Genomic DNA, 65529 nt, shown 5'->3' with positions numbered 1-65529 from the left:
AAAATTAAAATACAAAAAACATAATTGTAAACGCGACATATAGACCACCATCAGGTAATTTAAAAAAATTTAAAACTCATCTGAAATCATTTACAACAGCTATCAATAAAACGCGAGATCATGTCTTTTTGGCTGGTGATCTAAACATTGAACTAAAAAAACATGCTTCAAATAATAATGTAAAAAATTTTATAAACACTCTTCTTCAAAATAACTTAACTCCAACAATAAACAAGCCGCCTAGAGTGACTAACAACTCTTCTACACTTTCATAATAACCGTCTTAACACAGTTATAATCGAAACTGACTTATCAGTTATTATTATTTCCCAACATTCTTAGTTACTGATAACATAATAAATAACAACATTCCTTCTAAAACTACCGTATTTAGGCAACAAATCAATGAAAGCTCTGTAAAACTGTTTCAAAACATTTAAGAAACAACGTTGATTGGAATCCGGTATTGCAATCAAACGATGCTAACAACTCATATGATCTATTTCTTAGTCAGTTCTGCAAGCAATATGAAACAGCGTTTCCTGAAAAACAAATTATTGTGAACACAAAAACAGTTATGACTCAATGGATGTCTAATGGGTTACTAAAATCCTCAAAAAGAAAACAAAAATTATATGATAAATACTTAAAAAAAAATTATAAAAACAAAATGACATATAAAAACTACAAAAATGTATTTGAAAAAACAAAAAGAAACTCTAAAAAGCTTTAGTATGCAAAGCTATTAGACAAAGCAAGCGAAAACACCAAAAAAACTTGGAATGTAATTAAAGAAGTAATTGGCAAAATTAGTTATGCGAGAAAGACTCTGCCAAAAAAAATAGCAGTTGATGAAAAAAATATTTATGATAAATCAATTATTGCTTAAAAAATAAACAGTTTTTTTTATTAATACTGGTCCAAATTTGGCATCAAAAATTCCTCTGAATTCAACTTCATTTGAGTCTTATTTAAAAAGATACGATAAAGTTATGGATAAACCTAATCTTAAATAAGTTGAATTGCTAACCGCCTTTTATAATCTTAAAACTAACAAAAGTGCTGGATTTGATAAAATTAACGTTAATGTTGTTAAACTTGTTTATGATATGATCGAACCTCATTTTTTCACATCTTTAATCTTTCTTTTAAAACAGGTATTGCCCCGGAAAAATTAAAAATTGCACGAATCACACCGGTTTTTAAGACTGGTGATGACTCTATTATTTCTAATTATAGACCTATGTCTATATTACCGTGTTTCTCAAAATTGCTTGAAAGAATAATGTACAACAGGCTATTTAACTATTTATCAGAAAACAATATGTTGTATTCAAAACAGTTTGGTTTCAAAAAAAAATGTTGCACTGAACATGCAGTGGTTGAAAAAGTCAATCAAATAACAAACGCATTATGTACTAACTACTTTACATTAGGAGTTTTCATTGCTCTGTTAAAGGCTTTTGATAATGTAAACCATAATATACTAATAAAAAAACTTGAATATTATGGAGTAAAAAATAATAACTTACTTTGGTTCAAAAGCTATTTGACCAATAGAAAGCAATTCATCCAATATGAGCAAAAACAAACAATTCTATATGCTGTAACTTGTGGTGTCCCCCAGGGCTCTATTTTAGTACCCCTATTATTCTTAGTATATATAAATGATTTAAGTTTAGCAACACTTCTTAAACTGTATTCTTTTTGCAGATGACTCCAATCTTTTTTATACCCATAGTGATATTAAAACACTTTCTTTTGAAACAGCTAACGAAGAGTTGGGTAAGGTTAATGAATGGTTTATAAGTAATAAACTGTCTCTAAATGTGGATAAAACCAAATTTATTTTATTTCATAAAGCAAATAAATTAGAAAATATTCCCATTAAACTGCCAAATCTAATAATCAATAATGCTAACATTAAAAGAGAAACTTCAGTTAACTTTTTGGGCGTAATATTAGATGAACATTTACGTTGGAGTGATCATATAAAAAGAATTGAGAGAAAGTTATCAAAAAATATTGCCATGATATATAGGGCTAAACCATTTCTAAATAATAAATCTTTTAAAAATTTATATTTTTCTTTCATTCATTCTTACTTGGTTTATTGTAATATTGCATGGGCAAGTACAAATCATACAAAATTAAAAAAATTGTATATTAAACAAAAACATGCCTGCAGAATATTATTTGGAGCTGATAAAATTGTACCATGCGAGTTCATGCGAGTTGTACCATTTCTCTTCTGCGTATACTGGGCGCATTAAATGTTTATAAAATAAACTTACATCAAGTTTTAATGTTCATTAATGTTCATGTAACAAAAATGGGACCATCTCCTTAAATATTTCAGTCCTATTTTGAAAAAGTAGTACATAAATACCCGACAAAATTTTCAAATAATAACTACATTGTCCCTAAATATAATTCAATACAAATTACTAATTCAATTCAATATCGTGGACCCTATTTGTGGAAAAACTTTCCTAATATTGCAAATACGAAAAAAGTTAGTATACATCAGTTTAAAAATGAATCCAATCAAGTGTTATTACTTATGTAATTTAACATATCCGATTTTAAAGGCCTCTTTTAAACTAAAGTTCAATTATATAAAATATGTCTCAGAATTTATCAACTTTTATTATTATTTTTTTTTGTGTTTGTTTATTCATTATTTCAGTTATGGTGTTTCCTCTAATCTTAAAAGTTATTGCTTAAATCTTAGTTCTTGAGCATTTTTCTTTTTAACTATTAATGAATTGTTATTTATATTACTTTTAATTAAATTGGTTTTAAAATATACATATATAAAACGGTTTTTTAAAATTGAGTACTCTTTTATTTTCAATTTTTGTTCTTTATTTAAATATTACTTTATTACAAATTGTTTATATTTTTATTTTCATATTTTTCAATAAATATATTTAAAATTATATTTTACCCGGCATGACATGAGCATCACTGATGCTGATAAAGAGGTTTTAACGATTGAAATTTTAACCAATAAATTAAAAAATAAAATTCTAAGTTGCTGTTATCGCCCACCTTCCGGTGAAATTAAAAATTTTAATTCGTTTTTATGTAAAAACGTTATTAAAAAAAAGTAACCGCGAAAATAAATTTATCTACTCATTGGGTAATCTGAATTTAGATTGTTTTCAATACCACGTCATTAATAAAATTAAAAAGTTTTATAATGGCATTCTCGAAAATGGTGCGATTTCTTTGATTAGCAAACCGACAAGAATAACTCAATCAAGTGTTTTTTTAATTAATAATATTTTAACCACTGTCGTTTTTAACGTATCCTAAAAAAAAAGGCATAACTAAAAATGACATATCTGATCATTTTCCTGTTTTCTTTTCGATAAATATAGATAATAAATTACTTCGTAATGAAAAACGAGTTTTCAAAAAGTGAATTTTTACAAATAAAAAACCTTGAATCTTTTAAAGAACAATTATCTTTAATTGATTGGAACTTTATTAACGCCTCTGATAATACAAACTTAGTTTATAACTCCTTTTTTAAAACTTTCTATGATATTTACGACACAAATTTCCCTGAAGTTCATTTAAATCTAAAAGTATTAAATCGCCTTGGATTACAAAGGGTTTGCGTAAGTCTTCAAAAATTAAACAAAAATTATACATTAATTACTTAAAATGTAAAACAAATGAAAATAAAATTATATATAAAAATTACGCTAAACTTTTTTAAAGCCTCAAAAAAAAAGCAAAAAAAAAATATCATTTAAATTTACTAGGTAAATATAAATTAAATTTTAAGCGCACTTGGTTTATAGTAAGAGAAATTACTGGCAGCAAAAAAAGTACATCTCACCCTGTGCCAAACATGGTTAAACATAGTAATGCATTTTTATATGATAAAAGACAAATTGCGGAAGAGTTTAATAAATATTTTGTGTCTGTAGGACCAAATCTTGCAAAAAACATTCCTATAGCAAACAGCTTAATGATTGATCTATGTTTCCCTCTAAACTCTTACTTGAACTCTTTTGAATTATCTTTTGAAGAGTTTGAAATTGCATTTAAAATGTTGAAATCTAACAAAGCAGTAGGCCATGATGGTATTAACGGCAACATTATTATAAGTTCATTTGATGTTTTAAAAGATATATTCTTTAAGATTTTTTCGATATCAATTAAACAGGGAATTTTTCCACAAGCTCTAAAATTAGCAAAAGTCATACGAATATTAAAAGGCGGTGACGTTGAGAATATATGTAACTATCGTCCAATTTCACTACTTTCTGTATTCTCTAAAGTTTTAGAAAGAATTTTGTACAATAAAATTTATAATCATCTTACTATAAACAATTTATTATACGGCAACCAATATGGATTCCAAAAAAACCATTCCACTGAACATGTCATTTTACAATTTACAAGAAATATATCTGACTGCTAACCTACCCAGCCGGCACAACTCCGTAAAAAGTTACTAGTGGTTTCCGTTGCGTGTTTAAAACCCCCGAAAACACAAAGAATAATACGTGTCAAGAATAGGGTTTTGATTCCGTGAAATTTACTACTACCATTTACCAAAAAACCATAATTTATAGACTTAACTGGTTTGGAAACTCCGTAAAATCTATTGTTAAAATATATTGAGTACATATATATATATATATATATATATATATATATATATATATATATATATATATATATATATATATATATATATATATATATATATATATATATATATATATATATATATATATATATATATATATATATATATATATATATATATATATATATATATGTACTCATACTTAATTATTGTATTTAAACCAGAATATGTTTCTTTTAATAAGCAAAAATACATTGGAATGGATTTTAGTCATTTTTCTACAATTGTAAAGAAGCCAATGAGAGAAGATTTAGTTGCTGTTGAGACTAGAAGCAATTTCTGGGAAAGGGTAATATTTTTTAGTTTTTAATAAAAAAAGTTTTAAAATAAAAATAGTTCCTTGATATTTATGGTGAATTCCCTTCTTGTGAATTTTATGTTGTAGGAGCTGAACCTGCATCACATAATCATGATACTGACAATAAAATTTTTGATAGAAAACTTCAGAGTTTCGATAATGATGACAATGTTTTTCTTAACAAATGTTAGGGAATAGTAACAAAGTAGATCTATTCAGGTACTTTCAGCACGAGTGAAATGTGTGCACTGGGATTACAAAAAAATTTCAATTGTTGGTTTATATACACAATCCCAACTTTTTTAGATTTATACAAGTTTTTTTGTTTGTTTTTTAAATTTTATTTTTTCTATCTATATAAGATTTTTTATTTATTTATTTGTTATGTAAATTATATAAATGTATGTATTTTAAACCAGGGTATATGAAATTCAACAAGCAAAGTAACAATGGATATGGATTTAAGTCAACCATTAAAGATATCAACATTTTTAAATAAACATCCAATTAGAAAAGATGCACTGGTTTAATTGCTGATGAAAACAATTCCAATGAATCTCTACTTTCAGTAAAAAGTGAATATTTTTTTATCATTGATTTCAATATTTTACTTAGTGATTTATGTTTTTTAATGGTGAGGTTTATTTACAAAATAAAGTCTCCAATTTAGAGTGAGGACTATAAAAAAACACAATTTTACAGGAGGAGTGAGTGGATAGTGATGGAGGTGATAGATAAGTAAAGAATAAATTTAACCATTAAAAATCATTACTCCAGTACTTTCAAACAGTTAAACAAATGTATTTTTTAGATTGTACTATACAAAATAATATAATATGATGTTCTTATTTTTGCTATTATAAATTTTGTCTTTTCTCAAATAAATAAAGGCGATTCATCAAAATCATATAACAATAAAGGAGGTCGACCAAAAAATCATACAAATGAAACAACTCCAATGGATAATGCAACATTACAGCGCAAAATAGTTAAGTAAATAGGATTAAGAAAACTGTGGATATGTCTGTTAGTCTATTACAACAGCTTCTAGATAAAGATTCCAATGTTACATTTGAACAGGTTACCTCAATAGACGAGTTAGTCAAATTTGAGATCCAACTTGAAGACAATGTAGTTAAAGATGCAATGGGAACTGTTGGCAAGGATACAAAAGCGCATTGCTATGCTGTTTGTATTCGATCTTGACGGAGGAAGTGTAATCAAAAGTCAACGTATTGTATAGTAACCATGTGCCAAACAAGATTAATACTGACCTTTTGTGATTAAGACGTACCTTTAATTTTTTTGAGCTCATGATGCCAAGAGGCTGAACAATATATACGTTGTCTTTTAATTGCAGTTGTTTAGGTGGCATATATATTTTGTTATTTGAAGGAAGAAATTTAGAAATTGTAATGAAATTTAGTATTTCGTTATAAATATAATGTAAGTAAAATATAATGAAATTAACATGTTTTAGTCAAAGTCAATCAAAGCTTAAAAAGTTTATCTAAGTTGATTGATAAAATATCATAAATTATTGATAAATAGTTAATAAAAACTAGTTTGCATGACCTTAGTATAAACTCGCAGCGGGCTTTAATCTTACAAGAAATCTACGTATTTTTTGCTAGGACTATGTTGTACCAATTTAAGAATTAATTTCCATATTAAAATTTAATTTATACGTGTTTGAAGATATATATAACCTAATAAAGTAATTAAATTAGATACGTATTTAAAACCTCATAAAACACGTGTTTAAAACTTCTTGCAACACGTGTTTAAAACCTTATAAAACACGTATTTAAAACCACAAAAAACACGTGTCAAACTCCAGTAAAACTACCCGTGAAATCCACGTGTTTTTGGTTTACGCCTGGATCGTAACAAACACGTGTCTAAACGGGTTTTAATTCCGAGATTAAAACTAGATGTGCCGGCTGGGTAATGACAATTATGTTTGCTGATGATTCTAGATTATTTCTTTCTCATAAAAACATTTTTACACTTTTTAGCAACATGAACATTGAACTAGCCAAAATTTCCGAATGGTTTAGATTAAACAAACTATCATTAAATATTGATAAAACCAAATGGATTCTTTTTCATCCTTATGGTAAAAAGCACCAGCTGCCTAGCAACTTATCCTTTCTTTTTATCGATAACATAATTATTAAAAGAGTTCTAGTGACAAGATATTTAGGTGTATATATCGATGAAAATCTTACTTTGAAAAGCCACATTGCTAACTTGTGCAATAAAATTTCAAAGAGCATAGGCATTTTATACAAAATAAGAAACTTTCTAGATAAACATACCTTAATTCAGTTATATTATTTGCTAATTCATTGCCATATTAATTATGCAAACATTGCTTGGGGTAGCACTTATAAAAGTAAACTTAAACCTCTCTATCGGCAACAGAAACATGTAGCACGCCTTATAAATTTCAAGGACCGTTTTGCTCACGCCAAGCCTCTTTTATATAATTTGAAAGCATTCAATATATATGAGTTAAATGTTTTTAATATTCTTTGTTTTATGTATAAATGCAAGACCCATTTACCACCCGTTTCTTTTCGTAACTTGTATTTACAAAGAGATAGATATAAATATATTTTAAGGAACGATAATTTAATTCGACAACCATTTTCTCAAACTAATTTTGGAAAATTTTTTATTTCATTTCGCGGACCATTTATATGGAATAGTATAGTTCTAAATACTTCTAAAGATTTTTCTCAAGAATGTAATTTTGATTTTTTTAAACAAAATCTTAAAAAACTCATTTTTTCATCTGATAATATACTAATCTACTTTTAAATTTTTAAATTTTTTGAAAATCCCTTATCTATATTAGTATATGTATATATTTAATGTATATTCTTTTTTATTTATTTTTTTGTTTGTTTTTTTATCCACAAGCAATTAGCGGTTTCTCTGTGACAAGACCTGATGGTCTTCTTTGAGTAATCTGCGTTCTTTATATTTATTTTTAATATTTATTTCTTAACGATATCTTGACTTGTTAACTTTTATTATTGTAACAAAGTTTTGTTTATTTAAATTGTAATAAATATTGTAATAAAGAACAAAAAAAAATACTTTGTATAATTACGTATATAGCGTGGCTCTTGCAAATACGTGCTCTTTAATTAATTAATTTATTTTTTGTTTTTCTTTTTTACTTTTCTTTTAGTTTTTCTTGTTTACTTGATTATTAATCTTAACATGAATATTGTTTTTGAAGTATTTCTTAAACTGATCGTTATTTATTTTTACATTTATAATATTTGATAAATAGTTTGTAAAGTATAAATATATTATACGGCTATAGCAAATACGCACCATTGGAGCACGGTGATAAGACAAAATAATGTCTACTACTTGCCCCGCCAGTGTTTATATTTATAAACTTTTAAATTTTAAAAGTTATTAAACGGCGAAATAAATAAGTTAAAAAAAAAAAAAAAAAAGTAAAAAGGAAGCGATATTTCAAAAGTTACGTTCTTGTCCAAAAAACACATTGATATCTCCCATGCGCATTCGCAAATCCTGACAATATTATAGTGAATGCTGAAATGGTCAATAAGGTAGTTTCTGTGTAATTTTTGTCACTTTCTGATGAAAGGCTCTTAAGATAAACGCAGTTCGTCAGCTTACCCTTGCGGCCAACTAACCCCGGTCTCCTCTATATTCCAATACAAATACAACGTTTTACCAAACGTTTATCAATATAGCCTACCTGGTGCCCGTACCATTGGTACTGTTGATACCTTGCCGTTAATTATTTTTATTAATACCATTTTTTATATTCGATAAGAGCTGGATACAGTGCTGTTAAGAGTTTTATTTTACAATAATATATACAATATTTAAATTTTACAATATTTAAATAACCGATTCTCAAGTTGTTGTTACATTTTATTTTTTTTGTGTTTATTTTAAACATGGATAGTTTTGTAATGTGCTTATTGAAAACTTTTAAAATCAATAAAAATAAATATATAATCAAGCTCATACATTAGATATATTTTCTACAATTAAACTTGATTGTACAAAAAAATTTCATAAATGCCCTGACCCCAAGTTAGTACTTAAAATTTTTTACAAAAGTTTTTTAATTAATGTAAAGGTTTCTACAAAAGACATTACGGTCAATTTTTGCCCAGTTTTTAGCGCAACTTTACGTCTTTTGCTGGACCCTTTAAACTCAACTAATTTAAAAATTGCCCTTCAAAATGGTTTTGAGTTTTTTAACAGATTACTTTATAAGAGGTCTTTCAAACATTTTTATTTTTTGTTCACATTTTTGTATTTGAAATAATAAATGAAGAAATTTTATTGAACAAAGTTTGTTTATTAAAAAAACAATTGATTTTAAATAAAAAACAAATTATCCATTTTCATAGAAGTATTTTTTTTTCTTTTAACTTTTATTTAAAATAATTTGTTTAAAATAAATTATTGGAACCTAAATTTGGAACAAAAATTTACGGAAATAAAACTATTGCCGGTAAGATAATAATTCGTAAACTTGAGGTCTTTATCGGTGGTGTAAGCAGCCAAATTAACGACGAAGAGCTTAAACTGTATATGGAAACTGAGTTAGGCATCACGCCTATATCTATTACCTGAAATAGAGAAAACGAGTACAAAAGGGTATAAATTCCATCGATGACCAACATTTCGAAACTAACGCATATCATAGAAAATTATATTAATCAAAATGGCTTCAAACAGCATATTAAAGAAAGAAAAAACTGCAAAACCGTTTCGTATGTGTACTTTAATTGTCAGGGACTTAAATCAAGTATTAAATATACTGAGACCTTAATAACTTCTAATGGCATAACATTTCTATGCAAACACTAGGTATCAAAACTCGAGTATTCTAGAATCAAAAATATTTGCAAAAACTCCCATTTATTCCTTTTCACCCAGGCAAATAAACACGAACAGGATCGACCTTTTGGAGGAAATGCACTAAACTCTTAGAATACCTTATTTTACTCATATTATGGAGATAAAAGAAACTCATCAACTTCAATTTGGTTTTAATAATAGGAACTCAACCCTCCATGCTGAATATATTGTAAGCGAAACAATTAGGCATTATAACCGCAACAATTGCAACCGCAAATGTGACGAAGCACATAAATAAAAATAAATATTGGCGGGGCAAGAAGAAGACTAATTTAGCCTTATCACCGAGCCCTATTCTCACGCATTTACAAAAACCGTAATATTTAAATATCTATAGTTAACAAACTATTTATTAAAAAAAAAAAAAAAATATATATATATATATATATATATATATATATATATATATATATATATATATATATATATATATATATATATATATATATGTAAAATAGATAACAATTCGTTGTCTTTTAAAGAAAAACTTAAAGAATAAAAATTTAAGGAAAGAGTAAGATCAAGTGAATAAGAAAAAATAGATAATATATTATCATTTGCTTAAAACTTAAAAATTTAAACTAAGATTTAAAAATAAAAAGTAAATAAATTAATATACACCATAGAAATAACATAAATAAATAAGTCTACTTCATAGAAATAAGGTAAATAATTTAGCAAACGCCGTAGAGGTAATACCATAATTTAGGTAATAAAAATAAAAAAATTAAAATTAAAATGTTGACACACTTAGTGGCATAATTTTTGTATTAATTATTTTTTGTATTTGAGTTTTAATTAAAAAAAATATTTAAAATCAGATATATTAAAATCCATAAGTAAGAATGCCTGTTTTTATTTATTTTTAAACTACTCTATACTGGTTTTATGTGTATTTACAATTTTGGGAAACATTTTCCACAAGTAAGGTCCACGATAAAGAACTGAATATGAAGTTAGTTTTGAATTATATTTTGGGACAACAAAGTTGTTACTTAAAAATTTTGTTGGATATTTATGAACTATTTTGTCAAAATAGGATTGAAATATTTTAGGAGATAATCCTATATTTGCTTTGTACATGAACATTAAAACTTCGTGTGAGTTAATTTTATATATATTTAATGCTCCAAGTATACGCAGAAGAGGCTCACAAGGTAGAGTTCTATTAGCTCCAAAAATTATTCTGCACGCGTGTCTTTGTTTACAGTACAACTTTTTTAATTTTGTATGGTTTGTACTTGCCCATACAATATTGCAAGAAATCATATAACAATGAATAAAAAAGAAATATAAACTTTTTAAAGAACTACTGTTTAAAAACGGTTTAGTCCTATATATCATTGCTAAATTTTTTGATATTTTATTTTCAATACTTTTTATATGTAAACTCCAACGTAAATTTTCATCTAAGATTACGCCTAGAAAGTTTACTGAGCTTTCTCTTTTGCCCTCTGAGCCCTGGGGAATCCCACAAGTTACGGCAGTCGGAAATGTTTGTTTTTGTTCGTAAACTATAACTTGTTTTCTATCGGTCAAATAACTTTTGAACTAAAGTAAATTGTTATTTTTTACACCATAGTGTTCAAGTTTTTTATTAGTATATTATGATTAACGGTATCGAAAGCTTTTGATTTGTATCTTATGCATACTTCAAATTCTCGTATATGTATGTGTTTAGAATTATAGATAGATTGTAGAACTGTTAACTCTCACCCCAGTTTATTCAATTTGTTCTGACTCTAATATTTCTTTAATCGATTTAGCTTAGTTGCAATTCTTCTGCAAGAAATCTAAAACAGTTTTATTTTACAGGTAATGTTTGAAGTTAATAATTAGACTTGAAAAGACTTGTAAATAACCTTGGTCTTTTATTGCCATTACGTTTGGATTTATCGCTATGCTTAAAGCTAAATTCATTAACGTGATATCTAATTCACTATGGCTAAGATTTACAACTTTTTTTACTTATAGTCAATAACTTAATAAAAATTGACTTAAACAAGTAAAGAATACTTAAAAAGTATTTATGATTGTGTTTAGCATTAAAAATATTTGGCGTTGTCAGTAAAAAAAAAAAAAAAGCATAACTTTAATCAACTTTACTCTCTTAAAGAGTAAAACCGTGTCTTCATAAAGGCATAAAACCAGTCTTTACCAGGCTTGCCGTTTTAAATAAATGCAATTGATTTTCGCGTTTAAGGTAGCCACATACAAGTTCTAGGATTTCATTTGGGGTGAACCATAACCCCAGTCACCAAGTAATTGGAACGCATGCACAATAAATATTTCTGTTTCATTTGAGAGTACCGTTGTTGTACCTGAGCCATGGAAGCCTTTGCTGTTGTTATTTTTGCGATCTTTGAGCATTGAGACTGGAACGCCATATTTGAATGTAGCTTTTCTCAGTGATATTTTACTTTCTTTCATATCAGTTAATGTGGCTAGTATATCGTCTTTCTTGTATGCTTTTGCTTTTTTTAGTTGACATGTTAAAGTGAGTTCATTGAATTGAGAATTGAGTAAGGGATGATTATATTGAGAAATAATATAATAATTGGTTTTTAATGAGTAAGAGATGATTATATTAACAAATAACATTATAGTTCATTTTTAATTAAAACGGAATTAACACTAAGTTAATTAGATAAAGATAGGCGCTTAGCCACTTAGTCACAAATAAAAAAAAGTAATTAATCGAGTGTGCGGTTTTATCAGAAAAATAAGTTTTTTTTACTTTTTTGATTTTTATTTAACTTTTTGTTTTAGCTACATAAAAACTATACTATCAGAATTAAATCTCCAACAAGATTGTGCTAAAATTATTTTTATATCAGTTTCGGTTCAAGCCCTATTTTGCTCGCAACGATATAAAATATATAAAAAAATTTGACTCCCTGTTAAAGTTATATAAAAAAAAAAAAAGAATTGAATCCGGTGACGCGAAATAGATTAACTCCCCAAAAAGTTAACTCCCGGTTAAAACATTTTAACTCCCCGGTTAATCTATTTCGAAATAAATTAACCCCGGGAGTTAAATTATTTTAAAATATAGCGAAATGGATTAACCGGGGGCTTAAGTATTTCTAACCCCCACTGAAATAAATTAACCCCCTATAATACGCGTTTTAAATAATTTAACTTATAATATCTACAAAATTGTGTAAGTATTCTATTTTAAAATTTTTTAAAAATATATCTAGTATTATATATATTAAAATATATAATATATAAATATTTAGTGAGCGTTGAATAAAACTACTTTATAATACTTTATATGTTTATTTTTGACAAGCCTTTATAATATATATAAAAAGGAGATCAAAACAATAGTATTAGTAGAATAATAGTATTAGTAGAAGTTCGTGCAATACTATAACTATTGTTTTGATCTACTATTACTATTGTTTTGATACTAATACTTCAAAACCATTCTCTTTTGCTAATAATTTCTAAGGTTATAGAGTTTATATCTATTCTATTGTATATTATATTATCTATACTATACTCTCTCTCTCTCTCTCTCTCTCTCTCTCTCTCTCTCTCTCTCTCTCTCTCTCTCTCTCTCTCTATATATATATATATATATATATATATATATATATATATATATATATATATATATATATATATATATATATATATATATATATATATATACATATATATATACATACATATATATGTGTGTGTGTGTGTCTGTGTGTGTGTGTGTATTAATATATACTAGTTAGCTATATAAACTCTATTATATATATATATATATATATATATATATATATATATATATATATATATATATATATATATATATATATATGTATGTATGTATGTATAAATATACATATATATATATATATATATATATATATATATATATATATATATATATATATATATATATATATATATATAGATACATATTGTATAGATATATTATTATTATATTTTTTCTTTGATAGAAAAAAATTATTATTTTGTGCATACCGTTACCTAATATGGTTAGAAAATACAAACGTCTAACTCATCGACAATCCTTGGAAGAAAATTCAATGAAAGCATCTATTGAACCAGTAATAAAGAAGGAAATGGGGTATAAGAAGGCATCGTTAATGTTTTATATCCCAACAACGATACTGCGAGACAGAATAAAAAGACTTCAGCAAGGGAGTTTAGAACTAAGTAGTTGTTCAGTAAAAAAACTTGTGAATTTTAAATCAGTTTTTAACCTTGAACAAGAGTAAGAGTTAGCTAAACACCTAATTTTTCTAGAGAGTTGCTTGTTTCCAGTTACAATGAAAGATTTGAGAGAATTGGCATTTCAGCTAGCTGAAAAGAACAAGATGTCACATAGCTTTAACAAAAAATCAGGAATGGCAGGCTACCAGTGTGCAGAAAGCTTTTTAAAACACAATCCTGTTATTTCTTTGGGTATGCCAGAGGGAACTTCTGGAGCTAGACCAATGGGATTTAACCGACCTGCTGTGAATAAAATTTTGAACTATTGACTAAAAGCATAGATGAAAATAATATAACTCCAAATAATATATTTAATGTTAACGAGACAGGAATTTCTTCAGTACCAAAAAAAGTGTCAAAAGCAATTGCTAAGATGGGTAAAAAACAAGTTGCTACTCTAACATCAGCTGAACGAGGGAAAATCATAACAATCAAAATGTGTATGAGTGCCTCCGGTATATAGGTGCCCCCTTGATTATTTTCCCCCATGTTAGAGCTCCCAAGTATGTTAATATTATTGAAACAGCTCCTCCGGGTACTATTGCATCATATCACCCTAGTGGTTGGATGCAAACAGATATATTTTTGAAGTGGTTTGACCATTTTCTGTCCTTTGTAATGCCATCCAAAAAAAGACCTGTACTGCTATTATTAGATGTTCATGCAACACATACAAAAAATATGGAGTTCATAATGAAAGCACGTGAAAATCGTGTTACTGTTATTTACTTTCCACCACATTGTTCACACCATCTGCAGCCGCTAGATGTCTCCTTAATGGCACCATTTAGTAGCAACTATTCGAACAAAGTTCGTATTTGGCTGCGTACACATTATCCTAGAGTTTTGACCGAATATCAGATTCCAGAACTATTTGGAATAGCTTATATGAAATCTGCAAACATGTTGACAGCTGTAAATTGTTTCAGAAAGACTGGAATAAGTCCACTTAATCCTGAAGTTTTTGATGATTGGATGTTTGAGCCTTCAGAAACAACCAACAGGTCATTTCCTGAGATGGATTCAGCAACACCAAATCTAACTACCAAGTCTCAAACACCAACTATTTCACTGCAAGAATTATCCCTGACATCTTGCTCTGAATCAGAAACTTGTACCACGAAAAGTATACCCCCGGCGATTTTTGTTTAATAACATTTTCAAAAACTGTTGCATTTTTTTCTAAATTGCTAAAATTAAAAGCTTTTTTTTGTTGTTGTTGTTTGTTGAAATACACTGATAAAAAAACACAGGTCGTTTTTATTTTTATATTTCATTAATCTAAACCTTACGGGGGCTGTTATGACCCCACTTCCCTATATATATATATATATATATATATATATATATATATATATATATATATATATATATATATATATATATATACATATATGTATATATATATATATATATATATATATATATATATATATATATATATATATATATTATAACAGATTCTATCTGTTGACCAGCCTTGCACCCCTTCTTCATCTATTAGGCTGGCGCAGATGTATTTTTAATACATTGTTTCCAGTTTAGGATGTTGAATGCTGGATCTTCTTGACTCAATGCATGGGGTTGCTTGTGTCACTGTTTTTACGACTAGGCAACTCATTCTATTATCTCCTTAGAGGGTACAGCTCTAAAACTCAGTTTTATGGTTCTGAGGCCGGCTGGTAGTCAGGTTTCCCGAACTCTGTGGTAGCTCTCAGAGAGGCTGATTCCATCAACAGCTGAAAAATATCAAAGTATTAACAGTGCCATGTTGCGCATGGATGGTGTCCCTGTTTGTACTTTTGGTGTGCATTGCGGAGGCCACATTTGGAGCCCTTTGTTACGGCTTAGGGTTTATTAGTAGTAATGAGGCAATTGCTTGGGCTATTAAACGGTGTTCTGAGTACTATCTATGCTTTGAGTCAAGTTCTTCAAACTAATTTAAAAATGAATAAAGTACCAAAAACTATAAAACACAAAAAACCATCATCATCACCAAGTTCTCTAAACCTATCATTCACTAATATTCGTGGTCTTCGAAGTAACTTTTCTTCTGTTGAGTCTTATCTCTTGCAAAGTTCACCAGACCTACTTGCTCTTTGTGAGACTAATTTGAGTTCAGCTGTCTCATCTTGTGATCTTAGTGTTGATGGTTATCTTCCTCTGATTCGTAAAGACTCCAATAGTCACATGCTTGGCCTGGGCATTTACATTCGTAAGAATTCACCTGTTTGTCGTGAAACTAGGTTTGAATCCACAGACTATTCTTTCATGTGCTTTCGTTTAGCACCACTTCACTCTATTGCCTTTCTCTTTGTTCTATATCGCTCTCCTTCATCTCAAGACTGCACTCTTTTTGATGTTATTTCCGATCATATTGATCAAACCCTCTCTCTTTATCCATCAGCTAATATAGTTGTTGTCGGTGACTTTAATGCTCACCACTCTGAATGGCTTGGCTCTAGTGTCAGTGACTCTGCAGGCATTAAAGCCCACAACTTTTGCCTTTCTCAATCCCTAACTCAAATAGTCAACTTTCCAACTCGCTTTCCTGACAACCCGAATCATTTACCTTCTCTACTTGACTTATGTCTTGTTTCTGATCCTAGTCAGTGCTCAGTTTCTTCACATTCACCCTTAGGTGCTTCTGATCACAGTTTGATCTCTTTAAAACTAATATCTCATTCTTCTTCATCACCTGAATCCCCCTATTATCGAACCTCTTACAACTACAGTAAAGCTGACTGGGGTTCTTTCCGTGATTTTCTTCGTGATGGCCCTTGGGTAGAAATCTTTCTACTTCCTGTCGACAAATGTGCTTCTTACATAACTTCGTGGATTCAGGCAGGCATGGAATCTTTTATTCCCTCTCGACGATTCCAGGTCAAGCCTTACTCTCCTCCATGGTTTTCCTCACACTGTGCTGCTGCGATTGCCAATCGAAACCGTTACTTCCATATTTATCAGCAAAACAATTCTCCAGAAAACAGACGTCTGTTTATTACTGCTAGAAACAACTGTAAAAAGGTTTTGTCTAACACCAAAACCCGCTATTCTCAGGTCATGAAATCTCGTATCTCATCTCAAAAATTAGGCTCTCGTGACTTCTGGAGAATCTTTAATAATATCAATAATAAGGGCAAATCTATAATTCCACCTCTCTTGTATGGTTCAGACTTTGTCACCTCACCTAAAGACAAAGCCGAACTGTTTTCTAAAAACTTTTCATCAATATCATCTCTTGATTCCACTAATTGCGTCCTACCTGATATTGCCAACAAACAGGTTGATCCATTGCTTGACATTCATATCACTTCAGCATCTGTATCTAAAGTGATCTCCTGCCTAGACTCTTCTACAGCTTGTGGCCCAGACAACATACCTGTTATTGTCTTGCAGAAGTGTTCTCCGGAGCTGTCGTCTATACTCTCAAAACTATTCAACAAGTGCTTATCAGAGTCTTGTTTTCCAGCCTGCTGGAAAGCCGCATCTATTATCCCTATCTTCAAAAATTCTGGGGAGCGATCTGATTCGTCTAACTATCGTCCCATAAGTCTTCTTCCTATCATAAGCAAGGTTTTTGAATCTTTAATTAACAAACACTTAATTTCTCATCTTGAATCTAATAACTTGCTTTCTGACCATCAATATGGATTTCGATCTTCTCGTTCTACAGCTGATTTGCTAACAGTAATAACTGATAGATTTTATCGTGCATTAGATGAAGGTGGAGAGGTTAAGGCCATCGCTCTTGACATTTCAAAAGCGTTTGATAAAGTTTGGCATGCTGGTCTTCTCCATAAGCTTTCTTCTTATGGTGTATCCGGCAACATCTTTAAGATCATTGAAGTTGTCCTCGATGGACAACACTCTTCTTCTTATTCTGTAACTTCAGGGGTTCCTCAAGGTTCTATTCTTGGCCCTATACTTTTTTTAATTTATATTAACGATCTTCCAGATATTCTCACATCTAAGGTGGCATTGTTTGCTGATGATACTACCATTTATTCTTGTCGTGATAAGAAACCAACACCCTCTGATTGCCTGGAGGGGGCATTTGAGCTTGAAAAGGATCTCACTTCTGCTACAGCATGGGGCTCACAGTGGCTGGTGAACTTTAATTCAGATAAAACTCAATTTTTTTCAGCCAATCGTTATCGCAATAATTTAGATCTTCCTATATTTATGAACGGTGATGTACTCGATGAGTCACCTACTCTTCATCTTCTTGGATTAACTCTTACTTCGAATCTTTCTTGGAAACCATATATCAAATCGGTTGCAAAATTAGCATCTGCTAAGGTTGCATCTCTTTATCGAGCTCGCCACTTTCTTACTCTGGATTCTATTCTCTATCTCTATAAATTTCAAATCCGGCCTTGTATGGAATACTGTTGCCATATCTGGGGCGGATCTTCTAATGATGCCTTTTCTCTTTTAGACAAGGTGCAAAAACGCATTGTAAACATAGTTGGACCTGCTCTTGCAGCCAACCTCCAACCATTATCACATCGTCGTAATGTTACTTCTCTTTTTCTTTTCTACAAATACTATAATGGGCACTGCTCTAAAGAGCTAGCGTCTCTTGTGCCATCTACTAAAATTCATTCTCGTGTTACTCGTCATTCAATTAAGTGTCATCCTTTTTCTGTGACTGTTCCTAAGTGCTCCAAAAACGCATATTCGTCTAGTTTTTTTCCTCGAACATCAGTTCTTTGGAATTCGCTTCCTTCATCTTGCTTTCCTGATTCATATAATTTGCAATCTTTTAAATCGTCTGTCAATCGTTATCTTGCTCTACAACCTTCATCTTTTCTCTTACAGTAACTTCCAACTTTAATTAGTGGCTGCTTGCAGCCTTGTTGGAAGCGAAGATGTTTAAAAAAAAAAAAAAAATATACATATATGTATATATATATATACATATGTATATATATATATATACATATATGTATATATATATACATAAATGTGTATATATATACATATATGTATACATATATATATATATATATATATATATATATATATATATATATATATATATATATTTTAGGGTGCGGTTGTGCCTCTCTATAGGGGCACAACCGCTATTTTTACTAAGTTTAATTTTTGTGTTATAACATTTTCAAAAACCGTTTTATTTGTTTCTTAATTGCAGCAATTTAAAGCTTAATGATGTGTTTATCAAAATACACTGTTAAAAAAGCGTATGCCGTTTTTATTTTCATACTCTATTAATCTAAACGTTACGGGGGCTGTTATGCCCCCACTTCCCCTATATATATATATATATATATATATATATATATATATATATATATATATATATATATATATATATATATATATATATATATATATATATATATATATATATATATATATATATATATATATATATTTATATATATATATATATATATATATATATATATATATAAATATATATATATATATATATACATATATATATATATATATATATATATATATATATATATATATATATTGCCACTATTAATATATGGTATTATAATCGTAGAAATATAATTTATAGGGGAAGTGGGGGCTGTTATGCCCCCACTTCCCCTATATATATATATATATATATATATATATATATATATATATATATATATATATATATATATATATATATATATATATATATATATATATATATATATATATATATAAATATATATATATATACATATATATATATATATATATATATATATATATATATATATATATATATATATATATATATATATATATATATATATATATATATATATTGCCACTATTAATATATGGTATTATAATCGTAGAAATATAATTTATATCCATATCAATAACTAATTAACAGATTTAAAAACAACACATTTGGAAAACATCAAGTTAAAACTTTTTTTGTAATTCGTATAAGTTGTTCCAAGGGAGTTAAAATATTACGGGAGTTAATTTGTTTCGCCGACAGGGGTTAATTTATTTCAAGGGGAGTTAATCTATTTCGAAATAGATTAACTCCCCGGGTAATTTTTTACGCAACGGGAGTTAATTTATTATGGGGGTTAATTTATTTCATGACACCGGCATATAATTTTATTAATTCGAGTAGAGGAGATAGTTCTGTATTTGAATCTATTTTTATTTTTTTCATAGCTATATCCGTTTAGTATTTACTTGATAATTTCGATCAGTGTACGGAATGATATGGTTTGTGGTTTGACCCGGTTTTACTCTATCTTTTTTAATGGTAAAGCTAGCACTTAAAATTTTTTTCATTGATTAATTTAAATTTACCCTCTTTCCTACAATACAAAATAGTAATCTTTATGTGACTTCATTTAAATAATATTCATGTCTTGATACCACTATTCATAGACAAAAAAAACTTAAAGCGAGAACTTTTTTTCAAACGAAGCTTTCAAGAATATGTGTTTCTAACTGAAAATAAACTTTTTTTTTTAAGAAACTTTTTGTGTTGATAAAAAAAAAAGACAAAAAAATAACTGGAAAGTTTTTTAATTTTTATATTTAATCGAAATAATAAGAAATCGTAAAATAAGTATAAAATTGTTTAAGTATAAAATAAGTATAAAATAAGTATAAAATTGTAACCAAAATAGCTAAAAGTAAAGAAATTGTAAAATAAAAGTTTAAAAAACCATAAAAATCAACAAAAAAACTCATCAAGCGTTTATATATACACTTGATGAGTTTTTTGTTGTTGTTTTCTTTAATTTTACATATTAATTTCTATATCAATGAAATTTCTTGGGATACAATATAAAAAAAATATCTTACGTTGTTTATCCAGAATTTAAATACTACATATAAAGATTATGAAAATATATTAAGTTTATTGGGCTGCCATATAAAAGATAAAAGAAAAATCTTACGTTGTTTATCCAGTACTTTTTAACTCATTGACTCCATGATAACATTAGATAATCGTTTTGTTTCAAGAAATACCCTCAATGAATTACTAAATATAAAAATTATAAAAAATATTCCAATTATCTTAAAACTATAAACACATTGTGATCTACACAAATGTAACTATAAATATTCTGCATTTCAATAAAAGATTTCAATACATTAAACATGTTTAACTTGCAAAGGAATAAAGCAAAAGCATATAGAAAGATCATCATTACTATTTGATGTCTTCATGTGCTAACGCTTGATACTTCTCGACCTCCAATACTTCTGCAATCTTTTTCCCCAACTATGTGTCAGGTGATAAAAAAAGTCATATAAACAGTTTTGCACCTAATTTCTAAAAACAAATGGATATTAAACAAATAGATATTAAAGCACTAAACTTACATTAAAAAGTAGCAATATATTTATATATTGTAACTTATCTATAGATTAAAAAACTAACTCACTCACAATTTTGTGTTATCTTCATTTTACCTTTTTAGATAACTAGTTTTTTTCGATCTTGATTACATTATTAAGCTAACATCGTTATTCAATCTAATTTTAACAATTAACTCAATCACATTGCTTTTATTGTATGTAAAAATATTTAAAAAAACTGAACAAATGATAATAATAATGAGGAGAACAATTATGATTCTTCACTTATTTAATTAAATAGAAATATTTAATCTACATATGATTTAAACCCAGTCACGCAAAATGAATGTCAGGTCAAACTCGTAAAATAAGTATAAAATTGTAAACAAAATAAATAAAAATAAGTAAAGTAAACAAAGGAATAAAATATAAAATAAACTGTAAAAATGAGTTCAACTATAAAATCCAATACTCTGTAATGCTTGACTAATACAATGAAATCATTGTTACAGTAAAAACATTTTATTTCAAGAAAAGTATATAAAATATCAATGAAAAGTTAAAACAACTAAAAAAGCCATTAGGCATTTTTAGCTTACGCTTTAAAGGCACAATTTGTACGACTACCGATTCTGTCAGAAGCTTGAATTAGCCTTCGCTTTATAGACCTCTTGACAACTGTATTACTTGCTGCTTGATAAACAAACAAATTTATTCTTTGTGGCTGGTGAGCCCCGACTTCTTCCAATGTACACCACAACGGCAAAACGGACATTAGGCTATCCCGCTGGAAGTGGTTACGGCACTCAATAACCTAATGACTACGCTGACACTCACGCACATGTTCATTCGGAAGCTCCACAATGCACGTCGAATCAGCGCTCGCTGACTATGTGCTCGGATCTAAAATCTCACTCCATGGCACATCATTCCACACCAGTACGGGGCAGTAGCTCTTTTGGCTAAGAGGGATGGCTTGTGGCATTAGCCGTCGCTTTATGGACCTCTTGACATCTGTATTACTTGCTCCTTTTTCATGTTTTTAAACTGCAACTGTTAAATTTAAAACAAGATAATTAGATGTAATCCATTTAATAACAACAAAACAATTATCTATTAATTTAATTACTGTTGATTATGTCAGGAATTTGTTTTAAATACAAGGGAGTGCTGCTACATCGATAATATTATAGCCTGTTGCAAGGAAGTGCCGCGACATCGACTGAGGGTATGGTAGGGGAAGGCAGTCTATTAAATAATAAAAATAAAAAAAACCACTTTGAGCAAGTCTCACAACAAGTGAAAAAATAAAATTATTTTATGCTGCTTAACTGCAGATTTACCCATTTATACAAGTAAATTATATAAATATAATTTTAATAATATTTATAATAAATTTATAATAATAATATTTATGTATTTATGTATATATGTAATTATACAAAATTTTTACAGTTATATATATATACAGATAATAAATATATATAAATTAAATAATTTATAATAAATGCATAAATATAACTACATGTATATCATTTACTTATACTATAAATGATATAAATATAAAATAAATGATATAAAGTATAAATGATTTGAGATCCTTAAATCAAATTATTAGTATAACATTAACAAGTCTTAGGTTATACATCGTTGAAATATAACATTTGCCGAATGTTATAACCTATGACAATATTCATTATTAAATACCCAGTAGGAACGCAACGTTTTATTCACGTTTCAATCACGTGTATTTTAGGTGACTTCGTCCAGGTTAATATTTTACGTGAAAGTCACGTGAAAGTTACGTGCCAAAATATCTCGTCTTTCGGAACTTTTTATATTCTCAAAAAAACCTGGCATAAGAAATGTGAAATAACATTTTTTTTTATATTAATTATTTTTTTATAGTATAGTTTTTGTATTCATTATATTAGTTATAATTATTTACTGCTATGATAATATAATTAATTTTTATTGTAGTATTATCATAATAAAAAAAAAAAATTGGTCTATATAATATCTTAAAACGCAATGCATTTAAAACAGAACTAAAAAGAACAATATATTTTAAGTTGTAATATCTAATATCCAAATTATATCCAATTAAGTTAAATAAAATAGTTCCAAGCGTCCCTATTTGCCACACAAATAAGATAAAACTCAAATACAAGGTATGCTTTTTTTCTACTTTATAATATAATATTTTAGACTGGCGAATTTGTCCATTTTGCTTACTTAATTTAGTACGAAATAAGTTATGTTATAACGTATCTAATATTAAATTAAGTAAGCTACATGAACAAATTATAACTTCTAGCAGAACTTATTCTTGATTCTTGAGCAATAATAATGTCTCTAGAACTTCTGCATACATTATTACTCAAGAGCCGTTTAGATAAAAACCCAAAATAGATTTTCTTTCTTTATTTGGTTTTTATCAACAAGGTTAAAGAATTTATCCAAGATAATATCAATAAATAAATGTGTTATGTTATTTATTATTGATATATGTATATATTATTGTTAAATACTTTATCTTTTTATAATATATGACATCTTGATCTCGTGCTTTTCTTGTTAAAAAAGGTTAATACTTATTTATTTCCTTTTTTTATATTATTTAAATATATGATTAATATATATATATATATATATATATATATATATATATATATATATATATATATATATATATATATATATATATTCGAGTTATATGAAATTATTAATATATATATTATATGACTTTTATTAATATTGTAAATATGTACAATATAAAACAGGTTATTAACGCGGATTTGTTTGATGTTTTCCCCACAAAAGGATGATTATGATGCTATTGTATTTGAAACTGCATTTTACTTATCTTTCAATGTTGACGACCTTCCAATATGTAAAGCAAGTTTCTCTCAAGTATAGCATTGCTTTTTTAAAAATTGTTTAATAATTTAGATCAAAGAAATAGCAACACCAGAAAATCTTGTTGCCAAACAGTTGGTGACTCACCATGTAAGTTTTGTGTTGAAAATTTGTGATTTAAGATGATTATTTAATAATCATATTATTATTTAAGTTTTTTATTTGTTTCTTTTTAGCTAAATTTGGTGTTGTGAGCTATTATTGGAGAAAATATCGACTTATTCATTAGATAAAGTTTGATGCGTGCTCTTACCCCGTTTCCTTCTTCACGATTCAATCATGTATATTTTAGGTGACCTTGTCCAGGTGACAATTTTACTTGATTAAAACGTGAAAGTTACGTTGCCAAAATATTGTGTATTTTGGAACTTTTTTTATTCATAATAAAAACCTGTGAATAGAAACTTGATATTAGAAACTAGATATTCTTTATTTTATTTACTATTTTTTTATAATTTAGTTTCAGGGATTATCTTATTCGGGATATTCCCGAAATACCAGATATTTTTCTGAAATTTATCTTTTTCCAAATATCCGAAAAGTTTTTCAAACATACAACTTATATTACTAGTTCCATACATACAACTTATATTACAACATATAACAAGTATATATTATTCATCTATTTGTTTTTATGTTGTTTTAGTCATCATTCCCAGACAGCACATCTGGTTTTAATCTCGGAATTAAAACCCGTATAAACACGTGTTTGTTACGATCCAGGCGTAAACCAAAAACACGTGGATTTCACGGGAAGTTTAACTGGAGTTTTACACGTGTTTTCTAAGGTTTCAAACACGAGTTTTTTTATGTTTTAAATACGTGTTTTTGAGGTTTTAAACTCGTGTTTTAAGAGGTTTTAAATTCGTGTTTTTTATAGTTTAAAACGGACTTATGGCACTAAATAAAGTTTCCAAACGGAAACTTTATTTAATGCCTTAAGTTAGTTCAGGCATAAGTTTTCCAAACTTATGCCTGAACTAACAGCTGTTCAGCACGGTTAAATGATAAACCAAAAATACGTAGGTTTTGTTAGACACGTTTATAGCTTTAAACATGTAAACCTTTTTTTATATATACTACATTATATTTACGAAAATTTTGTTGTTTTATTTTTGTTTTTCAAGGTAAATTATTTTACAATAATACTACGAAGAAAAAATAAACAAAGAAATAAAAAACCAAATCATTAAAAATAAGCTAATAAAAGACGCTTGGCACATGGTTACCATACATAATATTTAATTTCGATTGATCGCCTCTTCCGTCATTATAAAATCTAAAATCGTATAACAATACGCTTTCGCATTTTTACAAACAATTCCAGTAGCATCGAATGTTCTTTTTAATTTTTCTTAAAAGTCGGGTCTCGAACTTTACTAATTCCTCAATTGAGGTAACCTGTTCAAATTTAATTTCATTTAAATCTTTATCTAAAAACTATTGCAGTAGCCCAAATTTCTTTTTATGTAATGGTGTGACACAATCATTTTACGCTAAAACATGGCATCATCCATGGGAGAGGTTTCGTTTGTCTGATTTTCTGGTCAATCTGTATTGTTAATGGTTTTTGATGATTCGCCTTAATCTATTTAAAAAAAAAACAAATTTTATAATAAATAACAAAATAAATGATTATCTTAGTCTATTGTTTTGTATTGTACCTAAGTAAATGCACTATAAAAAATGCTGTTTGAAAAAACCAGAGTGATGATTTGATGGAAGAGTAAAATTGCTTTTTTCCTTATTAATCACGTTTGTTTGTGTATGTACATTTAAACGGAATCGACCCTTCATTCTTCTTTTCAAATTGTTTTTTAGAGCCACCTACTTCAACCTAAATAAGAGACGCCCTTAAAGAATTTATGAAACCCATTAAGAAACATAATTCATTAAATATACTATTGTACTTTTTAAATATTATAAACTTTTAAATTAAATGCAAATAATTTATTACTTTGGAAAGACCCAGAAGCCCGAGTATTCACAAGTATTTTAATTAGCATTTGTACCAGGATGTAAATCCTCTTTTAATTGATTTTTGCTTATAAATATAGAAATCTTTAAAGGTTGATTCGAAACCATCTCATTTAGGTTTTGTTGCTTGTTAAAGTGCAAATATCCTGTTTTAAGATAAATTAGACTAATATACACTCAAATATAGGTAATAAATATAAATATAAGTTATACATAATATTTAAAAAAACCAAATGCACACATGCCCCCTGTTCATTAATAGTCACCTACCTTAATCAACATTAATATTATTATCTTCATTAAGTTTCTGAAGTCTTCTATAAATATATTGTCTTCATCTAGATTATGTGATAACAGTAAAACTCCTAAAAGATAAAATTTGCAAAAACAAAATTTACCAGAAATATTAGTGTCATTTTAAATTTTTTGAAGTTAAAGATAAATAACTAGAGTTTCAATACAAGTATTTTCATTAACAGTTGTACCACCATTAATATTTTTTCTCATTCTCTTTTTTGTTGAACATGTGAAAAACTTAGTAGTTGACTTTTAGTAGAATTAGTAAGATTATTTTAGTAAACTATAAGTAAGTAGAAGACTTATAGTAGAATCTTTTCAATTTATGTTTTGTTGCTTATTAAAAACCCACATATTCTGGTTTAAAAATGTTATATATATATATATATATATATATATATATATATATATATATATATATATATATATATATATATACATACATACACACAAACAAAACAAAAAAAGTTCAATATGTGCTAATGCATATCACTAGCCATAGTCTGCTTGATAATAGACCCTTACCTTTATCAGCAAAAAAAATATCATTTCCGCAATCAGATAGACTATACTTACAGACAGTATTTTGCAACAAAGTATTACTAGATTTTGCTGTCAATATTGGTAGAGAAAGTTTATTCGATGAAGCATAGGAAGTATATTGGTGCAGCCTCGCAGCTCGAAGACAAATTTAAACATTCAGGAAATAAATTTCTAGCTAAGGCTGATCGATATTTTTTCATATATTCTTTCTACTATGCTGAACTTGTTCTTTTCATTTTTGTTAATTAATTATTATTATTAGGATATCCTATAGCATTTAGTACACACACATTTATATAAGAACAACACTAGTATTTTTCAAACATATAACAATAATAACAATTGTAATAGTAATAACAATAATACTGTTAACACAAAAAAATTATTTTATGTATTTATATATATATATATATATATATATATATATACATATATACATACATACATATATATATATATATATATATATATATATATACATATATGTATATATATTCTTCGCAGAAATAAACACACATATACAGATACAAATATACACAAATATACATACGCCGAAATAAACACACAAATGTGTGTATATGTGTATATATTACGTATACATAACATATACATTTATTTATAAGTGTGTATGTATGTATATATGTATATACATATATATATATATATACATATATATATATAAATATATATATATATATATAGTCTATATATTATGTATGTATGTAACATACATACATAATATAGTGACTTATACATACACACATATATACATATGAATACATAACTAAACACATACATATTTTATATATGTATTATACATACATATATAAAATATACATTGTATAAAATATATAGATACACAAGTGTGTATGCATATAGATACACGTGTGTATATATATGTGTTTATATATATATATATATATATATATATATATATATATATATATATATATATATATATATATATAAATATATATATATATATATATATATATATATATATATATATATAATATATGTGTGTGTGCATATATACATATTTATATGTATATATATATATATATTTAAATATATATATATATATATATATATATATATATATATATATATACATATATATATATATATATATATATATATATATATATATATATATATATATATTTTTTTTTTTTTTTTTTTTTTTTTTTAAACATCTTCGCTTCCAACAAGGCTGCAAGCAGCCACTAATTAAAGTTGGAAGTTACTGTAAGAGAAAAGATGAAGGTTGTAGAGCAAGATAACGATTGACAGACGATTTAAAAGATTGCAAATTATATGAATCAGGAAAGCAAGATGAAGGAAGCGAATTCCAAAGAACTGATGTTCGAGGAAAAAAACTAGACGAATATGCGTTTTTGGAGCACTTAGGAACAGTCACAGAAAAAGGATGACACTTAATTGAATGACGAGTAACACGAGAATGAATTTTAGTAGATGGCACAAGAGACGCTAGCTCTTTAGAGCAGTGCCCATTATAGTATTTGTAGAAAAGAAAAAGAGAAGCAACATTACGACGATGTGATAATGGTTGGAGGTTGGCTGCAAGAGCAGGTCCAACTATGTTTACAATGCGTTTTTGCACCTTGTCTAAAAGAGAAAAGGCATCATTAGAAGATCCGCCCCAGATATGGCAACAGTATTCCATACAAGGCCGGATTTGAAATTTATAGAGATAGAGAATAGAATCTAGAGTAAGAAAGTGGCGAGCTCGATAAAGAGATGCAACCTTAGCAGATGCTAATTTTGCAACCGATTTGATATATGGTTTCCAAGAAAGATTCGAAGTAAGAGTTAATCCAAGAAGATGAAGAGTAGGTGACTCATCGAGTACATCACCGTTCATAAATATAGGAAGATCTAAATTATTGCGATAACGATTAACTGAAAAAAATTGAGTTTTATCTGAATTAAAGTTCACCAGCCACTGTGAGCCCCATGCTGTAGCAGAAGTGAGATCCTTTTCAAGCTCAAATGCCCCCTCCAGGCAATCAGAGGGTGTTGGTTTCTTATCACGACAAGAATAAATGGTAGTATCATCAGCAAACAATGCCACCTTAGATGTGAGAATATCTGGAAGATCGTTAATATAAATTAAAAAAAGTATAGGGCCAAGAATAGAACCTTGAGGAACCCCTGAAGTTACAGAATAAGAAGAAGAGTGTTGTCCATCGAGGACAACTTTTATGCTACGATTGGAAAGGAAAGATTCAATGATCTTAAAGATGTTGCCGGACACACCATAAGAAGAAAGCTTATGGAGAAGACAAGCATGCCAAACTTTATCAAACGCTTTTGAAATGTCAAGAGCGATGGCCTTAACCTCTCCACCTTCATCTAATGCATGAAAAAACCTGTCAGTTATTACTGTTAGCAAATCAGCTGTAGAACGAGAAGATCGAAATCCATATTGATGGTCAGAAAGTAAGTTATTAGATTCAAGATGAGAAATTAAGTGTTTGTTAATTAAAGATTCAAAAACCTTGCTTATGATAGGAAGAAGACTTATGGGACGGTAGTTAGACAAATCAGATCGCTCCCCAGAATTTTTGAAAATAGGGATAACAGATGCGGCTTTCCCACAGGCTGGAAAACAAGACTCTGATAAGCACTTGTTGAATAGTTTTGAGAGTATAGACGACAGCTCCGGAGAACACTTCTGCAAGACAATAACAGGTATGTTGTCTGGGCCACAAGCTGTGGAATAGTCTAGGCAGGAAATCACTTTAGATACAGATGCTGGAGTGATATGAATGTCAAGCAATGGATCAACCTGTTTGTTGGCAATATCAGGTAGGACGCAATTAGTGGAATCAAGAGATGATATTGATGAAAAGTTTTTAGCAAACAGTTCGGCTTTGTCTTTAGGTGAGGTGACAAAGTCTGAACCGTACAAGAGAGGTGGAATTATAGATTTGCCCTTATTATTGATATTATTAAAGATTCTCCAGAAGTCACGAGAGCCTAATTTTTGAGATGAGATACGAGATTTCATGACCTGAGAATAGCGGGTTTTGGCGTTAGACAAAACCTTTTTACAGTTGTTTCTAGCAGTAATAAACAGACGTCTGTTTTCTGGAGAATTGTTTTGCTGATAAATATGGAAGTAACAGTTTCGATTGGCAATCGCAGCAGCACAGTGTGAGGAAAACCATGGAGGAGAGTGAGGTTTGACCTGGAATCGTCGAGAGGGAATAAAAGATTCCATGCCTGCCTGAATCCACGAAGTTATGTAAGAAGCACATTTGTCGACAGGAAGTAGAAAGATTTCTACCCAAGAGCCATCACGAAGAAAATCACGGAAAGAATCCCAGTCAGCTTTACTGTAGTTGTAAGAGGTTCGATAATAGGGGGATTCAGGTGATGAAGAAGAATGAGATATTAGTTTTAAAGAGATCAAACTGTGATCAGAAGCACCTAAGGGTGAATGTGAAGAAACTGAGCACTGACTAGGATCAGAAACAAGACATAAGTCAAGTAGAGAAGGTAAATGATTCGGGTTGTCAGGAAAGCGAGTTGGAAAGTTGACTATTTGAGTTAGGGATTGAGAAAGGCAAAAGTTGTGGGCTTTAATGCCTGCAGAGTCACTGACACTAGAGCCAAGCCATTCAGAGTGGTGAGCATTAAAGTCACCGACAACAACTATATTAGCTGATGGATAAAGAGAGAGGGTTTGGTCAATATGATCGGAAATAACATCAAAAAGAGTGCAGTCTTGAGATGAAGGAGAGCGATATAGAACAAAGAGAAAGGCAATAGAGTGAAGTGGTGCTAAACGAAAGCACATGAAAGAATAGTCTGTGGATTCAAACCTAGTTTCACGACAAACAGGTGAATTCTTACGAATGTAAATGCCCAGGCCAAGCATGTGACTATTGGAGTCTTTACGAATCAGAGGAAGATAACCATCAACAGTAAGATCACAAGATGAGACAGCCGAACTCAAATTAGTCTCACAAAGAGCAAGTAGGTCTGGTGAACTTTGCAAGAGATAAGACTCAACAGAAGAAAAGTTACTTCGAAGACCACGAATATTAGTGAATGATAGGTTTAGAGAACTTGGTGATGATGATGGTTTTTTGTGTTTTATAGTTTTTGGTACTTTATTCATTTTTAAATTAGTTTGAAGAACTTGACTCAAAGCATAGATAGTACTCAGGACACCGTTTAATAGCCCAAGCAATTGCCTCATTACTACTAATAAACCCTAAGCCGTAACAAAGGGCTCCAAATGTGGCCTCCGCAATGCACACCAAAAGTACAAACAGGGACACCATCCATGCGCAACATGGCACTGTTAATACTTTGATATTTTTCAGCTGTTGATGGAATCAGCCTCTCTGAGAGCTACCACAGAGTTCGGGAAACCTGACTACCAGCCGGCCTCAGAACCATAAAACTGAGTTTTAGAGCTGTACCCTCATAAGGAGATAATAGAATGAGTTGCCTAGTCATAAAAACAGTGACACGAGCAAACCCATGCATTGAGTCAAGAAGATCCAGCATTCAACATCCTAAACTGGAAACAATGTATTAAAAATACATCTGCGCCAGCCTAATAGATGAAGAAGGGGTGCGAGGCTGGTCAACAGATAGAATCTGTTTACCCCTTAAGTCTTTGCCTAGGAGGCCTTCTACAAGACAGTAGCTGGGTGCATTTAACATCTGCCCAAGATGAGTATTTTTATCGAGACACCATCTCTAGCCTTTACTCAACCAAGAGCCCTAAGGCAGGGGGTGTTTTAAATCGGAGTTGGCATCTCCTAGCCTTTGCCTAAAAAGGCGTATCCTACAAGGCAGCAGGACATGAAGCAGATTGTACTGGGTTACATGTTACCAGTAGCAGGATAACCTGATCTGACACTTGATATATATATATATATATATATATATATATATATATATATATATATATATATATATATATAGTATGTATATATATATATATATATATATATATATATATATATATATATATATATATATATATATATATATATATATATATATATATATATATATATATATATATATATATACATGCTAATACTTAACAAAAACTGAATTTATTTAACATATAAATTTTCTCGACAATCGTTTTCCTGAATGTTCTTGTTACACACTCTAAAACCTTCCGAATAATAAAAATGCAATAAATTTGAAAAATCCCGTGCTTAAAGTAATGGTTTCACATTCGTTGCGAAAACTTTTGATAATTTAATACTCCATTTTTGTAACTGAAAAACCATCACTAAAAACTTAATATCCAAACTGGTTTTTTGGTAAAATATAATAGTTAATTTCACGGAATTAAAACCCTATTCTTGACACGTGTTATTCTTAGTGTTTTCGGGAGTTTTAAACACGCAACAGAAACCACGCGTAACTTTTAAACGAGTTGTGCCTTCTGGGTTCATACAAAAATTAAGAAAAGTTTTTAAAAAATTAAGAAACAACTTGGCTGAATGCAAAATTAAGGGAAAAATGAGGGGGGAAATATTCTGAATTTTTTCAGGATATTTTCCGTAAACAATTTTCCGGATATTTTAAATATAATGATTACATGAAATATGTAGTTTATATATTCATTATTGTAATTACTTTTTATTTTACTTTTATAATAATGTAATTATTTTGCATTGTAATTTTATAATAATTAATTAAAAAAGTAGGGCGTAAGATATCTTATAACATTGCAATCCATTTTTAACAAAAATAAAATGTCACATATAATATTTTATCCAAACATATTATATTATCTTATAACTAAGTTTTATCAATTTAGGTTTAATAAATATAATATAAAGCTTAGTTCAAAATTGTGTAACGTTGTGGCAGATAATTCTCATATTGCAACACGCAAAAGATCAAACCCTACTACAAGGTATACTTTTTTTTCTACCCTATTGTATATTATTTTAGACTGTCAAATTTGTCGATGGAATTAATTTAATAATAAATAAGTTATTATAACTTATTTAATATTAAATTTAATAAGCTACATGACAAATGATAAGTTCTGAATAAAATATTATTGACTAGAAAGACCCAATGGTATTGTTATGTTATTGCCTAGGAATATCATTCTGTAGTAAGACCCAATAGCCTTTTAACTTTTAAAGTTTGAGAAATTTTACTTTTTCCTCTCTTCGTCTTCTTTTGTGATTGCACCCTGTAGCAAGAGTTTAATTTAGTTCATATCTGGTTGGAGAATGCAACTTGATTCTGAGTTGAATTTTCAGCACACTGTATTTATTGGTGACCTAATTTGACAATACTTTATTATACATATTTTTAGTTTTATACTTAATATATTATATATAATTAGGGGTAGATGAGGCTCCTTAGCCGTGGTGAATGTTTCCACAGCAAAAGGAGCCTCAAGGTGAAAATCTCACCATGGATAAGGAAAATCATGATATAAAATCCCCACTATAATGCTGTGTAGTTATGTGATAACTATTGCATTTTTATAAATTGTTTTAATTTTTGTGTGCATTCTAAAATGACATTTAATGCTGTTCAAAACTTTGTAGATTACTCATTTAAAGCAACTTTGTGGACTGTCACTTTTGCATCTTGTGAGTTAATGTATAAACAAGTTAATGCAGAAACAGATGCAAATATAAGAAGATAAAAAACAAAAAAAACAAATTATCATGTTATCACATAGTACACAGATGTTATCACATAAGGTGAGTACAGTTCTTTTTCTAATTATGCCCATCAGTTATTAACTTTATATATAGATATAGATATAGATAAATCTATAGATAGATATTAGATATAGATATATATAGATGAAAAATATTTTTTTAAACTTGTATTTTTTATTTTGTACTTCTTTTTTTTAATCATCTGACGACTTTTTTGGTTACATCTTTTTTTATTAAATACTTATTTACTTTTTTAGCAATCAGAGTATAAAATTAGAAGGCAAATGACTTTTATTTTTTTACACTGTAGTATTGTTTTCTTAAAATTATTTAATGATTTAGATAAAAGAAAACACATAACACACTAGAAAATCTTGTTGCCAAAAGTAGTTAGCAACTCTCAAAGTAAGATTTGTTTTAAAAGTTTGTGATTTAAGATAATTATTAAATAATCATATTATTATTTAAGATTTTATTCGTTTCTTTTCAGCTAAATCTGATTCATTAGATAAAGTTTGATGCGTGCTCTTATAAGACTTTGTACTTATTACTTATTGGATATAAGGAGGATATTTTAGCAAAAGTGCAGCTTTTGTTACAAATTAAAAATTTTTATGTCAAGAACTAATATACTGACTAATAAAACCATGTAATTTAATACGTATTAAATATTTCCTCGACGATGAGTTTTTTTCTTTACACGAATCCAAACACTTATAATTGTAATTATAAAGCATAATTATTGCTTAAATATTACGTGCCAAAATTAACGTAAAAAGCACGTCTTTTGGACAGTTTATGGGACCAAAAAGTCACCTAAATATCACGTGCCGAAAGTAACGTGAAAAACACGTCCATAAATCACGTGAATTGGCTATTTCATGGGGACCAAAAAGTCATCTAATTGTCACGTGCCAAAATAACGTGAAATTCACGTTTTTGTCACGTCGCTGTGCCTACTGGGTAGTATAACCTATGATAGTATAATCTATATAATATAGTATAACTTATGACAATATATTACATAATATAATAATAATTGATTTTATTTTATAAGTAAATGTTTTTTGAGGATATCAAATCATTTATACTTATAATATAAAGTATAAATGATATAAAGTAAGTAAAAAACATTTACTTACTTTTAAAATAAAATCAATTATTATGATATTATGTAATATATTTTCGTAAGTTATATATAAATTATATTTTTATTTTATATAAAATAATTAAAATAAAGTATAAATGATTTGGTACCTCAAAAAACACATTCTTACTTTTAAAATAAAATCAAATATATGTGCCATTACAATTGGTTTTGCTATAAAAGATTTCTTATTCTTCGTTAATGAACTTCAATAAAATTATAACAAATAAAAATATTTCTATTTATAGTGGTTTACTAATGGACTTTTAACACGCGCATGCGTCATATTTTGTTCAAATGTTTGTAAACAGAGACAATTGCTGTTAAAAAGGGATTACTTACTAAAGTTACACTTCAAACTTTAATTATTTGTGGATAATGCTAAATTATCTCTAAGAAATTATGTCAAAACAATATTTTAGGTATGGTAGGTTTTACCAAAGCTATCATTTAAATAATTTTAGGAGGAGAAAAGATGTGGAACTAAAGTGAAACTTTGTTGTTTTTCTGGGAAAGTTTAACCTGTGCTTACATTATGGTCTATATTTTAAAGTTGTAAATTTTTTAGTTATTATCTTTAGATTTTTTTTAAATATGGTAGTGTGTGAATCATTCAAAACTAAAATTATAACTGGGTTACATTTTTTGTTATAACTTAATGCTTTTAAAAATTGATAAGTTTTCTTTATATTTGAAGGTTTAAAAATACTGACAGAACAATATTTACGCCATGACACTGCTATTTATATTCTGAAAACCCATTTTTAATGTCTGAAAACTCTTTTGCTATGTTTCATAAACTTATTTTAAATATCTGTAATTTTTTTCTTCTTAGGCAGAGTTTTTTGTTAATATTTTTATACAGTTAGGTTGTTTTTTATGAAGTGCTCATCCATTATACTTTTGAGTTTACGTGTTCTTTTCATGTGCCAATAGGTACTTTTTATGCTCTTGAATTCAGCATGAATACTCTCTGTACACTGTTCTCCATGAAAAAAGTTCTCCATGAAAGATGCATGATATTCAAGCATATGAAGCTTAGGTGTAATTGAATCATTTGGCCAATTATCACGGAAGTATTTCATAAAATCTTCAATTTGATTTTCTGTAAATATATGATAATAGTAATAATAATAATAGTAATAATAATAATAATAACAATAATAATAATAATAATAACAATAATAATAATAACAATAATAATAATAATAGGTGTCATACTAAGATTTTGAATGTTTTCTTTGTTGAACTGCTTGCAAGAGTTAATAATCTAGTGGCAAACCCCAAACTTATCAAATAGGACTTTAAATTTCTGAAAAAGTTCAATAGTTTCTTTGTGTATGTCAGTATCGTTGAACCCAAGTTCGACTACAAGCTTTGGTATTGAGTTGCATATTTTGAGGATACTTTTTTGTTACAATTTTAAATATCACTTGCTGTGATATTTAAAATAACTTTTAAATATTACAAGTAATATTTAAAAATCTCAGGGTAAGTCTAATTCGCAGTCAATTATCAAAAGTTTTTGTTTAAGCTTATTTTTGAATTGCTTTAGGGATGAAATCTTTTTTAACTTCCTGTTTATTAGTGTGTTTCATGATTTAGGTTATTGTGATTGAGAACTTAATGGTATAATAATTTGTTTTTGGTTAAATATATTTTGTTATTCGGAAATTGTGTTGGGTATAAATGATTTACTTTTTTTTTTAAAAACGAGTTAAATAAGATGGGCGCCATTTTATTTTCAACTTTGAACATAAATGTAAGAATTTGATAAAGATTAAGTTGAAATACCTAAGATGCCCAAAAGGGCACCCAAGACATTACATACAATTGCTTCTTATTATTCTTTGTAATGCAACAATTGTTGTTTATGTGTAATATTTAGCAGGTGATTCCGACTGTGTCCGATTCCAACTATTTCCATCAGGTTAACAAAAAAGTTTTTTTTTTTTTCATTACAAGGCAGCCTACTCAAACCCAAACTTTCCATCGATGTATGTACACCAGGGTATGCTTAAATGTTATGCTCCCCAACACTTCAAAATAAAAAATATTGAAGAGCATAATATTTTATAACTTTGTGGGAAAATGTTATGTACCCTAACATTTTTCTGGTTTTAAATCATCTTAGAATCAAAAAAGAAACATAAATATTTTGATAAAATTTGCACCGGTTGTTTTGAATTTAGAAAAGATATGGTAGTTTTTAATAATTTTATTATTGATATAAAAAGGAATAAATGCCATGCTAACCAAAACTTTCTTATTCAAATTCTTATAAAAGTCAAACAATTAAATACTTCGGTTTAGTGCTGCTTATGCTCCAGTGACCCTGAAATTACAACAATATATGGGTATTTAAGTTTTTTTTAAAAACGTTTTAAAGTTTTTATAAAAAGTATACTTTCTGAAAAAGTCTATATTTTAGAAAATATATTTTCAATAGTTTGAGTAATTTTATTTAGATGTAACTAATCTCCCTCTGGCTTTGAATTTGGCTCGAAAACTACTATTTTTGTTTTTGTTTTTTTGTTGTTTTTTTTTTGTTTTTTTTTTTTATCATGCCAATAAACAAGATAAACAACCGTTTATCTTGGGTCCATAACATGTTAGGAAAAGCTTTGAAATACTTTTCATAAACATTTAAATTTCCAAAATGATTTTTAAGTTGTATTTGTAATTTATTAAACATTGCAATTTCTGTAAGGAAAATATTTTTTTTAATGGTTTTCGGTAAAGTAAACCACTTTGGCTAGATTTCTAAGAACGTTGAAGCTAGTCTAAAAGCTGGGATACGGAATTTTTAGTATTTTTCGTGTTGTATGGATTTTATTATATTACTATTATATCTATCTAGAAATGAGTTCTACAACGGTTTTCAATAGACTAGACTTCTTCAAACATCCATGCTTAAATATTACGACTAAGCCAAACATTCTATAGCGGAAATTAGGGGACCTATATGAACCATTTTAAAAGGTCCACTGTAGTTTTGCTCATCGGATATTTAGTGGCCCATTTGTGGCAGCCGCTAAAAGTGGCTTGGTGACAACTAGCCACAATATCACAAGTTTAAAAGTTATCGGCTGGCCACTTGTAGGAGCTGTTACTAATGGTCCACTATGTAACCGATGACAAAACTCTAATAAACCACTCATAATATCTTTATAGGTTCACAACAAATCCTATACAAAAATATTTGCAGAGTAATTAATTCTAAACAAAAATTATAGAAGAGAACAACAAACTGTTTTTAGTAACTTAAATCCATGTTAGACTGCAATAATATTTTTTTTTTCCTGTGACAACAACACTTTTTGCCGTGCTTGTCATTTCAACTTTTGTGAATTTTTGTCCAAATTTTTGCATCATTACTCTAATGTTGTTGACATTTTTTCAGTTTTTATAAACTTAAGAGCAGTTTTTTTCTCACTTATTCACAGTGTCGCTTAACAAGTTAGTATCAAGTGTTTTCAGCAAACATTCTATGCCGGCATTTCAGTGAACCATTATAGGCGTTTTGAGTAATCCAATGTAGTTTTTCTCATTAACAGCAGTCCTCTAAGTATGTCCACTAAGTAGATCCACTATAAAAATATTTGCTGGGTTAGTAAAGAAAACTAAAATTCTGTTCAGTCAATGATGATTCTTTTATGAAAAATGAAAATCTTAAAAACATTCTTAGTTTCTAAAAGAGAAGCTAGTTTATGACGTCAGACTTGATTCAGTAATTCTAGGCTAAAATTTGTATGTTGATGACAATTTTTTATATTGATAAGATGCTCATTAATATATACCATCGTACACAACTTGTATGCTGCGTCTTTTTTTTTTATAAGTTTCTATATTATATATAAATTTTTTAAACATTACTACTACGGTACCGCTAAATATGATACTGCCAAATATAATTACGTTTCATCAAATATGTTGCAAAATCTTCTGAACCACTATTGTATCTCGAAGAAATCTAAGATAAATCGTTTGATGTTGCAAAGTGTAAATATTCAATAAAACTATGCAAAGATTCAAACTGCGGTGGCTGCAACCAAAATCTTTAAATTGTTTGCATATGTTCTTTAAATAAATAAAATACCTTCTATCGAATTTCAATTTTTAAAGTCACGATGGAATAAAAATGCAGTCCAAAAAGGTTCAGTTTCTAAACGAGAAGCATTAAAAAAAACCTGTACCATCAAAGGAAACATAAATCAAATCAAATCAAATCAAACAATCATAAAACAAGAATAAATCAAATTAAGTTAGAACTGAGAATGTAAACTATTCTAACGGACTATGATTAATCTCAACGTGAAATGAATTTTGAGTCGGATAATTTTGACACTAATTTTAAATACAATTTTTAATCATTAAATAGTTGCCTCTATTTTTTCTCGAATATTTTCCCTCTCAATCATGCAAGATGGTTAAATTTTGCAAATAGACTACTTTGAATCTAGTGCTTTATGGACTAAAAAACAATAGTATAACAACTTGAAAGTACTAAAAGAGTTCATCTTTATTAAATCTATTTTTATATTGGATATCTTTTTTTAAATTATTAGAAGAGTTCAAATGAGTTTATTCTGTTCTGTCGTTAAAAACTAAGGTGACATACTTAGTTTAATAGCTAAATATTGAACACAAGTTATAAAAATTATTCGTTACAAAATAACTATAACATTTCGTTTCATTTAATACTATTTAACATTACATTTAACCTAACATTACATTTAAAATTACATAAATAACTTTAACGTTACATTTCATTTATTACATTTTATTTTTTATTAACATATAATTACATACTGTTTATTACATATTAATACATTCATATTATTGTTGGACGCATGTTTTTAGTTATAACGTCAAAAAAAAATGCCATACGTCATTTTGTAAGTAAAGTAACTGCGCCCACTGCTCAAGTTAAAGAATCAGGCTGAGGGAAGGTGGAGTAAAGTAATATTTTTTTTGGCAATTGTAGTGAAAAACCCATATTTTATTATTATTTATCTTAATACGAACACGATTTAAAACCAGCTTAATTATATGTTTTGATGATTTTTATCATTTTTTTTTTTTTAATATGGCAAATGTTAAGAAGCAAATAAGAACATGGCCTCACTTAATTATTTTAGGCCTGTTGTAAGTAAACATAAAAAAAAGTTTTATAGAAAAAAAGATGACGAAATTTGACATGACTTTTGTTGGAATTGGTAAAACACTGCTGTTATGTTTTAAGTTAACAACAACAACTTTTTCAGAACATATTAAATCGAGTTAAAGTCCATGCTTTGTTAAAATTAGTTGAAATTTAAAAGCGCTTTATATTTTACTTTACTTTCATGTTTTAACAAAAGCATACTTTTTTAGGAATACTTTTGCTAAATTTTGATACAACAGAGTACATTTGCAGCCAATCAAATACCAACTGCTGAAGATCCTGCAAAATATAATTTACACTATAGAACTTATTTTTATACGAATCAGATTGCTAATTTTAATAGAGAGGAACCAATTAATTTATCCGATTTTCTCATATCCTGAAAAGTACAAGTTACATTCGCAAAGTTTTGCCAAATTAACTTTGCGACCTCTGCAAGGCATACTTTTCACTGTAAACTTTTTGTAAAAAGATTTTCTAACAAAAATATAAAGATCGCACGCTAACAAAAAGGTATAATTTTTTACTTTCACAGTATATCTCATATTCTACCCCTTTAAAGTAGAAAATTACACCTTTAAGGTTAAATATTCAAAAAAAGATCATGCGCGGTGTAATTTTCCACCTTAAGAGTGTAATGTTATACCTTAAAGAGTATAATTTTCTACCTTAAAAGGGTAGAATAAGTGATATACCCTAAAAGTAGGGTGTGTGATATATCCTAAAGATACTTTCTATCTTTTTTCAGTGTGCGGAATTAGGATTAGAATCAGGCGGGTGGTACACGTCATAATACCAATATTATTATTTATGATTTTACCCCGTCACTTGTAGGACTTAACGGGGTTTATATTCATCTCTACATTTTATATTTAAAATTGTAAAAGCATTTACGAACAATAATTTACGTTCACTCAATAATGATAAAAATTGGTGAATTTATATTCCACGCCGTTTTATATTTAAACCAGCTAGCTTTGGTTAAAAACAAGAAATGAATTTATTCTTCATGCACAGTAAATTTGCATTAAGAATAAATATACATTTTATATATATATATATATATATATATATATATATATATGTATATATATATATATATATATATATATATATATATATATATATATATATATATATATATTATGTATATTTATTCTTCGTAATTTGTGGTCGTAATTGTGATTATTCTTCGTTATTATTGGTCGTAAATGTGATTGCACAAGGTAATTAATATACTTCAAATAAAGTGTTTAACTGATGACAATTTTTTCGTTTTCAATATCAAAAGTAAGATCTGTTATCAGATCTCAAATTTGATGTAAAAACTTTTTTAAATAATAATTTTGGATTTTCTTGCATTAAAGATGTTTTTTAACTAATAAATGAAAAAAGGATATTTTTAGTTTAAAAACCTCATTTTTTATGCAATGATGCATATGCATTGCAATGAAGCATTTTTATGCAAATATGCAATGCAATTTTATCTAATTATACATATATTTATAATTTAAATACTATTTTTTAAATTTTTAATAAAATTTCGCTTAATTTGGTAGCTCGTTGACCTACTATTGAAAAAAAAAAAAGTCTTAAATGATATTAGGGATTATTAAATGTATCATTAAAGAGTCTTTACCCAGTAGGCACCGGACTAAAAAAAGGACGCCTTTTGAACGTTCAAAAGACGTCCAAAACGTTTAAAAGACGTTCAAAAGACGTCTTTTTTATGCCCTCTGGGTAATTATCTAATGTTGAAGGCTACCTAAAGCAAAATTTTATTCAAATATTTTTAAAATCCGGTGTAGTTTTATTATATGAATGGTGTTGAATAATTCAAACTCAAATAATCAGTTAATAAAGTTAAGTCAATTTTTTACAACAAAGCTTTTTTGCTAATTGGGGGTTTAAATATATAATACAAATAAAGAAATACAGATAAAAGATTGTTTTAAATTACTTTTTTTAAATTGTTTATTTTGTCTTTAATTTTACTATAAATACAATTTTTATGTAACCAAATATACAATAAAAGGAATAGCTGGAGCAAGAAGAAGACATAATGTCTTTTCACCGAGCACCATTTTTACAAAATCGTATTATTCAAATATGTTTTTATAAAGTTGTAAATATATAAACTAGAAAATCATATATCATACTGTTTTATATAGTTTTAATATATAAAGAAAAAAATAGTAATTGATAAACTGTTTACATTTTCTTCAGTAGCAAAAAACAAATAATAATTATACACATACACATATCTATTTGAGAGAGGGTAGTATTATTAATGAAATGATTGTTACGCAAACAATTCTCTCTGGCCAATAATTTCTAAAAATTGTTCAGATTACGATTAGCGATAGCGGAATAAGTAATTCCCTTTAGAGAATTACACGGAAAATGATTAGTAAAGTATTCTCTAAGACACTAATTCCGCACGAGAAACTAACTCTTAAAAACCGTAGCGCTTAACTCTAAGTTGGTTGAAGTAACGACACGAGAAGACTATACATAATAATATAATAATTAGTTGTAACAAATATATATGTAGATATAGAAATAAAAGACAAACAAATATTAAAGCAATTCTTTTTCTTATAATAAATAAGAATACGAAACATTACATGGTACCAGAAAAGGACTGAAGAATTTTACAAAAAGATTTTAGATAGTGTTTATTCAAAAAAATTTTGTGCTTTTCCAGTGCTTATTAAAAAGAAAAAAAAGAAAATGAAACACTTATTAACAAAGCCGAGGGAAATAGACTTCAATGAATCCAATATTGCTGTTTTATAGAAAAAATTTCATGTCAAACAAATCTGATAAAGAAAAATACTTGACAATCTTATTTATTATCAGTGAAAAAAGAAGAGAAATATTCAAAGGATGGATTTGGAATAAAATAGAAAGTGACGATGGTGAAATTGATGACATCAGGGTAAAAAAACTTTTTAAAAGATTAATGAAAAGAAACCTGGTGTTGGAAAGAAGAAAGATTTTCTTACGAAAAACAATGAATTTTTTGTAATTGGTTTAAAAAATCTGGCTCAAACATGTGAATTTAAAAATATTCAAGACGGTCTAATATTATACAAAACAGTTGACAAAATCAAATCAGACAAAGTTCGAAATAATCTACTTCGAAAAGGATTCAACTTTTATAAAAGCGATTAGCATTATGCAGAGCTGAAGAAGTCACAAACGTAGAAATGAAATCAATTACATACGGTAAAGATAATATTGTGCTAAAGAAATTCATAAAGCCAAGGCAAGCAAATGCGACAATTGGTAAAATATCGAAACGAAGAAAATTTGCGAATAACAAAAATGTTTCAAAAAGCAAAACAGAACGGGTTGAAGCAAGTAAACAACAACGAAAACAAATGAATAATAGTTCAAATACAAAACAACAACAAGAAATTCAATAGAACCAAATTTCCATGAACCAAAAAACTGTCCGGCATTTGGTCAAACATGCCATAAATGTAACGAAAGAAATCATTGGGCGACTAGCTGCTACCCAAAAAACATACACGAAAATTGCTTTGTTGAATACTATTTTGAACCTTTATCATCTGGCAAAATGAATTGTAAAAAAGAAGCTTTGATAATCTTCAAAATTAATAATAAATTGGTACGTGGAAAAATTAACACTGAAGCTGAAGTTGATGTTATGCCAAAAGAGTCAACGACAAACTAACATCACGTGATTATCTCACTTGTACAGATGTTAAGGTGTTTTGTTGCTTTTTTGTTATTTAATAAACTTTTTTAACAATGGATAAATCATGTAGAGTTAAACAAAGTACTCAAAGTAAAAAATCCAGAAAATTTCATGAAAATAAATACACTAAAACTTTGCCAATCGATTCAACTTTATCAGTTGCTCCTGTTATTAGTTATGAAAATGATCATATTTCTTGTAACACTTCATCAAATTTATCTATATCCTCAAAAAAAATTGAGAAAATTGAGACAACTCAGTATAATAAAAATAAAACTGTTGGTTATCGAATTGTTGATATTGAAATTTTTTCTTGTGTTATTAATCAACTATGTTGCAAAAAATGTTTACAATCAAAATTAAATCTTTCAGAATGATTTCCAGAAAAAAAAGGATTCAGCTCAATGTTAAATATTTGCTGCTCTAACTGCAATGAAAAAATTGAATTTTATACTTTAAAGACATGTTCTGGGAAAAAAAAATTTCGATATAAATAATAGAACAGTTTATTCAGTGCGTGCATGTGGTCAAGGTTTTTCAGGATTAGAAAAATTTACATCTTTAATGAACATTCCTAAACCTATGACTAAAAATAATTACAACAAAATAATTAAATCTGTCTCTGATTGTGCTAAAATTGTCGTAAAAGAACAATGATTGATGCTGTGAAAGAAATTTGTCAATTTTCTTCAAATAATGTTGACACTGCAGTATCAGTTGATGGTAGCCGGCAACGTCGTGGGTTTTCTTCATTAAATGGAGTTGTTACAGCAACATCAATGGACACAGGTAAAATTCTTGATTGCAAAGCATTTAGTCTAAAATTTAAACTTAAAGAAAATAATCCTTGTGCATTTGAAGTTTGGAAGTCATTGCATGTATGTAAATTAAACTATTGTGGCTCTGCTCCTGGCATGGAAGTAATTGGTGCACAAAGAATATTTATTCGTTCTATTTCACAAAATAAACTAAGGTATGCTAACTATTATGGTGATGGCGATTGTAAAAGCTATTTTTATGTTAAGGATACTTATCCTGGTATAACAGTGCGTAAGTTGGAGTGTGTTGGATATGTACAGAAACGAGTTGGTTGTAGATTAAGAGCTTTGAAAAAAAGCGTTAATGGGATTGGAGACAAAGGCAAATTACTGAATGCTATATTTGACCACCTACAAAACTACTATGAAATTGCAGTTAGGCAAAGTGCCAATGATTTAGAAAGTATGAAAAAAGCCATACTTGCAACATTGTTCCATGTTGCATCATCAGCTGAAAATAATTGGCATACTTATTGCCCTGATGGTATACATAGTTGGTGTCATTATAAACAGGACAAAGCTAACTCAACATCTACTTACAAGCCAGGTGCTGGTCTTCCAATCTCAGTCATCAGTCATCTAAAGCCTGTATATATCAATCTATTTGAAGAAGAACTCTTAAAAAAATGCCGTCATGGTAAGACGCAAAACCAGAATGAAAGTTTTAATGGGATGATATGGCAGCGCACACCTAAAACAAAATATGTATCGTTAACGCAGTTGGAGGTGTATGTGATGGTTGGTGATGTGATGATATTTCAAATTTTAATATTGGAAGAAAAGCAAGTATACTTTTATTTGAAAAACCTAACATGATTCCTGGTATATATACTCTTCAAGGCTGTTTAACCATGAACAAAAACCGTTTAACTTTCGCTGAGTATCAAAATCGACCAACATCTAAAATGCGACAACAAGTTATTCGTGGATGCAAAAAAACGATGACTCAGAGAATGACCAAGAAGGTTCTCTATATGATTCTGGTTCTTGTTCTTATAAATAACAGATTTTAAATTGAGTATTTGACATTTTTATCTGGTAAAATTGTTAATGTAATATTTAAATGCTTTTTTTTCAAATTGTTAATTTTTAACCTCCCGGCCGTCCTATCTCATTAACCGTATGTCAGATTTGCATGAAATTTTCATTAAATATTTATTGCATCTAGTTGTACAATTGGGACTAAAAGTTTTACAATACTGTTAGGAGTTTTTGATCTATAAAAGACTTAGTTCACAAAAATGCATTTTTTTTAAATACGCAATTTTGAAAAACTCAGCATAGCTTAAATACTTGTTTTTTTAGAAAAATTTTAGTTCAGTTTGTAGATTACTATGTTGTTAATCATATGCCAAAAAATCATATCCTATATGCTTTCAGTTACTGAGATAGAGTGGCCGGGGTGGTCTTAACATCATTGGATATCTGCCATTTTACTTGGTAACCATGGCAACTAATGAATTTATTTTGCATCATCTAAAATTCTGTTAAATAGTTGTTTCTCAGAATGTATTTGGTTTTTTGTTAAAAAGATTTTTTTAATAAAAAATTTTTTGAGGGGTCTTATAACTTAAGTTTCGAAGTTATAAGACCCCTCGAAGTTATAAGACCCAAGTTATAACGTGGTTTCGAAAAAAATTATATTCCAGTACTTGGTCAAGTCTTGTTTGTAGGCTAAGAACGAGTTTGAGTCTTGGGCAAAGAAGGATGTTTAGTTCAAAACATTTTTACAGACAAAGATTAAAATAGTTTATTATCTAACATCTTTCCTTTTTTTTTTAGTTTACTAAACTTAGAAAATAACGAGGCAATAATTTGAGCAAATGGCAACACATTCCCAACCGTTTTTATTTTTCCTCGAGTTTGCTTTACAAAAGAGTTTTTAAATGAAGCACCAGTAGGTAGTCTATGATTATCAAACCCATGTGGTTGAATGAATGGAGTTTGCATCATTAATGCTTTGAAGCATATCCAAAACCACACTAATTATAAAAAAAATAATTCTATACTTATTTTACTAGACAATCATGAATCCCATGCTGCTCTCGAAGCAATTTTGTTTTGCAGAAAGAATGAAATTGTATTTGCTGCACACTGCACACACACCAACTACAAGCTCTTGATGTTGGATTATATGTGTTATACAGTATTGTGAATATTAATTGCATCAAAATTAAAAACAATAAAAATCCAGGAAATTTTAATTTTTCTTGCTCTAATAAAATAAAAACTCATGCACTAATATTTTATGTGTCCTCCTCGTGCTGCTATGACTTTCTGCACACGATTTGGCATGGAATCCACTAAATTTTTACAAATGTTTTGGATTTCTGTGTCTTTAATCCAAATCTGAAGGATAGCGGTGGTAAGCTTAGTTTTAGTTGTGCAGTCATGTTTTCGCAGTCTTTTTTTACAATTGCCCAGAGATTCTCAATTGGATTAAAATCGAGGGAGTTGCCAGGCCATTTAAGGGTTTTAATATTATTTTTTACTATGAATTCCTCCTGTAATATTCCGTTTCCATTTGAAAATACTTTTAACATCTCTGGAATTAAATGTGTTTGCATAACCTCAATGTAAGTGTCAGAGTTCATCATTCCAGTAACTGGGTAGAGTCTTCCTGGTCCAATAGCAGAGAAACAACCCAAAAACATCTTTTTTTCTGGATGCTTGGCATATTGTTCAATGTGTCCGGGTCGTATAGGCTCACCATCAGAACGACGAACAAATTGTGACCGTTGCCTTGCACTTCAAAATGTGATTCATCCGAAAATAAAACCTGCAATCAATAAAAAAACAAGTTAACTGTTATTAAGTCTCTTCAATTTAATACCTTCAATTTAAAAATAGTATGATATACAAATATAATAAATAAAATAGCTGTAAATTTAATAAACACATTTTTTCTTACCCTTCTCCATTGTTCTTTAGTCCACTTTTTGTATTCCTTTGCCCACAAGAGACGCTTCTTCATGACATCTGTAAGTAATGGTTTTTTAGAAGGTTTTCTGGCAAACCTTCTAACAGCAATCCACTTCCTCCGCACAGTACTCGAGCAGACATGGATGTCATGCGTAGCTAAATCATTCATTAGTTGGTCACTTGTCTTTTTTGGATTTTTGATACTCTCCAGCATCAGATGTCGGTCATATCTTTCTAAAGTCTTTCGTTTTCGACCACATTTTCCTTGTCTTAATGGTGATAAGCTGCCTGTGGCAATGTAATGCTTCTTAACCCGGCTAACTGTAGATTGGTTTAATAAACATAATTTGGCTATCTCCCGTTGAGATTTATCAGAGTATTGAAGTAAAGTTAATATTTAGATCTTTTTCTTGGTGTAGTGTCCATCTTTATTTATTTACTTTATTTAAATTTATTCATCCTTCTAATCACAGTTAAATTATAGAAAACACAGTATAAAACAAAAAAGAAAAAGAAAAAAATGTTTGATGCAATTAATTTGCATAATACTGTATAATGGGAAATTGAAAATTGTTTTAAAAGAATGGATGCTAAGTAATTCTGATAAAACTCTAACAATTTATAACTTGCCTGCTTTAATTAACACACCGTATTTAGGAACATATTTATTAAAAAATATAATATCTGCATTTTCCAACACTGGTAAATAGCCCTTTTGTTGATCTTTTTTTTTTTAAACTAATTTTGACTCTGCATATGTAACGGATCAACCTGATCCGAATACAATGGTATAAGAAAAACCTCCTATCATGGCTGTAAAAACAGAAGAAGAAGCATCACAAGCTGCTGTAAATAGTAATACACTACTAGGAACATCAAAAACTTCATTAACTCCAGAAATGATTTGTCCGTATTCAAAAGCTACAGGGTGTAAGCAAATTAACAAGGGGAAAATCTAGAATACGTACAGATACTTTTGAAAATAAAATGCTTGAAGAGGAAAAATTGAGAAGACTCTTGAAGAATAAACCTAGTGTGCGAACACAATAAAAAAAAAAGAATAAACTCCACACATTACTTTATTATCCGGTTCTAAAATTCTATGATCAATTTTTGTATGAAGACTTTAATATCTAATGTTGCCTCAATGAAACATCCGATTTCCGGTTTGTTGAACATTGATTTAAAAAGTTTTGTTCGAGTAAAATTTTCTACAAAAAAACTACTTATCATTATTTCGGGCTGCATTCTTGATAATAATTCTCCATAGATATTATGAAAAAAGTATCATTTATTAAATTTATTTTTCCTAAGGTTTCTGATAAAGGCATTTTTAGTTTAAATAACATTATTAGTAAACTTCCTAATCCAAAGTCCGAACCGGGAACGAAACGCACAGGCTATTTTTAAGAATTCAACGCTGATTATTCGATGTATAATATAAAATAGTTAGGTGTAGAAAATACTTACATTTATTTTTTTTTATACATGTTTATTTTACAACTACAAAGCAATTACAAGTAACCAATCACTGATTGGCAGTAAAGATATACAAATTTAAATCATAGATATAAAGTTCGAAATATACGAGGTAAATAAAAATATAGTTGCTTACAACTCCGAGACATGAATAAAATAAATACCAATTACAACAATTTAATAACGTGTAGGTAAAAATAATCCGAGAAATATATCTCTATATTACTCCAATTAAAATAAAAATAACAATAAATAAAAATAAATCTGCTGATTTTTTGGAGGAGAGTTGAGAGTTTAGATGTCTCACTATAAGTTTATTTACCACATTTCAAATTAATGTTAGTGTATATATATGATAAAAACAAAATTTGTGTAAGATTGATAAAAAAAATTGGATTTTTTTTTTTGTAATATTTATATTTTGTTGTTATATTTATAAATTTTTTTGTTGGTTTTAAAATGTGTTTTACTTTTCACTAAAATTACATTTATTTTTAATAAAATTTGTCACTGTATTAATGTAAACACACGTTGTTGATATTTTTACATTGTTTTGATAATTTTTACATTTTGTTGATACATTTGTAAAATATTTTGTTGGTTTTAAAATGTGTTTTATTTACCATTAAAATTGCATATATTTATAAAGAAATTTTTTACTGTATTAATGTAAACTCAGTGTGTGCCAATGCTACCCCTGCTATGTTCAAATCAAAAAACTCCATTCGATTTTTGCAACTTACAAAATCGAAAGTATTGAACTTAATCATTAATATTTCTAAACAAAAATTATATTAAAATGTTGGTAATACATTTAAAAAATAGGGTAAAATAATTATTTTTGACTTTTTCTGAAATTTCTCAATAACCTCTGCCCTATATATTTGTATGTGCGTGTTTATGTATATGTGTATAAATAAATATACATATTGTATATTTATTTATACACATATGCATAAACACATTATACATGTGTATAAATATATATATATATATATATATATATATATATATATATATATATATATATATATATATATATATATATATATATATGATATATATATATATATATATATATATATATATATATATATATATATATATATATATATATATATATATATATATATATATATATATATATATATATATATATATATATATATGCGCACACACACACACACACAGGGTTGTTACGGCATAATTTGTCTGGCAGATCTGTCGACATATTTTCAGACATATTTTCTGCATAAATATGTCCTACATATTTTCTATCGACATATTTTGACATAATTTTATGTCTGAATTATTTTCTGCAGACATAAAATATGTCCCACATATTTTCTATCGACATATTTTGATATAATTTGCTGTTTGACATTCTTGAAGAAAAAATCAATCTAACAAATTTATTGCGCATTTCAGCTGAATTTAAAAAGTAAAGTGAAAATAGTTTAACAAATTTGTTGCTTTTTTGCAACCAATTATGCTTTATAAAACTTTTATTTTAAACCCTATAAATAGGTACGTGCGTATCTTCGATTTACGGCACCGATTTTAAAGATAAAATCTGTGACCATTTTTTCACCGCGTGCTTGAAGTAGGTGTAGTAAGGATGGATTTTTGTCGTTTTTTTTTTAGATTTTTATATTGACTGATAATTTTTTAAAAGTAGAGAGTTGTAAGTTTATTGCAGTTTTTTTTTTTTGCAGTTACTAACATTTTTAGTGATTTCATTGCTATTGAAAACTTCGTTCCTGTTCTGGAAGTGAATTGACATTGAAGGCATGATAAGTTTTTTTTCTACCTTTCCAATCAATTTTATATATCTATTTACTATGTACTTGCCAAATTTCATTAAAAAATAATGACACGCTCATACTCTATTTTTGCACGCAGTAAAGGTACCAAATATTCTTCTGTTGTAGAGGTTGTGGGTGAGGGAGGGTGAGGACGGTTCACGATTATGAGTATTTTGTATATTTGAACTTTTTTATTCATTAAAAAGTTGTTTTTTTTTAGAAAAATGAAACTTTATTAAAAATATTGGTGATTTTTTAAAAGAATTCAAAACATGATTTACACACACACACTATGCTATTTATTTGTTTAATTTAAGATTCAATTAGTTTTTTTTTCTGTTGCATGTTGTATAGCTTTTTTATTTAAAAAAAGTGTAATAATGATTAAAGCTGTTTCAATAAAATAATAATTATGATTATTAAATTTTTTTTAGAGCATTATGAAACCTAAAAAGAATCATCTATTTTATGGTGAAGCCAAAAATTATTTAGCTTATAACTTTGCAATGCCAACTCATTTAAATATTGAATGTAGAAATGGACATATATTAAATATATTCATATCCAACAATGAATCATTTAAAACAACTGTTGAAATAGTCAATAAACTTTTTAATTTCAAAATATGTAAAAGTCAGATTGTGCAACTAGTAAATAGATCCAAATTCTATGCTCGTAATTATTCAAGGGATTCTGAACAATTTATTAATATCTGCAACATGCTCTTTGCATACCAAAAATCGATATCTGCTGTGCCACAACCATTGCATTCAACCACAAACTCAAGTAACATTGTTTAATGTTCTTCTATTTTACCTTCTCAACACATCAGTGCTTTATCTGTATCAAATAGCAATCATTTATCTTCTTTATCTGGTCCCACTTCAATAACCTCTTCTCATGAACCACTACTACCCAGGTTGAGAGCTGATCAGTTGAGTCCTAGGAAAAAAGTTTTGCGAAAGAGGTTAACCATTTTGACAAATGAAATAGCAAATGAAAAAAAAAAAAGCATAAAGAGGATCTAAAGGAGTTAAGAAAAAAGGCAAAGCCCGACCGTACCAACTTAAATATCTAAATCAGGTTATTGCTCGCAAAGAAAAGACAATCCTTAATCTTCGAAAAAAATTAAAGGAAAAATATTTGTTATTTTAAAACAACAGTTGACATTTACCCAAAGCAACTTATCTTATCAAAAGGCTATGTTAAGCCAACAACTTGCTCACAAAAATTCTGAAATTCTTGTACTGCAAAATGACATACTGATTTTACAGGAAAAAGTGGAGCAAATGCAACAAGTAACACAAAACACCAAAAATGAAAAATGCTACTAGCAGATATTAGAGCACTTATATATGACATGCTTTTGTGCCAAGTTCCTACACAGTTCCTAGTGTTTCAACTTTGCTCAGTAAAATTGGAGAACACACTGGCTATCAATTTAGTCACATTCCACATCGCACAACTGTGGAACAAATGATGCATGAACTAGGTGTAATTTCAGACTTACTGACCGCTGAGATAGCTTTCTCAACAAAAAATCTGACACTTGGTTATGATGTAACAACACAGGAGAGTGTTCATGTAAATGTTGCGCGCTTAACAACAGAATCAGTATGCATGGTTGTAGCTTTTGATCAACTTCCTGGAGGTAAAGCTTACGACTATCAGAGTCACATTACAAAATCTGTTGATAAACTTGCCAAGTTATATAGTGACTTCTACCAGCTACAATTCACTGATGTGCGAAGTACTATTATTGGAAACATAACTAACTTAAATGAACTGAACTGTCACCTTCACCCCTTGGACACAATGACCAGTTCGTGCAAGTCTTCACTCAAAGCATAAGAGACTTCCAAAGGAAAAATTTTTGAAAGAGACTACATTGCAGCAAATATTGTTTTACAGCTGAACAAACTTCGCTATAAGGATGGAAAAGGTAGATCTATAATCTTAATCCCACTTTTTTACTTTAACACAACATAATTTTGTAAATTATGATATATAAATCTAAAATATTTTTTTTATTAGCATAAAAATGTTTCTTATTTCACATGCTCCTTATGCTCTTTAAAACAATTACTTTATGATTTTTAAAGGTGACCCAAAGGGTTTTGTAGCCTTTTTGGACCAACACGTGTTGCGGTAGTGGTGTAGTGGTAGAGCGCTCGCTTCATAAGCGAGAGGTTCCGAGTTCGATCCCCCCACCACGTCCCTGGTAGTACCGCGCTCAACTTGTTTCTCCGCGTAGCGGCCTTGTTCGTCAAGGTTCGTGTTTCGTTATAGAGTTGAGAGAGGGTTATAACCACAATTAAGTAGCCTCCTCATCTGTAGTGGCCTTCTGGGCCTTGGGGAGGTAAAATAAAATAAAAAAAAAAAAAAAAAAAAAAGCTGCCCAGAGGATTGCTACCAAGCTACAGAGGGAACAGACTACACATTCTTTTTCACACATGTGGTATTTTGATTCATCACTATGGAAATAGGAAAGGGTGCAATATTAAAGGCTATGGGATAAACCTTTAAAACTAATAGTAATGATGCTAAGAGTAATAGTTAGGGGACTATAGATTATTAGAGACTAATATTACGGTTTATTTATAAATTTTTTGTTTCAGGTAACCGTGAGTTATGTGCCCTAGCTTTAATTGGAAAGCTACTGACTGGTCCTTGGATGACAAAATTTTATATCCAACCAGGTGAGGGACTTGACTACATATCTGGCATTCAGGTAGTAAAAAATGTTCGGAACACTCTTATTGAAAGCAGCAAGGATCCTCTAAATCTAATTAAACAAAAAACTGATTTTTTCGGAAATATTATTGAAGATCCTGTTTTTGATTCAATAATCAGCTTTTGCCCAGTAACTGATGAAATGAGTAAAACATTAGCAGAATGTCTGAAAGCTCTTGTTAGTGTCATTGACAGGCAGTACAAGCGGCAGTTTGAGCAACATGAGCTCTAATAATCAAATTATGAACCAGACTAAATCAGCAAGGCTTCACAACATTGAAGAACTTATGGGTATGTTTAGTGCTGCAAAGCAAAAAGCTCCAAATGCCACGCTTTGCTTTCTTTTTTCAAAACTTTGTGCTTGTAAAAATAAAACAACTGCTCTACTCTCCAAAAAACCTACTGATATTCAAAACAAATTAACATTATGGGCTATTTCTAATGCCAGAAAAACTCGATTTGCAAATGCACAATGTCATAAAGAAATGACGTCAGAACTTATAAAGCGTATGGCTGACAAAATTCAAAATAAAAAATAAAAAGAACAGAGAAAAATAGAAAAAATTTTAAAAAATTGTATGCCTAATCAGATAAAAGAAATATTTCCTGACCTAGAATATAATGAGGCTTCTTATATTGAAGAAATTCTTATTGGAGCTGCTATTGGAAGATGCCACTAACAGCCAAGATGTATATTATGGCAGACTTCTTAGCATTAAAAAGAAGAACAGTGGTATATACATAGTTTCTTATTGGAAACCAAATGAGAATGAGGATGATGATGCTGTTGAGTATGAAATGAGCAAATATCAACTATCTGCAGACATCATTAGTGGTAATATGGTAATATCATTAAAAAGTGATGTGCAAATTGATTATAATAAGGTATGTGTTATTGTAAATCATAATATATTTTATATACTTGCATTAATAAGTTTTATTTACATATTATTAGGTAAGTGCCTTGGTTAGCAATATTTTTTCAATGCCTAATGTGTATATTAAGCCCTCTCACCCTCTTTTTTGTTGTTGTTATTGATAAAATTATGAAAAGGTTTATAATTCTTTCATTGATTATTTTTATGTATCAGATCTTATTTTAGGTAGTCAGATAGTAACCGACATCCAACAACCAGGGTTGACTTGGTTGCAACATGCTTTGGGAAACCAAATCTCATTTACTATTGACTTTGAGCCAATCACCTGGCTTTTGATATACTATTTCAACTTAGAAAGATGACCTTTTGCATGCATGGATACCAAGATGTTAGTGTTAAGTAGTTTAAATCAATCAGTATAGAAATCAGTTTTTTTGATTATTATTTTTATTCATCATATCTTTTCTTTTTCAGGCGACAAATCGAAGAATTCAATTTGTTCCATTAATATTTTTGTTTTAATGACATAATGTGTTATACATCAGAAGTTAAGTTATTTTAATTTATTTTTAACCTAAAACAAAAACCTTTTTTTCTCCTAATTTTTTATGGGTTTTTTTAGTAATTATTTTAAATATCTGATGTATTTTATCTATCATTGCTAGGTTTTAACTCACAGTATGTAAACTGAAAAATAGACTATTGCTTCTATTGATCTTTAATAAGTCAGGAAAGAGGTTAATTTATACTTATAGATTAAATTATGCAGTAATAGCATATTTGTAACATATTAGATGTTAACTTATTTTTCAGGATATATGCCTTCTCTATCAAAAATGGTTGTGCTATGGTGATCTATAGATTTATTTGAACATCTGTTGTTTTTTTTTCTAGATATTCTCGAAGGATCGACTTTTTCTATCTTTGGATGTCAATGCTAGATTTGCTTCAAAACTAGGCTATTTTCATAGCCACAATTCTGTTAAAAACATTAATAAGCATATGGAAAACAATTAATTTAATTTTGTATTATAAAGTATATTTTAAAACAAATAAATCTTTTTTTTATTGGGGTGGGCGTATTATTCGATGTTAATCGAGGCAATACACAAAGAATAATGAAGCGCTTTTTCTAAATACAAGTCTTTATCTCTCTTAATACTAATTAACATGAAATATTATCGCTAATTGTCAAAGTAATTTAACAATTTTTATTATATTATTTTTTAGTATCTATCATGGATTAAGTGGAAAATTATGTGGCTTGAGTAATAACAATGGTACGGTTGGAAAAAAAGGCATTGTTTTTCCCCAAAACTAATGCTCTTACACAAATCACACTCTCTTCCAACTTTTTCTTCGAGTCATATTTTTCGCTCGCAAAAAATAGATATAATTAAAGAGGTTATTATTTTCTCTCAGTTCACTGTTTATCTTCTCGTAGGCTATGTATGTACATAGCCTATATACTACGCGTTTTAATATATAAGCCTATATACGTAAAGTAAAGTGTAATATAATAAGTATTATCTTTAAAAAAAAGTTATAAAATAAATTAATTTATGAATAAAATTTTTAATCATATAAAAATTGATTTATCTTATTATTATTTATAGCTTTTTTAATTCGTTAATGGAAATACTTTTTTTAATTAAGTAATTTTAATTTTTTTTTTGTTATAAGTTGAATAAAAATATAAGCGAGGCAAAGTTATGCGCTTAAAACTAAACAATGAAGTTCTACTATAAAACTACCGTAAGCCGAACGCTAATTTTTTAAGTTGGTTGCAGTTTTCTATGATAATTCTTCTATAATGAATTTTTGTCACTTAAATAGGCATAACTTTTAGTAGAATCATTTGTTTTTTATGAAATTTTCACCATTATAATACTGATTTAAAGCTCTTTACAATGATGTATAATAATTGAATATTTGAATAGTTTAAAAATTTTGCACACGTACCTACTATAAGCTAACATCAGTTGTTTCATAAAGGTCTTTTTCTGCCCTTTTTAGCGATGTATCATTTGATAGTATTGACTAATATTGACTAGTATTGATGCATCATTTGATAGTATTTCATAGTATTGATAAATGTTGATTAGTATTGGCGATTTCCCTTATTAGAATTTTAAAAACTATATTAGGCTGAGTTTTTATTACTGAAAGTGGTTTTTATTAGTATGAGCGAGACTAATCACAAAAATGCCGATGTAGCTCGATTTTTTTTTTTTAATTTTTTTTTTTTATAATTTGTTCTGAATAGTTAAGTTATAGTTGCTGCAAAGAATTGAAGAGTGGCCTTTTCTTAATTAAAAAATATGGTCAAATATACTTAAATTTAGTGCTTAAAACAGTTATTTTGATAAATTAAACGAGAAAAAGAAGGTGGTAACTTGACAGTTATGTAACTGAAACAGTTTTGGCTATATATATGTTCTTTTAGATGTTGCTGACTTGTTGCTTCGGTTTTTTTAGTAGTTTTATTATTTAGAAATGTTTATAACGTTGTAAAATTAAAGTTAGAATGCTAATTAATGATGTAAAATTTTCTAATCCTAAACAACCTTGACCCCATGAACACATTGAATGAATTATAATGAATTTTACATTTTTCCTGCATCTTTTTTAGGGATAATAAAAAATAGTATACTGATAAAATGGAATCTCGTGGATTTGGAAACGTTTTAAAGGATGAATGTCACAAAATATGTTTCGTTTGAAAACAAGTATTAAAAGATTTTTGTAATCTAGAAAAGGATTTTCAAGATAATTATATTTGGATATCTGGCTTGCTTAAGACTACATCATACGAAAAACTAAAAACTATTCATCATGAGCAGGTTTTAGGACCTAAATTTATCATATAAATTTATAATATATATATATATATATATATATATATATATATATATATATATATATATATATATATATATATATATATATATATATATATATATATATATATAATGTCTCATAACCTTAAATCCAAAAATCTAGACTCTAAACCAGGATTGGAATTTTGTCGCACATGTATTCAGTTTTTGTCAAATTGTGATGAAGTTTCTGATAATAAAATAGAGTGTGAAATTGATGATGATGTATCATTTGTTAAAGGTAAATCTTGTAATATGCAACAGTTAGACAACTCTTTAATATCAATTGGAATCTCACCAATTAAATTTCATGGAGTCGCAAAGCATCAACGAGTTGTAACAGCAAAAATAAAATTAGTCAAAGCCTACACAAAAATGGAAGATGGAGTAACAAGTGCTTATGGAGTAAAGATAAATAACTTAAGTGTAGCCTCAACTTTTCCCAGTCATCCTGAAGATAAAAAAAAAGCAAATGATCTTAATCATTTGATAGTTTTAATGAAAGAAAAACTTTAAATTGAACCATTTTAAAAAAAATTCAACTAATAACACTTACACCTAAATCTTAGTCTAGAAAATACGCTTCAGGATATTTTGAAGTTTCTGAACATCTTATACGACGTGCTAGGAAACTTAAAAGTGAAAATGGAATTTTTGCTATACCTGATAAGAAAAAAAGGCCAAAAAATACCTGACTTACTTACAAATTTGGTTCAAGATTTTTTTCAAGAGGATAAACATTCTAGAATTATTCCTGGTTAAAAAGATTGTGTTAAGGTTAAAAGTGGTCCTCCACAACAAAAAAGCCAACCTTGATGAGCTTTATATTAATTTTAAAAGTAAATACCCTAATTTAAAATAGAATTTTCAAAGTTTTGTAGTTTGCGTCCAAAATGGTGTATTAGTGTGGGACCAAACGGTACACACTGTGTATGTGTTTGTATTTACCATCAAAACTCAATATTCCTTGTAAAAGCTGTCCAATGGAATGTTACATACAAAAATTTAATGTCAAAATTAGTATGTGATTCAAGCAATAATGAATGCATGGTTCATAGATGTGCCAAATGTCCACGTTTTGATAACTTAAAGGCATTTTTAGATAAGGAATTACTTGAGGTTGGCAAAGTAATGATAGATTACAATTAATTACACAGGCAGTTAACTTATTTGAATTTAAAGAACTAGTTGTTTCTTACATTAATCAACTAGCTTCACATTCATTGGCTAAATGCCAAACTTGCTATTTGAAAGAGCCAAAAAATAATTTAGGTTACAATGAATGTATTATAAAGGCAGATTTTGCAGAGAACTATCAATTTGTTATACATGATGAAATAAAAGTTATTATTGGAATAAACAACAATATACACTACATCCTGTTATACATTTTAAGGAAATTTCTAAAACAAATATTTAGCATAAGTCGTTCTGTTTTTTAAGTGATTAAAATGATCATGATACATGCTTTGTGTATGAATTTCAAAAGAAAATTGTAGAGTACATTAAAGAATATTTAGTAGGTATAAATAAAATTTATCATTTTTCTGATGGATGTTCTGTTCATTATTAAAAACATAAAAACTTTATAATTCTATACCACCATAAGGAAGATTTCAAGATTACAGCTGAATGGGAATTTTTTGCAACCAGCCATGGAAAATCCACCTGTGATGGCATAGTTGGTACCGTTAAAAGAATAACAGCAAGAGTAAGTTTGCAAAGGCCATTAGAAAACCAAATATTGACAGTTGATAATATGCTTGAATTTTGCATCACCATTCTAAACACAATCATATTTATAAAATTCCCAAAGAAACAGTTAATGCAAGGCGACAGCAACTAAAGGAGCAATTTAAAACAGGAAAAACTGTTTCAGGTACCAGAAGTTATCATCATGACGTACCTATTTCAAATTTTGAAATTAGTTTTAAAAGAACAAGCAATCATCAATGTTCATACTGTCAAAAGTAGTAATGTCTGATGTTGTAATTGTACCAAATCTAAATGATTTTGTTGCATGTAAGTACGATTCCTTTTGGTGGATAGGCTTGGTTACAGAGATAGATATTACTACAAATGATATTTAAATTAAGTTTATGCATCCTTCTCAAAACCTCATTTGACCACAAAGAGATGATATCTGTTGGGTACCATTGTTGAGTCTGATTGCATTAATCAAAGTCCCAACAACAAAATCAGGGAGAATATATAACATTGATGTGAATGATTATAACACTATAACTAATAAATTTTAAATTTTTTTGAGATTTTAATTTTTAAATTTTGTATATTACTTTTGTTTCTTGTACTTTTTTTTAAGTTTATTTGTCTTGATTTTATTGTTCTTAGTTTGATAAATATGAAACTAATGTTTTTAAGTAATAAATTTAAGTATGTTTGAAGATGTTTTTATTTCTGTTTTAAGGCCGCAATCTGATTCTTTATAATAACTCTAACTAAACTATTTAATACAACTTCTGAAAATAAAAAACTAAATTTGCGATATATATCTGCATTTATATAATTCTCCCCCTTTAAAACTATAATTTTTTAAGATCAGATTCTATAAAAATAACTGTTTTTAAGCACTGAATTTACGTAGATTTGACCATGTTTTTATTTCTTTTTTAGAAAAAACCACTCTCCAATTCTTTGTAATAACTATAGCTTAACTATTCAGGACAAATTCTAAAAAAAAAAAATCGATCTACATAAGCATTTTTGTGATTGGTCTCGCCGCAGTAAAATTGTAGTAAACGTTTAGATTTTAAGTGTTATGTTCGTTTTTATATATATTAAATTGTTTTATAAAAATATTTAAATTGTTTCGTTGGATTTGTTGGCCCAAAATATGTAAAGGTACAAATTTTCAGCTTTCCAACTCATATAACAGAAACTAGGACCAAAACCATTTTTAAAAATGGCGGATTTTTGTTGGTTGGAGGCAAACTTAAAATAGCTATATCTTAGGAACGATTGAAATCAGACAATAAAATCTTTAAGGTGTTCATAATTTACTAAAATCTTTAAGTGGTTTAAAAATCAGCAAAATCTGAGACTTAAGGTTGCATGCCCTGGATGTTTTCACACGGAATCGCCCACAGGGAAAAACCTCTAATATTAACAATCCTTAGAGAAACATTGTCAAATGAACAAATTTCAACCAATGATAGTAAATACATGGTAGTGCATACATACATATATTCAATACATAAAATGACAATGGATTCAATATCAGCAATACTGATATTTTTTATGTACCAAAAGGAAGATTTATATTTATAGAGTTGTATGGGTGTAGAATCAAATTAAAACAATCTGCCTGTAACTATACAGCAAAATTTGCTAAAAAGCTGAAGGTGGTTATGAAATAAAGTTTTACAAAATGAAAACCCTTTTAAATAAGTTCATAAGAACTAACGAAGAATTTTCGTTTATATTTTATGCCAATTTAATATTTTCATTGCCAGTTCCTACAGAGGACAAAAGGTATCATTTTAGAGACACGGTGTATTTTAGGTGCACTTTGAATGACTACCAATTGCAATGATTTAAAACTGAATAACCATCATGGTTGAAATTTTGTATTTATTTATTTGATGTCCATAATCTTTCCTATACATGTCAGAAGTCACCACACGCACTCGGGGTGGATTCCAACTTAAGGCACTTGACCAGCGTTTTTAAAACAGTTTTTAAACATTTAAAACCAAGTAATAAAAAGAAAGGATACTTTAATCATAAACTTTGACAAAAAAAGTTTTTACTTTAAAAGAAAAAACTTTTTTTCTTAAGTTTTTATAATAAGCCCAATTAGAGTACACACTGTCCGAAGTCTAAAAATAAAAAACTGTTTTATTAATTATAAGGTCAAATAACTGTTGCTAATTAACGCAATAAAAATTTTTATAGAGTTGGTCGTTTTTATTTTACACGTGAAAAATGAGTTTTTTTTTTGCTCGATATTCAGCATTAAGATAGTCTCGTAGTTTTTGGAATATAGTTGTTTTGGATAGGATTATTATTTTTTTTTTTTTTGTTCTTTGTGATCAATCAGTCGGAAATATTTATTGAAGACTTTTAGGATTAAACCATTATTCACTTTAAGCATAAACTGAAGGATTTTATAGATATTGCACGATATATAATAGATATCTATTAGATTTTGTTTTTCATATAACGGGTGATGCGTAAGTTATCGGACAAAATAAAAAGTCAATATTTATAAATAAAAAAAAAAACTACTATTATATTTTTTTTAAATAAAGCATTTATCTTTTAACAAAAATATATTATTTTTTATATGAAAAAACACCACCATCTGCAATTGATCTCAATTTTGCTCTGACGCCTTTTATATGCGACTGTAAAAAGTCAATTTCTTGTAGTTTTAGTTTAATGCGATCAATCAAAACTTGCTCTGTTGAAGCTTGCCAATCTCCCTCGTAAACCTTCTGTGCCAAATGTCCCAAAAAATTTTCAATTGGTCGTGAGGCACATTTGGGGGATTGGATTCTTTATCAACGTAATAGACATATTGGTCCATCCAATTTAGAGAATCTTTAGAATAATGAGAACTTGCTAAATCTGGCCAAAATAAATAGTTAAAGTCTCCATGATACTTGTGAATAAATGGAAGAAATCGTTTTTCTAAACATTCATTTAAATATAGATTGATGAATTGATCGCTACAGCCTTGGAAGTGCGAAACAATGGCTCGGACATACCACGGTCAGATATGGCTATCCACATTAATAATTTTTTTGGAAATTTCTCTTTTTCTATAAAACGAACACTTTCTGGGCATGTCTTTTTGTTGTTTGTGTAGTATCCAGAATTACCAGGCATGTTGTCCCCTGCAAAACAAAAGTATTTTTCGTCATCGATGACTAGAAGCGATTTTGTGTTATAGAGTTGGTTAATTAGTTTCCTGCTTCTTTTCTTTGCCTTTATTTGTTGTTCTATAGTGTATTTTGGAGTCTTTTCACGTTTTCTATATTTAATATTCATTTTTTTTTAACTAATGACCAATTGTCGATTGATTTACACCGAATTTAATACCTATTTTTCTCTGACTGACCCCTTTTCGATTGTTGACAAGTCTCGTTAATTCGGCTTTCTTTTCTCTAGTCCAGGATGTCGGACGACCAGCGTGCTTTCTGTCAGAAAACGATTGAACAGTTTCAAGTCTTTTTAGGTTATCATATATTGTACTTCGAACAAATCCTTCCTTTTCAAAATAATTTACGATTTTTTTTTTTTAATATTAGGTTTATTTACAAAAAACATTTTAAGTCGCTTTCGAAAAGATTTTTGTTCAGCTGCATTTAACCTCATTTTAAATAATTGTGTTTCAAATAATAAAGTTTATATTTTATAGAACGTTTATGCCTACGCATAAAACTACAAAAACTAATTATTATGCTCAAATAATGAAATTAGGATTTGTCCGATAACTTCCGCATCACCCGTTATCTCATTTTGATTGGTAAGTACTTACCCAGGCAATGTTGCAGAAACGTAGCTGCAAACAAATGCAAAATAGAAATTTAAAGATATTTTAAGGATTTCAAAGAAAGTATAAGAAGTATAAAAAAGTATAAGTTGTTATAAGTATATGTTGCAAAATAAGGCGTCGATGTTCAGTTGAATGACATTTTTAAAATCCGGTTATTAAAAAAGATGTTATAATTTTGGTGGTAAAAAGACTTGTATATTATGTGCTCTAGTGTTTAAAAATACCCTGCCAAAATATTTACTTTATTATTATATCTTATTTTATCATTTTTAAAAGAGTCAATTTCTTTTTTCCTTGTGACTTTTATAACTTTATTTTTTTAACATTTTAACTTGCATTGAAGAAAATTTTTTGTTTACTAAAAATCATGTAAAAATAAACAGAGTTTTTAAAATTTTCACTAAACTTTTTATTTGATTCGTAGTATTCAGTTCAAAGGGAAAACTTTTATCATCTAAAATTCAAACCAAGAAACTAAATTTATCAATTTTCGAATATTATATTTTATATAATTAATTCTTCAATATCAATATTAAGATTATTTGTAACCAACTTGAACTTGAAATAAATTATATACAAAAAATCAAATGGTTAAAAAAGCAGTTTAAAAACATGTAGTATTAGATAAAAAATCAGCATAAAAACAACAATTTGCTATTTCAAAAAAAAAAAAAAAATGCCGCTAAAGCAACGCTAAAAGAAAAAAAGAAAAAAAAAGTTAGATACTATAAATTTAAACATACAATAATTTGTAAAAGCTAATATATTGTCAAAGATTGCTCATATATCATTGCGTATTCCTCCGGAGTAGGTTCACCACCAGGAGCTAACTTTGTAACCCGTGTTTGAGGAATTGTGCCACTGACTAATCGTGGTATATCTTCAGCAGTATAACCGAGATTTGCAATTCCATTATCTACTTCATGCATAAATTTTCGAATTCCATTATCTAAGTTCATGCATAAATTTTCGAATCGCGTCAGAAAGAATAGCTCCGGCATCTGAACTTCTTGCATTACTTATATCAACTCCTAAAAATATAAAATAAAAATGTAAAACGTTTAAAATAGTAACTAAACTAATAAAAAATTGATAACTAAATTTTAAAAAACGAACACCCCTCTTCCTCATTCGTTAGGTTTAGGGTGAATACTTTAAAAAAATTCTAAAATCTAACACTTACCAAAATTGTCAAAAAAATCTATGTATCTTTTAAATAAAGAACTTGGTTTTTTAGTGAGCGATTCTATTTAAAATGACTTATAAACAGGTAGACATCCCCTTCCCTCCCCACCCCCACAAAAAAAAAACTAGGTCTATGTAATTAAATTGACTTAATTGGTTGATTTTTTGAAAAAATGATTAAAGTCACAATTCCTACTTTAAACAGACTTTTATTAATGTAAAAAAACAAATAACAGCCTGCTGTTTTTCCATCACTCAGAAAATAAGTCTACTATTTTTCTTTTAATTGCGCTTCAACAACTGTGTTCTGAAGGGAACCAGTAAATAATTGGGCTACAATTTTCTAAACTCCATTAAGTATTTTTTTTGGTTGACTATCAATGTTTAGCGAGAAAACGTAAACATTTCTGACAAAGGCAAAAAATTGAAGACAAAACCGTACAAGGGAAACTTTAAGACACTTTTAAAGACATTAAGTAGCATAAATAATGATTTTTTTTTTTGAATAAAAAAGTATTAATAAAAAACAAGAGTAATATATTTTTTTAATTACATATAGAACTTCAGGATTAAGAAATATTTTTTTTTAAGTATATTTTGACATCTGGCACTCCTTGGTCTACAGCGCCTGGGATGAAATGTCCCATTCACCCCACCTCCTGCGCCCTTGTATGCAACCAGATTAAATTCTAGATTTATTCTTTTTTATAATTGCTTCACATTCAAAAAGTAGAGCCTCTTTGATCAATTTTCATTTTGATCAATCTTGCATTTATTTGGAGTGGGATTTTAAATGCAGCTTTAAACTTGTTGTAACATTTTGATTGTCATTTTTTACACTCAGTTTTTTTAAGTATCCTACTTAAGCAATGTCTTGCTCTTAATGCCTGAGAAATTTCTAACGCTAATAAAAGCATGCTAGCACACAATACTCTACTTTCACAATATTAACAGACATAAGATAGAACCAAAGAGAGAACCAAAGAGAGAGAAAAGAGAGAGAAAAGAAAGAGAAAATTGAGAGAAAAGAGAGATACAAAAAAAGCGACAAGAGAGAGAAAGAAGAGACAACGAAACAAGAAAGAGAAAGGAGAGAAAAGAAAGACAAAGGAGAGACAACGAGACAAGAGAGAGAAAGGAGAGAAAGAGATAGAGAGAAAATAAAGAGACAAAAAAGAGAAAAGAGAGACAAAACGAGACAAGAGAGAGAAAGGAGAGACAAGGAAATAGAGACTAAATTTTAGTTCTCATCTAGTAATAATTTTTTGTAAAAAAGTAAAAAACAAAATAAACTATGCAATAAAAAAATCTTTAATAATTCAACTTTATGAGTAGGCTTATAAAAAAATAACTGCACATTGCTCCGGTAATAAAAAAATATT

General features: G+C 28.3%; 1 protein-coding gene and 4 long non-coding RNA genes across 9 annotated transcripts in view; 3 read left to right on the top strand and 2 right to left on the bottom strand.

The window, feature by feature from the left end:
* Positions 1-4831: 4831 nt before the first annotated feature.
* On the top strand, positions 4832-5527 carry LOC136079038 (uncharacterized). The gene is made up of 3 exons (XR_010637886.1): positions 4832-4961; positions 5058-5189; positions 5390-5527. It is a non-coding gene; the product is annotated as an uncharacterized LOC136079038 (long non-coding RNA).
* Positions 5528-23540: 18013 nt separating this feature from the next.
* LOC136079688 (uncharacterized) lies at positions 23541-34526 on the top strand. 2 transcript variants are annotated; one of them, XR_010638134.1, is made up of 7 exons: positions 23541-23626; positions 24408-24464; positions 24551-24680; positions 33016-33114; positions 33767-33925; positions 34229-34291; positions 34377-34526. It is a non-coding gene; the product is annotated as an uncharacterized LOC136079688 (long non-coding RNA). The 2 variants fall into 2 exon arrangements; XR_010638133.1 differs by having other exon boundaries at positions 34229-34410.
* LOC136079687 (uncharacterized) lies at positions 25595-27203 on the bottom strand. Of its 4 annotated transcripts, XR_010638132.1 has the most exons (4): positions 27174-27203; positions 26622-26716; positions 26332-26497; positions 25990-26211 (listed from the first exon to the last, which is right to left on the bottom strand). It is a non-coding gene; the product is annotated as an uncharacterized LOC136079687 (long non-coding RNA). The 4 variants fall into 4 exon arrangements; XR_010638129.1 differs by lacking the exon at positions 27174-27203 and adding an exon at positions 25595-25962 and having other exon boundaries at positions 26039-26211; positions 26332-26987; XR_010638130.1 differs by having other exon boundaries at positions 25989-26211; positions 26332-26716.
* A 16871-nt stretch (positions 34527-51397) lies between the features above and the next one.
* Positions 51398-54944, top strand: LOC136079689 (uncharacterized). Its single transcript, XR_010638135.1, has 3 exons — positions 51398-52893; positions 53570-54569; positions 54788-54944. It is a non-coding gene; the product is annotated as an uncharacterized LOC136079689 (long non-coding RNA).
* An 8726-nt stretch (positions 54945-63670) lies between these two features.
* LOC100201794 (hydroxyacid-oxoacid transhydrogenase, mitochondrial) overlaps positions 63671-65529 on the bottom strand; it is a 34645-nt gene continuing 32786 nt past the window's right edge. Inside the window, 2 exon segments of the mRNA XM_065795023.1 lie at positions 63671-63921; positions 63923-63993. Of these exon segments, the coding sequence (XP_065651095.1) occupies positions 63721-63921; positions 63923-63993 (272 nt within the window). The 3' untranslated portion in view covers positions 63671-63720.

Source organism: Hydra vulgaris, chromosome 04 (genome assembly GCF_038396675.1).
Source record: "Hydra vulgaris chromosome 04, alternate assembly HydraT2T_AEP".
Taxonomy (NCBI): domain Eukaryota; kingdom Metazoa; phylum Cnidaria; class Hydrozoa; order Anthoathecata; family Hydridae; genus Hydra; species Hydra vulgaris.
Note: the sequence above shows the minus strand (reverse complement) of the source record. Positions and strands in the feature narration are given on the sequence as shown.